At 41.1% G+C, this 69,761-nt stretch overlaps 6 protein-coding genes across 10 annotated transcripts; 1 reads left to right on the forward strand and 5 right to left on the reverse strand.

Moving 5' to 3' along the window:
- Window positions 1–321: 321 nt before the first annotated feature.
- Window positions 322–6,013, reverse strand: cd8b (cd8 beta). The gene is made up of 6 exons (XM_047026432.1): window positions 5,781–6,013; window positions 4,152–4,529; window positions 2,822–2,914; window positions 2,599–2,685; window positions 639–672; window positions 322–364 (listed from the first exon to the last, which is right to left on the reverse strand). The coding sequence occupies exons 1-6, from the start codon at window positions 5,827–5,829 to the stop codon at window positions 355–357; spliced, it is 651 nt and encodes a 216-aa protein (XP_046882388.1). The 5' UTR covers window positions 5,830–6,013; the 3' UTR covers window positions 322–354.
- Window positions 6,014–9,049: 3,036 nt separating this feature from the next.
- zmat1 (zinc finger matrin-type 1) lies at window positions 9,050–14,600 on the reverse strand. Of its 2 annotated transcripts, none has more exons than XM_047026357.1 (7): window positions 14,430–14,600; window positions 13,102–13,208; window positions 12,717–12,800; window positions 12,475–12,622; window positions 11,565–11,846; window positions 11,066–11,156; window positions 9,050–10,922 (listed from the first exon to the last, which is right to left on the reverse strand). In XM_047026357.1, the coding sequence occupies exons 1-7, from the start codon at window positions 14,569–14,571 to the stop codon at window positions 9,905–9,907; spliced, it is 1,872 nt and encodes a 623-aa protein (XP_046882313.1). In that variant the 5' UTR covers window positions 14,572–14,600; the 3' UTR covers window positions 9,050–9,904. The 2 variants fall into 2 exon arrangements, with proteins under 2 accessions (XP_046882313.1, XP_046882312.1); XM_047026356.1 differs by having other exon boundaries at window positions 9,050–10,958.
- Window positions 14,601–14,850: 250 nt separating this feature from the next.
- Window positions 14,851–16,567, reverse strand: gnrh2 (gonadotropin-releasing hormone 2). Of its 2 annotated transcripts, none has more exons than XM_047025463.1 (4): window positions 16,422–16,562; window positions 15,772–15,917; window positions 15,392–15,475; window positions 14,851–15,123 (listed from the first exon to the last, which is right to left on the reverse strand). In XM_047025463.1, the coding sequence occupies exons 2-4, from the start codon at window positions 15,907–15,909 to the stop codon at window positions 15,085–15,087; spliced, it is 261 nt and encodes an 86-aa protein (XP_046881419.1). In that variant the 5' UTR covers window positions 15,910–15,917; window positions 16,422–16,562; the 3' UTR covers window positions 14,851–15,084. The 2 variants fall into 2 exon arrangements, with proteins under 2 accessions (XP_046881419.1, XP_046881418.1); XM_047025462.1 differs by having other exon boundaries at window positions 14,884–15,123; window positions 16,396–16,567.
- A 2,096-nt stretch (window positions 16,568–18,663) lies between these two features.
- ptpra (protein tyrosine phosphatase receptor type A) lies at window positions 18,664–45,978 on the reverse strand. 2 transcript variants are annotated; one of them, XM_047024874.1, is made up of 23 exons: window positions 45,624–45,978; window positions 36,159–36,205; window positions 35,799–35,880; window positions 34,933–35,373; window positions 34,614–34,628; window positions 32,908–33,010; window positions 31,826–31,899; window positions 31,123–31,259; window positions 30,658–30,748; window positions 30,016–30,092; window positions 29,881–29,917; window positions 29,666–29,763; window positions 29,262–29,381; window positions 28,765–28,931; window positions 28,392–28,527; window positions 27,957–28,106; window positions 27,680–27,773; window positions 27,379–27,455; window positions 26,932–27,066; window positions 26,175–26,300; window positions 25,426–25,577; window positions 24,538–24,673; window positions 18,664–22,671 (listed from the first exon to the last, which is right to left on the reverse strand). In XM_047024874.1, the coding sequence occupies exons 2-23, from the start codon at window positions 36,177–36,179 to the stop codon at window positions 22,597–22,599; spliced, it is 2,544 nt and encodes an 847-aa protein (XP_046880830.1). In that variant the 5' UTR covers window positions 36,180–36,205; window positions 45,624–45,978; the 3' UTR covers window positions 18,664–22,596. The 2 variants fall into 2 exon arrangements, with proteins under 2 accessions (XP_046880830.1, XP_046880832.1); XM_047024876.1 differs by lacking the exon at window positions 34,614–34,628.
- Window positions 45,979–46,221: 243 nt separating this feature from the next.
- idh3b (isocitrate dehydrogenase (NAD(+)) 3 non-catalytic subunit beta) lies at window positions 46,222–53,576 on the reverse strand. Of its 2 annotated transcripts, none has more exons than XM_047025665.1 (11): window positions 53,471–53,576; window positions 52,890–53,066; window positions 52,498–52,618; window positions 51,798–51,858; window positions 51,575–51,707; window positions 50,723–50,856; window positions 50,424–50,526; window positions 50,123–50,269; window positions 49,777–49,871; window positions 49,583–49,643; window positions 46,222–46,765 (listed from the first exon to the last, which is right to left on the reverse strand). In XM_047025665.1, the coding sequence occupies exons 1-11, from the start codon at window positions 53,516–53,518 to the stop codon at window positions 46,688–46,690; spliced, it is 1,158 nt and encodes a 385-aa protein (XP_046881621.1). In that variant the 5' UTR covers window positions 53,519–53,576; the 3' UTR covers window positions 46,222–46,687. The 2 variants fall into 2 exon arrangements, with proteins under 2 accessions (XP_046881621.1, XP_046881620.1); XM_047025664.1 differs by lacking the exon at window positions 46,222–46,765 and adding an exon at window positions 47,730–48,446.
- A 2,358-nt stretch (window positions 53,577–55,934) lies between these two features.
- wdr1 (WD repeat domain 1) lies at window positions 55,935–65,431 on the forward strand. Its single transcript, XM_047025339.1, has 15 exons — window positions 55,935–56,079; window positions 56,909–57,030; window positions 57,176–57,266; window positions 57,381–57,528; window positions 58,169–58,349; window positions 60,349–60,426; window positions 60,761–60,841; window positions 61,338–61,571; window positions 62,071–62,158; window positions 62,532–62,688; window positions 62,772–62,859; window positions 63,353–63,463; window positions 63,650–63,823; window positions 63,936–64,080; window positions 64,456–65,431. Exons 1-15 carry the CDS (start codon window positions 56,064–56,066, stop codon window positions 64,560–64,562), a joined length of 1,821 nt encoding a protein of 606 aa, XP_046881295.1. The 5' UTR covers window positions 55,935–56,063; the 3' UTR covers window positions 64,563–65,431.
- The last annotated feature ends 4,330 nt before the right edge of the window (window positions 65,432–69,761 follow it).

Here is a 69,761-nt window from a genome sequence, read left to right on the forward strand (position 1 = left end):
TTGCGTTTTTCAATGTTTCAGTCAAAGTGGGTTTCCTGGGATTGACCTTTCTTGTGTTGAAGTTAAACATTACAAGTGTCCATACAGACACACACCTGTGCCTGTATGGACTGTATGTGCCTGTATCGGTAGAGTAGCCCCTTCTCTTCAATTCAACTACATTTACATTTAGTCATTTAGCAGACGCTCTTATCCAGAGCGACTTACAGTAAGTACAGGGACATTCCCCCCGAGGCAAGTAGGGTGAAGTGCCTTGCCCAAGGACACAACGTCATTTGGCACGGCGGGGAATCGATCCAGCAACCTTCTGATTACTAGCCCGACTCCCTCACCGCTCAGCCATCCGACTCCCGACTACCTCTTCCTATAAAGAAAAAAGAAAAACATTTTAGAGTAAATAAGTATTCCTGACAAAATGACAATATAATTTTTGGGATGATCAAAAATGGCCTGAAATACCAACACTAAACAAGTTCAGTTGTGGACTGTGTCCAAAAGAACTAGTTATATCGCCTAAATGTATGTACAATAAGTTAGAAACTCTACATGATAGTAAATACAAATATTCAAATGAGCAATTAGTTGATGAAAACATATATAATTCGGCAACTAGCGTGTTGTGACTTGACATTACTTACTTGGCAAACTGATGCCTGCACTTTCTTGGTAATCCTATGTGTGTAAATGAAAAATACACAAACATGTTAAACATCAATAAACACATGAATGCAGTTTCCAAATGAAGCATGTTTATGGTCATATACGGTGAGCAGTAGGTGAATGCAGGGCCGGTCCTTCCTATTGGCGACACAGGCAGCCGCATGAAGAGGGGGGCGGCATTTTCCCAAGTGTATCCCATTAACTCTCCTGCGCTACCAGCAAAGGGGCACCAACTGCGCCACGTCATATGTCCGTGTTGTGGTTGGAGGGGGGGGGGGGAGGATACCCCGATATGCGCTGACGGTGGGGGGTGGGGGGGGGGGGGGTGCTGGTGATAAATCTTGCCTAGGGCGCCAAATGTGCTAGGACCGGTACTGGGTGAATGCAGATGGTCAGCTCTAATTTGCAGGCATTTTCCATATTGTTGAAATCAAAGTGTATACTAATTTTCACCACCCTCTTACTTACTAGTAATTACTGAATTCACACCACAGCTGTCCTTCATGAGGCAGGTGAATAGATGTGTGTGGTTAGTGCAAGCATAAGAGAACTGTCAATATCGAGTCTAACCTATGATTTGCTTATGGTCACTGTTTGTGATGCAAACTAAACTGGCTGTCATAAAGTAACATGCCTGAGCGGTGAGGGAGTCAGGCTAGTAATCAGAAGGTTGCCGGATCGATTCCCCGCCAAGCCAAATGACATTGTGTCCTTGGGCAAGGCACTTCACCCTACTTGCCTCGGGGGGAATGTCCCTATACTTACTGTTAGTCGCTCTGGATAAGAGCATCTGCTAAATGACTAAATGTAAAGGTAAACATCAAAAATTCCCATATATGGGACAAAAATCTTGGGCAGTCCTGAATAAACCATGTTATTCACCACAAAATGAAAAGCAGAGATGAGCTCCACTGTGTAAAACTACCGGTCAGACCAAGATAGATGACCAAAGTACCCTCTCTGTTGTGAGTGAGTAAAAAAGTACAAAAACTGACAACAGCCCAACATTCACAAGCCTCCAGGATGCAGGCTTAGGCGTTAACACCTGCAGAACCTCAGTAAGCATCAAATCATTTAGGCCAGGTTACATTATGCTAAATAGTACCTGAAGAGCTGAAACAGTTGTATTCTAGACACACTTAAAACAAAGTGTTAAGGACAAATGAAACAATAAAATGATAATGGTTTAGGAAACTGGATCCTGGCTCCTGCATACTCGGGATACTGGCTCACTGATGATTTAACTGGCAGCAACAGTATGAATTCTGAAGTTTAAATTTAAATTGAATCTGCTCAGAATCAACAAAATTCCTCCAGCTTATTGGATGGTGCGACATCATGTAACAACAACCAATCTACCAAAACAACCAAGGAAACTCCAATGGTCAAATGATTCTAATTGTTGGCTACTTAAATGGTTGACCCTATCCGAATCAAATCGAGCAAGTATTTTACACAAAGGACAGGAAACTGATGACAACCCCCCCCCCCCCCCTACACCCAAAGAGCAGGAACTGAAGACTGCCGCGGCACAGGCCTAGAAGAGCAACATTGTCCGCTGATGATGCGGCCGAGAGGCTGATGATGTCTGTCGGTTGCAGACTTCAGGCAGTGATTGTATGGAAATAATATCAGCTTTTAAATAAGAGTATTTTATTGTAGATTGTGTTAAACTGTCCAATAATATTTGGTGGCACTTTAATCTAATTGTTACAATATCCTGACCTACTCAAAGTAAAACACTTGCTAATTGTCAAATGAATATATTGCAAGGCTTCATCTCCATAACACAAGTTTATGCCGAGCCAATTTATGTTGTGGATGTGGTGGAAGTAATTCAAACAACCCAATCTCATTATGAGGAACAATAAACTAGCATGGAATGTAGTCTGCCACAGTCTTTGAACAGAATTTCCAGAAAACAAGACAGACACTCACGACTGAAGTAGTAGAGAGTGGAGATCAGGGCGACCGCCAGGCCCAGAAGTATTCCAACCAGGGGCCAGAGGACCATGGTCCCACAGCCTAAAACACAACGCCAGCATTTACTCGTGCAGAATCAGTTACCTGACCCGTTTTATTAAACACAACACCATAATCAACCAAAAGAAGACACGTTAACTGACACATGGCGAATAGGGAATTATCAAACACAGCTTACCTTTAGGGTGATTACTTCTCCTTGTAGTACAGCGGCAAATTGGAATGATTTTCCTCGGTGGCTTCGTCACAGGGGGAAGAGTTGGAGGAGATACTGAATGACAAAAATCACAAAAACACACAGATATTGTACATGGACATACAATTAGCGAATGATTCAAAATACCAATCAATCAATCTAATAGAACCAACAACATATTCCACTGTAAGAGGGTCTCATGTAAAATTTGTAGTTAAAACTGTTCAAAACTAGATAAGGTTTGCCACAATACTGTGCTGTTGAAGTGAGATATTCGTCCCTCTAATGTTCATTTTGGAATAAATTCATGAATACTATGATGTACAATTTATTGGTGTACAGCCTTGTATCAAAATTGCAGAAAATTGTGTAAAACTGCTCTCATCAAACATACTTTGAGCCTTTAACAATCACGTGTTTTTGTTTGTATTTTTGTGTTTACTTTTTTCCTTTTGTCCTGACCTATTTTGCTTCAGCAAATTCAGGACCTGAATGTGAGAGACTAGGTTATCATACCAAACAGAATAAAGTGCAGCGGCTCTGCACAGACTTCTCTTTGCAACTCTGATCACTTCCTCGATCAAACACCTGACACCTGGCATTTCTAGAATGTGGGATCATGTAGCAACTCATCATGTTTATAGTGCCAGGCATTGGCAAGGCATGACCTATGTCCTCTAAAGTCCACTTGGTTGGGTCAAAATGTGAAAGTACGAATTTGCCATATGTACGCTAGACATTAGACACTTTTAATTTGTGTAATTTGTGTAACTTCTCATTTTGTTTTGAACTGACCATGGGTGACTTCTTGGTTCTTGTTTTGTTGACAGTTATCTAACTTCAAGGTTGTCCTTGAAATTATGAAAAGGGGATATACAGTGGACCCGCAGGCATTTCTCCACAGCCAGCATCTAGCAACTCAGTATGGCAACCCACACAGTCATGGTGCTAAGAAAGCAGTTTTTTGTGGACTGGGAGATTACTTAATGTTACAAAGCAAAAACAACCCTTAAACATGAGTAGACATGGTGGAGTTGTAGCATTGTGCAACATCTCTAATCTACAATTCAATACTGTCTAAGTTCCAAGGCATTGTGTTTGTGTGTTGAAGTGGGAAGGTAGAGACGTGTATCATAAGTTCCAACTCTAAATACACGTCCTGTGTAAAGTCTAAAAGCACACTGATGCTGTGTAAGCAAATTCCTGGTGTTGGTAAATTCAATACTTTTCTTATGAGGATATTTCTAATACCCACTTCATCAGAATTTGATTTAAAGCTGAGTGTGGAACTAAACATTTGGGTTACTCTCACCTCCAGGCCTCAGCAGAAACCCAGACGTCGATAGCTCTTGATGCGTGTTCTGTTTTCGGAATAAACAGGAGTATAATTCTGCATCCATCTCCGTCACACAATGTATGCGTAGGGAGAAAGCCACCGTGGCCCCAGAATCTCGCACACTGATCTTGTAACGGTCTTGATCCTTTGGGGCCATGTCAGACCTGTACTTGACTCGCTCTACCTTGTTGGCGTAGACAAGAGACTGGAAGATGACAGAGCCGTTTTTGCTGCGTACACTGCGGAACCAGAACACATCAATGCAACCGTCGGAGCAACTGCAGGTTAGGGTTTCGTTGTCAAAGATCTTGGGGTAGAGAACTTGGAGGGTCATTTCAGGAGGCTGGCTGGACACTGGTTGACAGGAAGAGAAACAGAAAGATTGAGGGTGTGAAAATGTGATATGGTCATTATACCTATAGCAGAATGGAGCTCATTCACATTTACATTCATCTGTGTATGTTGTAAGCCAATAGGTGAGAGGTCAAAGAGCAAAATTGGTTACCGAGACTGGACCTAACTTCGTCTGCTTGGATATTATGTTTATGTTAAATATCAGAAGTATAACACACAAGGCAACATAAAACCTTGTCCTTTTTACACAAAGTTACCGTCAAGAATACATTGACATTGGTGTGGAAAGAAAGCAGACTTGTTTCATGAGTCTAAGATGGCACCATGTAGGATGAAGTAAGCAAGCTTTGACACATTGTGTATTTATATATATACGTCTCAACTCATGCAACTGGTTGTTTTGCAACAGTGGAAATGTGATAATGATGTTGCTTTCAAACAATTCAGTGGCAGCCAGGAAAGAAAGGAGTTATCTGGAAAGGTTAACGTGAGGCAGGTATTGAGATAGTTTTGTTTCTCAATACCTGTTTCCTAACCTTATTCATCAAAAAGACAATTATGAAATATGCCATGCTAAGCTAGATCTCATTACAGAATAGCTCATGGACCTTATTTCAGAAAATCTCAGTTTGCTGTCCGAAATTCTGTTTGTTTATAGGGGCCGACATTTAGTGCAGGTCTTGGTGCCCTTTGGCCCATCAGCGATAAAGGTCGAACTTGGCAACAAAAAAAAGCAAAGTTAAACTTTCTAACTTGATTTGGTTGTGTGTCAATATTATCTTTATTGTTAGCGCTGGTTAAATAGCTACAGCGATCAAAAACAGCCCTGAAATTGTTGTTTCATTCCGTATTTATGAATTGATCCATTTGTAAAAATTTATAGAAATAATGCAAAATCCTTTAGCTACAAAACTGAACCGAATCATATAGTATTAATACATTAAAATAATTATATGTTGCATTAAAATATTTGCGTTGAGTAGGCCTGCTGTCGTCCATTGTGCAATACCTCTTAGCTATTTATTTGATGTCCCATTCATAAAATTCCCATACATCTCTACAAAATAACAAAACCATTGCTCTATTTCTGATATTTGAGATAAATGTGTTGAAAAAAATGACATGCAGCCTAGCCAACATTGATTGACAACTCCAAACACCCAACGTAAATCTAAGGACAGGTTCCCCCTATGACAAAGCGTGTCATATAATTATAAAAAAAGACTGAGTGAATTAGACATGGTGACCTACCTGTGGTCCACAAACACATTGCTGCCCATGCTAGCACTAGTGGGGTCATCCTACAGGTCAGGAGTGTACGCCTCGAACGTCAGTTGAAGGTCGGCAAAAACAAGCTTTCTTTTCCCTCTCTGTAACTGTCAAAGATGAAGGGAGGAACTGAGCTGTCAGGGCCAAGTGTCGCCAAGGTAACACCCCTACGTGACTTCACAGATCCACATACAGGGGGCCTATCACAGACTGAGTTGTACAGATAGCACACACACTACTTATACTGTACAGGACAACACACACACAGCTAACACACAGATTGCAGAGATACACAAACACACATTCATACACATTCACAAGGCCCCACCCAGTGATATGCCTTGAAACAGACTTGGACATGCTTACACACATCGATCCTCGCCTAAATATCCAACATAAAGGTCTTAATCTCAGGACAGATTTAAAAATATATTTTTTTACAAATACAAAATCTACTTAAATAGTTATTATTTATTTACATGTATTGTTAGACTTTATTGAGTTATTTGAAAAATCTACAATTACAGCATCAGATGATCTTGAGTGTGCCTTGGTCTGAGGTCATGCTCGGATAAAGGTTCTCTGCCAGGATCCCTCCATTCGTCATTTATTTAAATGTGATCAGTACCCTGGTCCCTGCTACTCATATGTATAAGTAGTAGGGTGTTGGGTACCTGGTATTCGCAAAACGTGTAGCATCGCATCAAGGCTATCGCGTTAAATTTTAAGTGCCATTTGGAACTTAAAATTCCAACTCATTCTTATATGTCATTTACTGAGTAAATTCTTAGATCTAGCCACTCTACAGTAAAGGCCTGACTGATGAAGTGCAGCACATTGGTCACCTCCCTGATCAAGACCCTTCCTGGCAAGGCTAGTTTGGCTGGACGACCAGCTCTACAAAAGTCTTGATGGTTCCAAATGACTTGGTTTTTTTCCTGTAATTATGGAGCTCAAAGCGCTCACCATCTCTATTCTGTTTAACAGTACTCTATCTCAGAATTATACGTTGAGTTTATTCAATTTCATGGTTTGGTTTTTTACTTAGTATGGGACCTCATGTACGCAGGTGTGGGACTTTCTAAATGATGTCCAGTTCAAAATGTTGCCATATGCAGAATCTATGAAAATGAGTTCCTTTCATTTTTGAATTTTTAAAAGATGGTAACACAATAAAATGGAAAAAGTGGTGTGAATACTTTTCCAAAAGTCAATGTGTACAAAACTCCTGGACCAAGAAGTGCAATTGTAGCAGCTGAACAAAGTATATGCAGTATACACTGCTTAGCAAAAAACAACATATCTTCTATTGACAATATTTCTAAAGACTGACGGACCAAGAGACATGGAATGTCTTTGTCATTGAGCAGTCACCCGTTTTGAAACGTATAAAAGCTGTTGAGACTTCTGTAGCAACAACCAAAATGAAGAACTGTTTTATTATGTGGTTTGCGAGTTATAGTGCTGAATCCCTTTGCTGAGCCCTAACCTCTGGCCCAGGTGTGTGACCCAGAGGAGCCCAGCTGTGACAGCGCAGCATGTCGTGCTAAATACCGGTGGAGAGAGCCTTAAAACCAGCAAAATAAGACACACAGCCCGCCAGAGTACTTTTTTCTTTTTCTGAAAGAAAAAACGGGAAACTGACCACTATCTGTGTGTCGTAAATGTTACTACTTCTAATAAAATGTGAATAAATGTACTTTTGTCCATTTGTAAGTCATGTGGTGTCACATAATACCATGCACATATTAAATTGACTAATGAAAAACCAGCGCATTGACAAGTTTTTGATACTGCAACCTTGGATTGGAAGCATTGTCCCCACATATTTGTTGTCAACACAAAGTTAACACTATAAGGAAAAGAGATCACTGTCAAATACATGTATATATGTAAATGAACCAAAGTGGCACATCTGATAGAACACTATTAAACTGTTGGAGCAATGAGTTACAAAGGTCTCAAAAAGGGTCAAAAGCGTACCTTACAGAAAACATTGCTTGGAAGATCACATTGAAGAATTAAAGAAAAAGTATATGATGTTGGGAACAATACACTTTCTTGTTTCTTAGAATCCATACAGGTAAGTAACAGTAATCATGAACGGATAACCCTTTGATTCACAATTCATTTTTTCATGGCCCACAGAAGACTGATATTTTTATGAAATAAAATACTGCTATATAGTTTGGCAGTGTGTCGTGTGGGTGAGGCTGAGGAATTTAGGAGGCATGGGGGGTGGGTGCGGGGGCACATTAAGGTCTCGGTGGGGGTCGTAAAGGGGAGGATGTGGGCACCGCTTGGCTCTACGAGGGTCTGGGATTCGAAAGAGACAAAGGAACGTGACCACAGGATTCTTTGAAAACAGGAGATCTCGAGGGGGCTTCATAGTATCTCTCTCTCACTCTATATGCCTCTGTGAAAGTCAAAGCCTTTGTTGGTGTCTACAACTCAAGTTCCAAAGCCATGTTTTTTGTTGCGTGTAGTGCAGACATAAAGACACAAAGGTCTTTAGAAGTTCTGTTAAACAAAAATGTCACATGCTACAGTACTAAACAACGCAAGGTTGTTACATGCACATTTGGAAACTTTATCCAACAAATACACATATATTTATTGACATTTTGGGTGGTTTCTTGGACTATGAAGAATCTCTAATGAGACAATTGGGATACCGGCTCACAAATGTCAGGATCAGAATTTGTATGGATGGCACGTTCCTAACCAACTGCTGAGGTGTGAATGTTCTAAATTGTACAATGGGGATGTCAAAAAATACTGTCATTATTATTATGTAGACATGTGGTAGTATTCCCCAAAAAACATGCACAGTTCATTTTTATTTAGCCATTCGCTTAAGATTATTTAAAAAAAATGTGGGCAATCTTAAGCTTATTAGAAAAACCTTTTTATGTCTACAGTTTGTAAAAGTAAAATTTCAAGACAATTCATATTATTTGGCCATTCTAAATTTAGTGTCTTGTCTGCTTTTGTATCTTGTCTGTTAGTTTTAGATATTGCGTGTGTGGGAGTTTGGATGACAAATGGGCCACAGTATTACATACTGAAGAGCACAGAAGAATTTCAGAAACAGAAAAGTTTACTATGGCTCAACAGCATAATCTAGTGGTCGCCATGGATATTGTCATCAGGGCAATGGGATATGATATTATCAGTTCACTATTTTAGGTAAACCACCATTTTCACTCCCCGGTCCTTTGAATTGTTGAATAACAAGTGTGCAAGGGTTGGATAGCAAGATAGCAAACCATACATTGACATTTTGAACAAACACAGAAGAGATATAAATGTACACACCTATTATTTCTCAGGTAAATATAACTTCATGGTGACAGATTGTCAAAAAGTATTATCAATGTCTCTACCCCGTCCCTATCACTCATACAATAGAGTACTTAGGGGGCTTGTATTTTATGCAGTGTACATTTGCAGAATTTGACTGGTTTCATTGGGTAGACTGAACATAAAATAAGTATTTGAAAGTAAGACCCAGGGCTTGTTAGCTGAAAACGAAATAAATAAGGGACCTTTGTTTCCGAGGCTGCTGTTGTGGTGTACCTGAAACAGGTCAAATAAAATGTATGGAAAAGAAGGTACTACATTGTGGAAATCGGGCCAACAGAACATTGAATCTATGCATGATTGAATACCGCTTACTGAATCTCTCTCTGAAAAGAAGATTTGTATTGTGATGGTGTATTTGTATGTTGTGAGGTCTGTCAAAACGGTTTCATCTTGAAAATAGTCATACTGTAAAAATACAATACAGAGGCTGTTTTTGGGAAACAAAAGCTAACATTGGCTTAATATTAACTGAAAACTAAACAAACATGACCTTACTAAAGTCAAAGGTTCTTTGCCATCATAGACAAAGGTGAACCATTCGTGTTTCATAACATCAATTTCTTTTAAATTTTGACAAAGCACGTGGCTGGCCTTCTAGCATACACTAAACAGGCTTTGTGTTGATAGTGTACAGTATCTATATATACTGCAGCTAGTCGGGTCGCTCACTAACAACATCCTCATGTCATAACAATGTTACACAAGTGTTAATGTGAAGGGAACAGTAAAGCTGCTTTGCTTTACAAGCCTAGGATAGACTCGTCCCATAGCTTTTCCTCTTCTGTCCTGGTGTCCACTTTCTCCTTCATTTTCCTTTTGTCTTTCCTATGCTTGGGTTTATTATGCTCCCTCTCTTCCGAACTCTCCTTTGTCTCTGACTGCACGTGGACCAAGGTCTGTTCTGCAGATCCGACATTCTCTTCCACAATATCTTGCTTTTTGACATTCCCTCCCCCATTTCCCTCTCTGCTGTCCTCACGTCTTCTTTTTACTGACTGTCCATCTCCATGTCTACAACTTTTGCTCTGTCTTTTTCTATTCTCCCTTCCCCTTCCCCCCTCTGCTTCATTCCCTCTCCCTTTCCTTCCTTCGGAGTCGTCTCTTATCTGCATCTCCCGCTTTTTCCTCCTCCTCTCCTCCTCCTCGTCTCTCAGCCTCCGTCTTCTCTCCTTCCTGCTCTTCCCCCTCCGCCTCCTTCTCTCCCCGTGCTCGCTACTGTTGCTGTCGCTGGTGCTGCTGTCGCTACTGCTACTGGTATACGAAGAGGGGGACGAGCTTGTGTAAGAAGAGGAGGAGCTTGAATGCTCCCTGGCCCTCTTCCGGGCTGATGGATGGCCATGCAATCTCGACGAAGTCAAGCCTGGGACCAGGGGCTGAGGGGGGAGGTGAGGGAAGGTGGGGCCCCAACCGTGGGTGTTCCGGTCAGTAGGCACAACCTGATAATGTGGACGCCAGCCTGTAGGGGGATAAAAAGCAGCGAGGTGTGGGGGACATAAAGGATGTAAAGAGAGAGGACGGTATGGGGTTTTGGCACTGGGTTCTGGGCCTTCGCTCTGGGTGCTGTTCCCTCTTCCTCCCCCGTCTTCCTCCTTCTCCTGCTCCTCTCCTTGGGTTTGTCCCTTTCCTCTGGTGGAGCCCACATTGGTCTTGGGGGCGAGCCCACGAGCCTTTTGGACCTGGACATAGTCAGCTAACTCATCGGTAAACGAGCTGTACGCTTTTCTTTGAGACTTGCACAGGTCGAGAACCTTCTTCTCTCTGTTCGGGCAGGAACAGAAACAGCCTGGAGTGTATCTTATGATGAAAAAATGTAGCATGGGGCAGATTTCAATACGTAATCCTTCTAAATATTTTTTGGGAACTCGAATCAACTTTATTTCTCAGTGGTCTGATGGCCCTACCTGATCTGATGCTTATTTCCTTGCATGTGTGCCTGGTACATTTCCACAGAGTTCAGCTCGATGCTGCATATCAGACATGTCAAGCTGTTTTCTGGAAGATACAGTACAGATAGAGAAAGAGATTTAGCGAGAGAAAAAAGTAAAAGGAGACATACACACAAATACAAATGCACAGGCCAAAAAAAATAAAATAACTTCTAACCCATCTACGACAATCACTTTGACCTACTGACCTGGCTAAGCCCTAGAAAAATATATGATAACAATGATATTGTGTTAATTTAGCAGACACTATATCCAAAACAATTAAACGAATGAAACGCAGTAAAATGCTCTAACCACTTAGCTATACTCATCCCTATAGCAGACACTATTCCCCCCATGGCAGTGTATAGTGACAAAGGCAGGGGTCGTTACCACAATCGAATAAATCTCATAGCCTGACTACATCCTGAAACGTTGAAACAGCACTCAGGCCCCAGGTGTAGTGTGGGGTTACCCTGCACGCGGTCATTTCCCAGGTCTTGGAGCAACTGCTGGCGAGAGTGGTTCCTCTGGTGCTTGCGCCCATTGTAGTGCTGCAATGCCATGTGGGGGTTGTTGAAGGAGGCGGCGCACAGGCGACAGTGTTTGTTGGGGTCACTGAGGTCCACATCTGCAGGGGCGTAGGGGTCCGTGTCTGAGTCCTCATTCCCCTCCTCAGACATTTGGGGGCCCGCCGTGCTAGGAGCTTGAGTGGGAAGGGGTAGGCTGGTCTGGGCTACATTTTGATTTGAGGCACCTATCAACATGCATGGAAAACAAACTAATAAATGGTTGGAATCTGGTCATGTATTTTATAGTGAGCATCTTTTATCAGAATTGTTCTCTTTTTTGTTAGATTTAAGAAAGAAAACTTGCCAACACCCCTTAAATTGATTAAGAAACTGACAGCAGTGGTGGCTGCTTCTGTAGAAATGGATTAATATAAAACAAAGTTCAGGCTACATTCCGTCTCTGCCAGGGGATACCGGTAGCAGTATATGACGCCACTACAAGCCGTATGACAGAACAATTGGTTGCTGCTAAGGTGACTGTCATGGTACTCTTCACTGCACTCTGCACCAAAAGTAGCTTGACCCTACAATATATTGCACACCTTTCTTTGTTATGAAGCATTGTAAATATACATACCTACTCTACAGTTTCCTCAAGTCTAAACAATTACACATGACAGATTTCTGCTTTTATGCTCTGACTGTAAATTATCTAATGATTAAAATCATTTTAATGGCTCTGTGATCTTATAATAGATAAATGTGTTTTTCCTGACTTTGTTAATTGTTTTATTATTGCAATCGTGATTTGTTAATGAAACCTAGATTTAGGAGAACCAATTAAAAATATTAAATGCATTGAAAAATCCTTGCCTGTTGGATTGGCGGAGGGGTTGAAGCCCTGTTTGCGCAGGTTCTTGGCATGGACCTTCCCTTTGTAGTGTGAGCTTGCTACCACAGGCGAGCTGAATACCATGTTGCACAGCTCACAGAAGCGCTTCTTGTCCATCGTAATGCACCTCTGCTTGATATAAAATATTTACCTCATTACCTCAACAAAGAATTGAATACAAATAAGGTGTTTGTAGTGGGGATGTCAAACGAGAGAGGCTTACCTGAGAACCGCTGGAGTCTTTATTCCGCTTCTCATCTTTCTTTGCTTGCAGGTAAAGTCTCAGCTTCTGAGCATGCTTCTTTCCCTGTCGTGAGAAAGGAGGTCAACAAAATATCATGCTTTCCCTTGACTTGCGTGTGAATATTTGAGACATCTATAAATGTATATGAACGTAGACAATTATGATGAAGGTTCTCATATTTTAAGTTACAAACTTTGACCAATTTAAATTATACAAACCCATGTTGATTTGCAAAAGATGCATCACCACATCATACATGGATAGATTGCACATTTTCCTTATACAGTGCACCTTCAATACTGATATAGACACAGCTTCACTTTTAGCATAAAATTCAATTTCAAACATGGAGGCATCAGCACACCTCGTAGTGCGAAACCCTCTGAGACTCAAACAGCAGTACGGCATCACACACATGGCAGTGATCGTCAGTCAGCAGTCCCTTCAGTGTCTGGTCTTCCCTAAGGTCTCCTGAAGTGACAGTGAAACAAAAACAAAATCCTCTTACATGTAGGTACAGTAGGGGATTTCTTTATGGGCACAATTAATCATTGCAAATAAAACACCCCCAGTGTAGATTATTTTTACTCTGCAGACTTGATTTGGATTTGGATCTTTTTCTGGGTTTTTGAAAGTTCAGTTTGATGAGAACATTCTGATGTGATTAAATATTAATGTGTGATAACAAAAAAAAGTTTCCTGTTTCAGCTTTTCTTCATGTTTAGTCATTTAAAGTCAGCCTGTCAATTTAATTTAAATAATTTAAGATTCTTTTAAGATTAACTATGTTTAGATGTCCATCAAATCTCTGTATTTGCCCTGGAATATGTGATTTGGAAATGGAGGTGCTATGTTTAATATAACACGTCAATGTATTTACAATAAGCCAATGTATGGTTCAGTCTATATATTTAACATATTAATATGACAGGCATGTAATCATTGCTGTGGACAAGGATTTAATATGTACCCTGGGCATTTTCCATCCAGGCATTATCCCACAATACTTTACCAATATATTCGTTAGTTGCACACGATAGGCTACCCAAAATGGACAAAATGCACATCTACAATGAAGGTTGAATTGTTATCGAGGATAATTTGAAGATGTGCATTAACCTTTGGGTCAGACAGAATAACTATATGTATGATTGTCATTCATTTCCATTTCCAAAAATAGATACATCCAATTACGTTTTAGAAGGGTATTAAAGCCTAGCCCACATTACTACTACTAATGTCTTACTATGGGATGGATAGAAAACGGTTATATATCAAGCAATTTAAAAATGATTTGGCCAAAACTGGTTTGAAGGGGGCCGTGAGTATGCTACTTTTGCTAGTTACAGTAACGTTTACTGGTTGCTGGTCGGATGGCTAGTGCTAGCACTGTAGATAGCAAACCATGTAGCTATAGCCACTACTGTGCTCGAATACAACTAACTACTCTTACAACACCCGGGCAGATTTGTAGCTGATTATTAAAGCTTCAAACATGCGTTAAACACACGCATTATCTGTTAGTTAATGATAGCTAGATTTTTGTTTGCTAACCAGCTTGCCTGTTTGACGTAGTAGTACTCGCAGATAGCACACACGAGCTAAGCTTTGTACTACTATAGGGAGTCGGACGTTAGCTAACGTTGATAGCTCAACCAGGCACGTTCATTTGTACACTCTAACCAAACTCACCTTTGAGCTGGGAACTATTGGTATTATAAGTGTTTATTACTGTGTCAGCATCTGAAACAGAAGATATTTTAGGAATACTATTAATGTAATTTTCAGTATCTGCCTTTGCCATCGGCAGAGGACAGATACTTCGCTCCTCCATCTTTGTTAAAGTAGCCTACGAACATGCGTATTTCCTGTGCGCAAGATACATGGACATTGCTGCTTCATCAAAGTTATGTTTAACTGTTTTGTTGGACCGCACCTTTGCAGCCAGAATGAAAACCTCTTCAAACCTAGGCAGCGGGGTTCAGAACACAATACACAAATTTGTGAAACCAGCGTGTGAAAAACTTCCATTAAACTGCAATTTAATCTTGATTTGCTGCACAAATTAGAGGCACCAAAATCAATCTAAAAATAACACAGCGGGGGAACATTTATAACAAAATAGATGCTTTATTACAGGAAATGACATCTGTGATTCAGAGTCAATATAAGAAGCAGGAATTGTTAACACAATTGTTTAATTTTAATTTAACGAAATATGCTACCATAACAAATCAAGAAAAAACAGAACAGTGGGCTTACAGAAAGGACAAAACCACTGGTAAAGTCATCAACCATTCGTTTCACGGTAAGCTAAACTAGAGCCAGGTATAGGGTTACCATGATGTTACTTTCTCTTCTGGAATTCTCTGGCCAGGGCATCCACCTATGAAGAGGGTTTTAAAAACTGTTTTAGCATGACCGCTAAGAAAACAAAAGCAATTTTACAGTGTTGAACACATTTAATTTAGTTTGAATTGAACACACTTGAGATTTGTTTAACATCATAAATGCAGTTGGCTTACAAAATGTTTAAGTATTCAATATTCCTTTAAAAAAGTTTTAAGTAAAATTAAAATACTTTTGTAGTAAATTCAGTGACATGGCCATCCAAGTTGAATTATGATTACGGCTTTTCCACCCCATTCACTCACAAGAATGTTCTTCAGGATGTTTCTTTGCTGAGGTCTCAGGTAAGTGCACTCTCCTGCCTCACATAGTTTTATCTCCTCAGAAATCTGACAGGAAAAGACGATGTGGAGAAAACACAAGGTTTAAGAAGTGATTCAAGGTTCATGGCATTGATTTTGTACCAGTTTAGCAACATAAATTAATTACAGCAGAATCTGTGGCAGCGTACTTTTATTTGCTCAATAGGCTAATTAGGTTGTGTTTTTTATAGGTTAATTCATACGAGAAAAATACAAATGCAATAAAACAATTTAAAGACAGGTGTCTTTAAGTGTTAATTACTAAATGTATCCTGTACGCACATACAGCCATTGCATACTTCATGCCCTTTACGGTTACCCACCTCTGAAGTGCTGAATGAGTTCAGCTCCCTCTTGCCCCCAGGATACCAGCCATGAGACCAGTGCTGGGAAGAGGACAGCTGGGCTCTCAGACACAGCAACAAGCCCAACAGTAACACCAGTCTAGCCACACACACCATCACTAAAGCTGGAAGGAAAAAGAGTGAAAAATGAACAAATGCACCATCAAAGCACAGACAATGGGGGACGGAGGGAAAAATTGGCAATGGGAATGAGAAACATTAAAAAAAAAACATGAATTATATTAATATTTTAGAATCCCAAGCCTTGTCTATTGATGCCCTTTTTTTATAAAATTGCGTATGGTTGGATCAAGATATCTTACGAGTTTCAGTGCGTAATTTAAATGGTAAAAGCCTGATTCTCAAAAACCAACTTTTCCTAACAAAGAAAATTGTTTTAGTATTTCAAATTAGTCTTGCTGTTGTAATATTTTCACCTAAATCCTAATCTAACCACTAATCTGGAGCATGGTAGAATAATAGCCTAATCAAATAATAAAACAAACACAATTTACAGGTTATGAACTCATGTTGTTGTTTTTTTGCAATAAATTATAATACAAAAAGTAACAATGGTCTAAAAGCCACTTTTGGCATCCTTACGTTTTAGGTCCTACGTTAGTTTATACCTTCGTGCTACACAGTCTGTTGCTATAGTTGTCAGTAGATCTTCGTATGAGCCGATTTTGCTTCTGTTTCTTCACCTGTTGGAACCTTGTGACAGACCCGAGATCCCAGTGAAAATGTGGAGTGCAGAGAGAATGGAGCTCTCTTCAGCCTCCTCAATTTATGCCCCGAATTTAAATGTTCCCTCCAACCCACACACTCGCCCTGCCCATCATTGACCCCTGTGGTCTTTTCACTTCCAGTGGTCAGATGAGTAGTCTTGGGGGACGATGGGTTTGCGTAAAGCCCGCTCAATTCCAATTATCATGTTCAAACAGTCTTGAACCCTCGGGATGGACTTGTCACCCCACCCCCTGCCCTTTTCTACCAATCACCCTTGCGGTAAATCAACAAATAAAACCGTGCATGTCCTGATGTACTTTCATCTTGTGATGTTTAATTACACAGCAACAGTCCGGAAGGGGGATGTGTACACATGCCAACTTCAATGGTAATTTTAAGGCCTATAACAAGATTCAGATTGAGTAACATTTTAGACTGTGCTTTAGAATAGGGCCAGATCTCTACAGATTCAACCATGAGGGCATCCCTATTTAGAGTATCAAGTATCCAGTTTTCAATGCGGGACAGAAGTTCTTTGGTTCAAGACTCAAGACCAAATTGTAATGGTCTGTGTAATGTGGAAACACTGTGGATGTGCAGCGAGAAACTGCAGGCAAGGCAAATGCGAAAATTGTGGAGAAGAGACAGTCCAAGAAGCGAGTAGCATCTTCAATAATGGACCCATCCAACAATTACAAAGGGTCACACTGTCAAATTTCCCTCAACTTAAGCAACCCTGCCAGGATGCATCTTCGCCTGACTAATTTATCACCATTTATTATAAAAAAAAATGTGAATGTGAATTTTGTAAAATGTTGCGGGTGGAGGATTTTATGCAGGCCAGCATATGTCGCACATGCCTGTGGGTCAGAAGCGGCACTTAAATAGCAATGTTGTTTTGTGGCTTTATCATTTCTGCACCTACCAATACCTCCTATAGGCTATACAGATGTAGGCTTATCACACATTCACTTCCTACTACACTACTGATTCACAAATCGTCACATTACGCCTTGTGATTTTGTATTTCTACTTCTTAGGTAGACTATTCCATGGCACCTCACGTGCGGACTCCCTTTTTACAACTAGGGTCTACCTCAGAGCCACGTGTGACATATAGACCACCACTATGCCAACATTACTCTCAATACGTGACAGAATTCACTCTTGCAAATGGGATATGACTTTGAGACAAGTTAAATTTCAGGTTTAAAATGCAGGTCGAGGCCCTATTCAGATAGTGTTTGACGTTGTGTCGGATTTTTGTTGACATAGTTGATCTCCCAGGACTGACCCTGTGACCCTCCAGCTGGCGTGAAGGGATTGGAGGAAGCGAACGTTTACCATGATGGAGAGGGCATGAGTCACCAGAGACGCCCAGATAGTTCTTCCTGGAGCGCCGGGAGATTGTGCGGTGAAATAAGGAACGTTGTAGAGAAGCTTCCCTCTTGGCCAAATCTTATTTGATAACCACCACTCATGAAATTAGCCCACATATGCAGGAAACCACACACAATCTTCTGATTAAAAGATTTAGCTTTTGTTACTATCACTGTTCAATACACCAAATCAGTGGTTATCAAATCAGGAATATAATTTGAGTTTTATTTTATATTTGGGTATCTTACAGTTTTAGATTTAAGATTGAACTGCATTGACAAACAAGATATTTCAGCAATATTAGATTTAAGTTAGATATGGTACATTTCAACCAAATCAACCACTGGAACGTGGTTTGAAGGTTTTTAAGTTACAAATAATATTACAATAAACAGGCCTACATTAATATTGTAGGTTGCAAAGGAGGACATGCATGTTGCTTTGAATCTCTTTCTATGCAAACATTTCTAGCTTTCTAATTCTATTGAGTTTAAAACCATCATGAATATTTGAATGAGGGTAGGGTTCAAACACTGATTGACACCAGCCCATACAAACAACCAATAAGAGTGCATGACCTGTCTGAGCTCAACTGTAATGAGACAAACTACCATTAGTCATGATTTAGAATAGCCTTATTAGTGTTGCGTGTGGTACATTGTGGTGACTTAAGATGGTGTGCAACCTGATGTGCAGATTGCAATTTTGGTATTCGTATTATGTAGGAAAATGCTACCACAACTATATACACACACACAATTATAAAATCTCAAGCTTTATTAAGTTTGAACTGTATCTTGCTTAGAAAGGCCATTTGGCATTATATAATTATATATAATTTTAACATATATATATAATTATATATATACATATATTCAAATTTTGAATAACCAAACGAGAAAATAAACAGATGTTAAGTCAAATAGGAATTTCTTAAGACAATACCAAATTTAAAATGACCAAGAGGGAAGCACATCTAGTACATTTCAAAATGGTCCCAGTACAGTTCAATATACATTTTCTTAAAATAAAATTAAGACAATGAGATAATAAAATAAAAAGCAAGGCAGCAGACAGGAATGAAATATAAATAACCTTACATTATGTACAAATGAGAGTTGGGCAATGAAAGATCTCCTGGGGAAAGTGAGAAGGAGAAAATGTGGGATAGAAAGGGAAGTTGAGAAAAACAGGTTAGAGGTGAACTGTTTTTTCAACTGGAAACATATGCTTAACGTCATATAAGCTTGAATTTTATGAAACCCCACCACAAAACAGCTTTCTCTCCCAACACATTCAAAATGCTCTTAGGGGCTGTAGCTTGGGTTAAATTGAATGGCAACCAGTGGGAGCATGGAACAAGGGCTCAGACACACCATGCTTCCCTTTGTAATGATAGGTCAATGAAGCAATGGTGAAATGATTTTAAGGGTTCATTTGTCATTATATAAAAGAGGGCTGTATGGTCAAACAGTGGATAAAATACAGGAGTCACATGACACTTGACTACATAAATCAAGGGCTTTCTAATGAAATGGAATGAGATGGAGTGGAGGAAAGATGAACACAACCATCTATGGAATGGACTTTGATTTGAAAGTGAACCCTGCATTGGCATGAATGGGAATGGAACCTCTAGGACTATTAGGCTAACAATGATTGACAATCTTCCTTCCTTCCCAAAATAATTAACTGTGAGGCACTTTTTTTTGTTTTCTGCCACCATGAAGCCTGGAATCAACAGGGGTTAGATGTTGGCACAGTGTCATTCCTTAGGGGTCAAAGGTACAGACAACTAAGGTAACAATCTGCCAAACAGACACAATCATTGACAAACCCACATTATTGAAGAAAGGATTGACACAAACATCCTAACAACTGTCTTGAGACTCCCATTGCTCCACAGACACAGCACTGATTACCAAATGTTCTTAGATGTTCTCCATTTAAAGAAAACAACAAATCCAAACAAAATGTCAACTGTAAGCTATGGGCACTTGTGATGCTTTGGAAGGATGTGCCAACATGAAATTATGACAAAATGAGAACAGCTCAACTGATGAACTGAAACGTGTGGCCGTTAAGGTGGATCATGTTTCATTAAAATGGTGACCAATAGACCTAGCTTGAGAGTTAATTAAATGAAATGCCGCTTCATTTCTTTAAGGCCAAGACACTCGTCTGGCGTTACATATTCATTGACTTACTCATTTTGAGGGCTTCTTTGCAAATTGGTGCAAGGCGCAAATCGATCTCATCAAATCTATTTTTTTTTCTTGATTAAAAAAAATACACAAGTGCTGGATATTTGGAACTTCTACTTTTAACAACACTGTGGAAAATCCAGAACAAACCATAGCCATCCACTACAACATAGATGGAGTATCTAGTCCTTATGGTGTTGACTAGCCTCAGGTAAAGCTTTACCTGGGTTTCATGGCTCTTATATAGCTGTAAATACTAAAACATAGAGATATATGGAGAACTGGGAACTTCACACAATACTATTCACCTAATTGGACCCCCTCAGATCACGACTTTTCTTACTTCATATCATCAAATATGTAGATGTCTCAGAGACACCATCCCCAACTATCGTCACAGTTACAATCATTTTACAATCAGACCGGTTGGAAACAGTAGACTGGTCCAACAGACCAGGATAGGGGTCAGTTCAATTTCATCTCAGTCAACGGATAAAATAGACAGATATAAAATTACTTAACAGGAAATTGTCAGGAGAATACACAATTTCCAGTCATATCCTGCCTTGACCGAGATAGAATGGAGGTTACCTAAACTGTGTAGCCGACATTTTACCTTTCATTACAATCACATCTTAAAATGTTACGAATACTCATAGGAATGCTTTCAGGTTAACCCAAGATTTCCTTATGCTGCAAGAAGACTTTTGTGAAAGAAACAATCACTGCAAAATATTTCATGGCACGCTTCATTAACAATAGGTAACAATGTATTCAATGTCTGAGCAATATCAAAAGTGACAGCATTGAAATACAACATTCTTCAGTAAAGGTGTCCTTATGTCGATAATGTAATTCAGACGATCAAAATACAAGGTGAAGCTAGAAGGTAAAGGGGTTCTGCAGATGGGTTATTTGATACTATTACTTTACTTACTTTGATACTATACTAAAACTAGTCCAAAAAAGGAATGAGTGAACATGTATTATAATTTTCATTTAAAATATGAAAAATACTTAAAATACATCATAATTGGTCCTTAACAACAATGGAGTAACTGATAAGAAAATGTTGATACCAATGTATCCAGAGTGCTTATGATTACTGTAAGAGAATCCATGAATGATTCTCTTTTGCAGTACATGACCATAACGTTTTAGCAAAACCAACATTTCAAGATAATTTTGTGAAAGATATTAGAATGCATTTGACCAATTCTTTAGTATTTATATTATTTTCCAAAATGCTTTACTGATATTTCTCTTTGATGTGAAATTTACTAACAGATAACCACTCTCTAAAATTGAAAGTATTTTGTTGCCCGGTTATGCAAATAACCAGTAATTATAGTGTCCTTAAACACAAAGCAAATCCATCCATAAATCTAAGACTCACTCACGATTTAGCTGAGAGAATCCTGTTGCAGTTTAATCAGAATTTGGTTTTATTCTGATTCGAATTAAACTGCAACAGGATCATAATGGATGGGCTTTGGCACAAAGGAAATAGCAATAGTAACAACGTAGCTTATGGCATTTAGCAGACATTATTACACTTAGCAACATACAGAAAGTTATCTGCAGATATCAGCATGTCTTAAAAGAATAGAACATTTCACATTTCCCTTGTTTTTTTTTTCTTTGTTTTTTCTTTTTACACACGTTTGTGCCCTGAGAGGAGTTGATGCTAGGGCGGTATGCTTGTGCACTCGTGTCATCAGGTCAGGAGTGCAGTGTGAAAGGAACAACTAGATCCAGACAACACTTTAAAATTATCCACCTTTGTTGAACCTTGACTTCTTGTGACTCTAAAGGGGATTTGAGGCAATTCACTGAGCTGTTGTGGCTGCCCCTGCATTTAGACTCCAAGATAAGCATGTGGTGCGTGTATGTGTCTGTGTGTGATAAGATGGAAGAGAACAAGAGTTGTGATAGGCTCTGTAAATGCGTTCATTTGAGGCTCACAAACTAGCTTTGACCTGCTACAGCTTGACTCTGGTGAACCCAACAGCCTTTCATGTGTCTGTCACAACTGCAAAATAATAATAATTAAAAAAATACAAATAGCAACACCACAAAGAAAGCCCCAACACCGTTTTCCCGACTCTTGATTTTCAACATAGGCCATTATAGCATCAGGGTTGATGTTCATATATATTTATATTTATATATATACCAATAAAATACACTATAAATGTCATCCTAAAAATGAACTTAGCTGCTTAAAAAAAGAAGAAAAGTATATATACATTTTGAGGTTGGGGGCAACAAATAGGGCTGTATTAACAAGATCAATATTACAAAATATTTAAGAAGGCATCTCTGATATTCATACTTGATGACTGCACTGCCGTTGTTGCAACTAACACTTCCGTTTCCCTTTTCCTCAGTGCAGTCCGTCCACTCATCTAGGCCGTGAAAAGTTTGTTTGCTTCTCTCTGTTGGGTGCGTGTTTGTGACGGCATATGGGTGTCCGTTCTCCTGTTGGTCCCTACTTGAAGTTGGCGTAGTCAGAAAAGGCATCGATATACTCCTGGACCACTTTGTAGCAAAATTCATACTGCTCCTAAAGGGGTTCAAAAGAGGAAGATGAAAATTAGAACCTGCTACTTAAACTGCAGTGCGTAAAAGTGACTTTTTAAACAACCGGTTACTGAAAGCAACTGCGCCAAAAATGTACACTTAAACTACTGACGCTAGTCATTAGAAACCAGAAACAGTTAATTAGTGAAACAGTGCCTAAAAGGTAGGTACTTCAAGTTGAGGTTTATTGGAAATTGGCAATAGCTTTTTTTCTCGTGGATTAGGTGAGTCCTTCTCTAACCAATGATGTAATTTGTGGATATTTTAATTAATCATTGTTCAATTTAAAATGTGTTAATCCTACCCTTAAGCATCCAATACAATTTCATTTTTTTTTTCTCCATTATATTGATAACATTTAGTTATGTTAATAATTACATACATGTAAATATACATAGCACACATTGTGGTCCACTAAGTGGGGAGTAAGAGATTTATAGTCAGTGACCGGAGATGGTTTATGTTTCCCCTACCATTGTTTTGGAGGGAAGGCCCACACCCCCCCAAAACAACCTCCTGGCCCCCTTAAAAGAATTACAAAAAAGATATAGGCTATAATTACATTAAATATTCCCGGAATATATAATTTAAAAAAAAGCACTTTCGGTGTCAAACCGAACAAGTGAAAAGACCAAATACATTGTACCGAACAATTAAGTTTTTAATGACACAATAAAATAGCAGATATTGTGCAGTGAGTCGTGCACGCTTTATAAATGCAACAAACTTGTCGATAGTGAGGAAGCATTGAAAAAGTGCCCAAAAAATACTAAAAAGTTACCGTGGTAAAGTTGGTTTGAAGTTCGATATTCATTCGATATTCGTCTTGCCGACTTTACTACACGTTCACCCGGGGTTTAGCACCGCACCCATAGGTCTTTATTTACAACTAGCCACCTGGCCAATGTAAATGTTTAGTGACCGTCAACAAACTACTGAAGAAGTAGGCCAAATAGGTTAATGTCTAGGATGATCCTTTGTAGTGGGTTCATCCGCCTTTTTGCACTCTTTAATAACTACATAGTACGGTACATTCTTTCAGAATTCAGTTATAGGCTAATATAAGCTATTAAAAGGTCAGGGCTCAAAGATGGCCAAATACATATAAAGTTATATTGTGCTTTGTTGGTATGCTGAAATGTCAAAAATGTAAATGAATATTTTCAGGGCTCTCAAGTTTTATCAAAGGTTTTACGGTGAATGGTTAGACTGAGAGCCCTGATATTTTGTAGTTGTAGTTTTGTAACTGATTTTTTTCTTTAAAAAAAGCAAGACACAAATAAAAAGCACATTATTTAATTTATGCAATGGCAAAACATATTGCACCCCTAAGCCTAAACACAAAAAAAGCCTTAAAAGCAACATAATCCGGAGAAACAACTCAAGCATAGCCAGCCTCTGTTGAGATTAAATGTTTATATTTATTTATCAAATTTATGTGCATTTGTTTGATTTAAGCTAACTGTAGAAATGCACCGATACAAACAACCGCCTACAGAACGTCTGTGACGACACCACGTATTTGTAACATGCCCACTCTGCGACCATCAGCTGTCTCTGTTTTACCCTGTCTCCCAGACTTCTGTTTCTATGGACATTTATAGATCCATAAAAGATTTATGTTTTGGGCGCTTTTGTCCCTTGTCTGAAATGCTAAATGTTATACTTACGAGTATTAAAATAAAATAAAAGAATAGTTGAAACTGCCATCCTGAAAATTTGTCAATTGAACAACCAGCCTTTTAAAGATTCAACATTCATAATCCTAATGAAAACACTTGAGATGGAGGATCGAAAAGGATCGCCTTGTTGTGTATGTAGTAGGTGAAGCTGGTGAGCAGTCTCTCACCAGTGTCTGCACCATGTGCGGCCTCTGCAGCCTCAGGCTCTTCACTGTCTGGAACACATCCAGGATGCCCTCTGCCTTCACCCGCTCTAGGACCGTGCTGAGGGCACAGAAGGTCCCCGTCCGCCCTGCCCCGGCACTGAAAAAAGACATACACAGACACACACACACACACAGAGGAGGAAACACACATACACAGATTAGTGCTCAGAAATCAAACATGTTATAAGTACAACTACACAAATGCAGACCAATACTTGCCTTGAGCATATTGGCCAAAATGTCACCCAGAATTAAATAAATGTTGCTTCATAATCACAGGCATCAATTTAGTACCTACAGAAAGCTACAAACTGACAGATTGTGATTGAAATGTCACCCACGATCTAGCTCCACAGATGGGTTTAATGGAGCCAGTAACAGGCAACAAACCTTTTGATTAATTCTTGTTCCAAAACTTCTAATGATATCAAAGTTAACCTTTTCTCACTGTCAACCAAAGACGTCAAGGTTGATTGTAATGCAGTGAGACATTTTATCATTCTGTGAAGTTCTTCTGGTTATATATTCCTTCCTCTTGGGCTTACTTCCTCAAATCACTGTCAATCAAACTTAAACTGAAGGAAAGGGTATTGGTATGGTAGGGCATGGTAGTTGGCAGCGCTGTTTCTCATTTAAATGTATTTATAATGTTACCTTGCAGCTTTAAAGGATAATGCCCACATGGAATCCCCATAATTGTTGCTTTTGAATTCATGCCTAACTATAACATCCCATAATCTGCTGAAACGTTCAATTTCATAAATTAGTTTACATAAATTAGCTTACTGTAACAGAGCTTGATTGATCTAAAGAGCGAGGACGAATCCATTATTATAGAATTTTGTTTACCTGCAGTGCACTGTGATGGGGTGATTGCCTGACTGTTGTTGCTGTTTCTGCACGGCAGCAATGATGTTGATCATGCCTTTGCCATCGGTGGGGATGCCCACCTCAGGCCAGCCATGGAAATGGAACAGCCGTACCGCTCTGGCCTTATTCTCCTGCAGTCGGACACAGAGATGGGGAGATAGGTGAAGGTAGAGATGGTAAGAGAGATGGACAGAGAAGGAGAGTGAGAGATTAATGGTGATTCAGGGGTGGGGAGGAATGATAAGAGAATGAGAACACACTTATAAATCACCGTGGTAACTTCAATTACAGCACAACTATGGTACTACAAGCAGAAAGGTTTAAAAATACAATCTTACAGCACCATTACTAGAATTTAGGGCTGGGACTTAATAGAAGAAATTGGTTTTAAGTCATTTTATTTTAATGGAACAGATTCAGTTGAAACAAATAACAGGTTTATGTTGTGACCAACATTTTAACATTTTGTCACATTTTAATCACATCCTAGCTGATTGGAGCCATATTTAGCAACTATGCATGACTAACTTATGTACAGTCACCACATATGCATGTAGATCTGTTAAATACATGTGGTTAATATAATAATAAGGAAATAATGAATCATTGAAGACAAGTATATTCATTTAATTCCTTAAGTCATTTTCTACAGTATAATTCATACAACTAACTATGTTCGTAAACTATGTCTGCTTGAAGCACAGTGGCTCCAAGATGGCCATCCTTACTCTGTTGTTGGTGACCAGCAGGTCTCTGACGGTGTAGCTCTCACTCTCCTCCTCTCTCTTCAGCTCGATGGAGATGTCGCCGTACACCACCACACCGTCGCTAGGCCAGTACTGGGCGCACTTCTCCTACGGAGAGATGGAGAGGGAGAGGCAGAAGGAGGGAGCGAGGAGAGAGAAAGAGACATGGTAAGATGCTTGGGTCTGAGATGACGTACTACCCTCCCTGTCTAGCTATAGCACTTTCTTATCCCTCTTTTACAACCATCAGTAATTGATCTCTCTCTCTGTGTTTTCCCTCCAGTCCATCCTATTGTCTCTTATCCCTCTCTCACCTCACCATACATGGTATAACAAATGCGTTGTGTGCTGCAGATGAATCCTGAATAGGATTGTCCTTTAATTTATAACGGTTGTCCCACACTAGTTTAAATATGGTGTTTGTATATGTATATCTTATATATAAGGTAATTTTATTTTTTTGGGAATCATATTGTTCCAATTTTGTGACAGCTGTACTGAAATGTTTGAAAGTGATTTACATTCAAATTGTATTTAATATGTGCTGGTCCAATGTTGCAACTTAGTCCCGGTCCTGGAAAGTCCACTTAATTAGGACCTTTGTTACTAACTGTTACTGCTAGTGTAATATACATCTAATATACATCTAATATACATCTCCTGCTCCCACCCCCACTACCTTCCCCCTTTCCTATCCTCCTCTCCATCTGTCATTGTCGGGCCTCTCCACCCTCCGTACCTGCCCTCTCTCCTCCAGCTCGGTCAGCATGACTATGGAGCAGCTCCTCCACTCCCAGATCATCCTCCAGAAGTCTTCAATGGTGTGCTGCAGCGGACCCTGGCAGGCCATGTACGAGTCCTTCTGACGGTAGCCCTGGGGTCCATAACAAATACACACACAAAACAGTCCAGTCAATGTTTTTTTTTTTTTTTTTTTTTATTGTGCACTCAGACACCTTTCTTTGACACTTTGTGTATGTAGAGGGAGAGGAGAAATAGGTATGTCACATTGGATAAAAGCATCTGTTAAATAAAGAAAATGTATGTATAATGTATGTATATAGAAAAAAAGATAACCAAAAAGAGGGGAAGATAGAAAGTAACACAGAACAGGGAAGAAAAGTAGACATGAAATAATATGGCAGTGCAAAAAAAGTCAATTAAATGAAAGGTATTTCACACTCACATCGATAAAGGAAGCGTTGACGTAATCTGTGTTCTCCTCACCCCTCTTGACCGGGATAATAACTCTGTTGAACTCATCTACAGTCAAGAGTGAAGATGCATTTAGAGAACACAATTAGCAAAACCTTTCCTGTGAGGAAAATAGTACTACAAAAAAAAATCAAGAGTACATGAACACAGTGCATGAATAATAATACATTTGTAAATAAAACATTTGCAATGGCATAGAAAATGTGAAATATACATTGCAAAACAGAACCATGACATTCACACGCACACACACGTGTAACTGTCCCACTCACATGGGATAATCTGTAGAACTCTGTTCTTCTTCATGTTAGCAGGCAGGTTTCCCGTCCTCATCTTGTCATTCTGGATCTTGATAGAGGTCAGTTTCTGCACGGGGTCAAACAATGGAAGAGGGATTCATCAGTAGATTACGAAACATGCAACAATACAGGCAACTTTTTCAAATATTTGTATAGATTCATAATTTATTCTTTGAAAAGAAAAAAAAGAAAAAAACAGAAAACATGCGAGCGCCCATACAAACCCACACACACTCACATACACACACACCTTAAACTCTGACTCCATCCCCCCACAGCCGGCCCCTGGTGAGGGGGCGTAGAGTTTAGCCAGATGGGACTCCAGGGAAGTGACCTCCAGCTCTGTATCCCCATACAGGTAGTGCTCCAGCATGGCCTGGAAGATGAACACGTACTGCATCTGTTGACAGGGAGGGAGGGATATGTAAGGGAGGGATGGAGATGGGAGGGAGGGATGGAGTGAGATTCCAAAGAGACATGAAGAGAGAGAGATAAGGAAGAGGGGAAGAAGGAGAGAGAGCGATGGGAGGGAGGGTGGAGGCAAGATGGGAAGGAGAGGGATGACCAGAGGACGTGAAGGAGCAACTTTGAGTATGGAAACCAACACGTAGGCTGCACATGTTTATAAACGCATGTACAGCCTATAGTTATTGAACTTGTTCAGGTCGTTATCAGTCACACTCACGTCGGTCTGCACCATCTGGCAGCGCTGAGCCCGGATGCGGGTGACAAAGCCGAACACGTCCACTTTCCTCTCGGTGTTCATCATGTCCAGCATGGCGTCGATCACTATAAACGTGCCCGTCCTCCCCACGCCCGCGCTGACATGGGGAATGAGAAGAGCGAGAAAAGACACAAACCGCTGTATCAAAACCCTGTGTTAGTCCCCACAGGTAACACGTAAACCGAACCCAATATAATTGCCTGTAGGTAGCACACCCTACACATTTAACCTGAAACCCTAACCCAATATAACTTCCTGCAGGTGTGTATATGTAAGTATCTATCTCTGTCTCTCTCCTTCTTCCTCACACACACACACACACGTTCACACTCACCTGCAATGCACCACTATGGGCCCAGCGTACTGCGGGTTGCAGGTCTTGACCTTCTTGAGGAATTTGAGCATGCCTATGGGTGTGAAAGGCACACCAAAGTCCGGCCAGCTGGTGAAGTGGAACTGGGTCACCAGACGCTGGGGCTTCTTACCTGACACGTCGCCCACCTAGAGGGAGGGAGACAGTAATGACTATGGATTATACATACAGAATCAACTCCAAAGTTAACCTTGTTAGGAAACTTGAAAGAGGCAAGGAGAGAGAGAAGGAGAACGAAAGGGAGAGCGTAAGAGGGAAACGAGGGAGTGGGTCAGAGAAGCAGAGAGAGAGGGACGGAGAGAAAGGGAGGAACAGTGGGTCACCTGCTGGATTCAGAAAGGCAGAAAGGGAAGGAAAGAGTGACAGAGAGGGAGGAAACGAGGGAGTGGGTCAAACAGAGAAAGAGTAAGAGAGAGGGAAGGAGGGAGTGAGAGAAGGAGGGAGGAACAGTGGGTCACCTGCTGGATGCAGAACTTGCGGATGGTGTAGTCCACCAGCACCATCATGTCCTCCACTGACACACGGATGTTACCGTAGGTCCAGCAGCCCTGGTCCGGCCAGTACTGGGCACACTTACACTGGGGGACGGAGGAGGGGGAGGGAGGAACGGGATAGAGGGGGAGAGTGGGGAGGGGAGAGGAGAGGAAGAGAGAGGGGAGAGTTATAGAATAGACTTTCGTTTTGAAAGGATAGTCTGATAAAGACCCCAAAGTAGCTACAATGAGATTCCATGTCGTTTTGCCTTAACCACTTTTTTTTTTTTTCTTTGCTTCAGAACCTTTGAGTGGCACCTTTCACCCACACACAGTCAAATCTAGCGCCATATCGACGCCTTCCATCTTTGCCCTTCTTTGTTCTCTACCTCTTTTCTCTCCTTCAGATTGGTCACCATGACGATGGTTGCCGTGTTCTGCTCCCAAATCATTCTCCAGAAGTCGTTTACCGTCTCCTCCTTTGGTCCTGAGGGAGAGAGAGAGAAAAAACTTGAAGTAAAGCTGTCAACCAGCAAGAATTCAAATGACTGGATAACTAGAAAAAAGACAAGTGAATGCTCTGATCTAACTGTACAGTACTTACCTTGCGCAGCAATGAATTTATTCTTCTCCTGGTAACCCTGGCGACCAAAAAAAGGAGGGAATGTGCATGAGTCTATTATCCACCACTTTGGATTGAAATGCTGTAATCTGGACCGTGTTCTCATAACACACTTACATTGATAAAAGAAGCATTGATGAAGTCGGAGTCTGGGACTCCTTCCAGAGACAGGAGATGCACTCTGGAGTGGTCATCTGGAAGAGAGACAGAGACAGAGTAAGAAATAGAGAAACAACGGAAACAAAAGGAAAGACTGACATATGCCAAGTCTCAAAACAAAACCATCATTAAGTATTCAAACTATCCTTACCCCTTGAAAGATAATACAAAGCTATCATTTACATCATAGAAACTACCCTAATGCAATTTTACTGGCATGGGAGTGGACCATTTGAAGAGTTCCACTACAAAATGCAATTTGAACTGAACCTAAAATACAGTGCCAGTCTCCACTTGAACAATTTCACAACCTTTATGCTTGTGATACAGTGTATATGATACATTGTATGATAATGTGATAACGGCATGATACTGCTCCCCCTTTTCCTTTACCTCTCCCTTCCCCTCTCTCTCCCCTCCTACTTTTCCCCCTGCCTCCATCTTTCCCTCCCTCTTTCTCTCCTCCTTCTCCCCACCCCTTTCTTCACCCCCCCCCCTTTCTCCCTGCCTCCATATTTCTTTCTTCCCCTCCCTCTTTCTCTCCTCCTTCTCCCCACCTCTCCCTCTCTCCTCCCCCCCTCTCTTCCCCTTGTCACTCACACGGCAGGATGTTGACGTAGCGGTTCTTCTCCTTGTTCTCCTCCTTGGAGGCCGCGTCGCACGAAGCCTGGATGGGACACACCGGCAGCGCCTGGACGGACAGATGGAGGGAGATGTGTTAGGGGGACACGAAGGGACAAGCCGGTTGCACCAGCTCAGCGCTGTGGACGGCGTTTGATATGACGTGCGTGTTCCGTCATGCATTTCTTAAGTACAGGTGATATACAAGGTGGGAAATGCAGTGATGTAATATCGATGCAAATGCATAGATCAATTGGTTGTGAGTATATGTGTTTACAAACGACTGTGTTAGCATCTGCGTGTGTAAGTGAGCGCATGTTTGATAAGACTGATGAAAGAGAGGGAGTGTGAAAATGAGAAAGAAAGAAAACTGATAAATGTGTGTGGAAGAGAGGGTGAGAGTGAAAAAAACAAAACAGGGGGACTAAGTGTACTTGGGCGTACATTGAACTCCTCCCTGAAGAGCTTGTTGTCGTCGGCCATGCGACGATTCATCTCCTCCTCCAGCTTGTCGACAGGAAGGGGCGGATACTTCCTGTTTGTACTGGGAGAGCGGGCCAATAGCGGCACACTCTGTAGCTCTGAGCCAGCAAGCAGGAAGCGAGGGAGGAGAGGATCGAAACAGGAGGGAAGATAGGTGGAGATACCGAGTAGAAAAAAGGAGAGAAAAAAAGTGAGACCTATACTGTTGTGAAGCAAAAAAATCTAAGCAGCAATATTAAATTCACCTACCAAAACCCAGTAAAATAGACAAAAATCAACAAAAAAACTAATGTATTAGGGATTGTAAAAAACACATTCCAAGACTCTCAACATTTACTGTCATACCACACTATGAACACCTGATGTCACTGTAGCATTACACTCCCACTGAGGCACAAAGCGCTAGACGCAGAAGGATCTTAGGTCATTCCAATAAACAATACACTAACACCCTTGGCCCAGGAGTTTGTGGATGACAAGGTTATTGGTCAAGATTGTGAGGTCCATCTAATTGTACCCTGGGCCACTTAAATGTAACCAGGTGTGTACACAAATGTACACATCCGATGTGGACTGAATACAACATTAGATGATAGACTTCCACGTATGCTTGCCACACACAAGTATAACGGCATACGCAATACAGCAATAGACATGATTTTACCTGTTTCATCTGATCTGCCATTGGTCAGCCTGAAGGAATTGGAATGGCTGCCCGCTTGCTTGTATTTCTTGAACCTGTCAATCACCCCATTGCATACACACACTAGGATGAATACATATTTCAGGAATCTCACTCCAGATCACAATCAGTCATTGCCATGGTAACTGCAGCACCCTGGGCCATCCCCACAGGTCTCCAGCTTGAAGGAACCAATCGATTGACTGCGTGTGTGTGTGTGTTGAGATATGTGACCACATGTTAACATACTTTATTGGGATTTGCTCTAGTGCAGCCTCTCGCAACCCTGGTCTTCAAGGACCCCCTGCCCAGCTTTTTTTGACGTTTCCCTCTTCCAACACACATGATTCAAATGAATGGGTTGTTGTCAGGCTTCTGTTGAGCTTCAAAAACAATCCATGAATTGGAATCAGGCGTGTGGGAGCAGGGACACATCTAAAACATGCAAGGCATCTTTAGGACCAGGCTGCACAAGTGCACAATGGCAGAAGATGCCGTGTTGTAAACTTCTCAACACAGGAAGCACACGTGTGAACTGCTGAGCAGCACTAGAGACTGAACAACCCCCTGCTAGGCGACACCTGACAGTTTAGCAACGAAGACCAAATCCCAGATTAAGAGTTGTATCACTCCAATTAGCAATTCATTTGCAAAGAACAATTAATTCGCAAAAAAGACACAACCAAAACCCCTGCTATTTCACCTGTATGATATTACACACTGGCTACATAGCGTTAGAATATTTTGTTATAGAGTAAAAAAAAAAATTATGTCGACAACAATCACATTTTATATCTTTCTGACTACTTATTTAACCAAAAGCAAGACTTAAATGAACACTTGAATCAGATAGTCTGCATCATATGAACAGAATTGCGTGTCCTGAGTCTGTTGCAAAAAATCCAACAATATGGATTCAGCTAGATCGAATCACAGATGTCGATGGGATGGGTCTCATTCTGTTGTTCTGACTAACAGACCCACATGACTCGAGTTTGCCGGTTAGCTCTTGTACGGTGTGGCAGAAGGGTTGTGTGTGTGTGTGTATGTGTGATAACTCTGACCTCAGCATGTAAAGGATGATGATGATGAAGACTATGACAAGCAGGGAGGAGAGGGCCACCATCACAGCGATGATGGGCATTTCATCAGAGGGGGGCTCTTGTTCTGAGAGAAAGAGTGTGTGTATGAGAGATAGAGGGATAGAAAGGGAGAGAGAGAGACAGAGAAGGAAAGGGAGTGAAAGAGACAAATACTTTTTTTAAGAACAGCAAAAGCACATGTGCCTGGTCTCAAAGTAAATCTGTGACAGTGGTTGAGAAGTTTTTTTTCCATCGTCATGAGAAGTCTAATGTCATGGTGTCTCTGTTAATATGTTATGTGTTCACAGAAATAAAGAACTGCATCACTAGGGTGAACACTCTGTCCTGTGTAATCACAAAAAAGATACATCACTATTTAACTTATGGGCCAATTCCCCCCAAAAATTGGACCACATAGAACATTTTACAAAATTACGTTGTTTTTTTTTATAGCATCTGATGCAAGACATGCTGAAGAGTCATGAGTTATTTTTCCTGACATGCATAATTACAATGGATATCAAGTCTACGAACATGCTTAAAAAGCATATTGTTTTCGACCTCACCCTACTCACAACACATTTGATATGCACTGTAAAGTGAGCCCTGTTTGAATATTCTAGAAATAAATCCATCCTTCTGTTCCTACAGGCAGTATCTGAACTGACGTGATTAAATGAGTCAAGTGTCTCTTCTACACAGTTGTTCCAAATCTATTGATATTAGATCAGGGATTTAAGAGGGAGGAAGAGAAAAGATGAATTCTAACAGCTTTCAAATAGGGTCCAAGAACAAAACAAACGTCAGTCAAGTTGTTTTTCTTCTGATATAAAGGGGTATAATTTGACGTTCAACACACGCCGGTAGTGACATGTTGTGTTGAATTAAAGATAGATTAAGATGCAGCTAGCTAAGCAGCAATAAACCCTGGAGTGAAATGCTAATAAAAGAAATACATAAATACAAAGTACATATAAATGAGAACTGATTTACTCAATATACTCCACTCAAAACTCAAAGCTGTCGACCAGTATAGTTTCATCACATCTACCACCCCCAATTGGCATGCAAGCAATTCATTTAGAAAATGTTCAGCTGCATCGCAACACCCCTTCATAGAGTAAATCACTCTATCCAATGTTCTATGTTGAACAGTGTATACATTCTATTGCATCCCCCACAATGGTGGACAGAGAGGCTGACATGGCAGAAGACTGGTCGCCGGCTAATGCATAGCAACAGAGGAGCCATAGAGGGGAGGAGGAAGACGACGCAGTTCTTGCTAACTAACACATTGGGGACAGTCTTATATAACTGACATATAGCAGCTGCTCTGATTGCTGACAACATCTGTTGCATCTCCCCGGCGGCGATATAAGGAAAGACATGCACGGTGGTGTGCTTCAGAAGGTGCATGATATGTTGGTTGAAAATTGAGAGACTTGCGGTTTCAGGGAAGCTTGTGTTTACGATGAGAGCGAGAGGGTCTATTGAGGATATATCGGGTAATTAATAGCCAGTTTTAAGCTTAAGTCTATGATGTTGTTGCTATCAAAGGAAGTCCCTCCAGGGTACAGAATGATAACATTTCCCTGAGTCTACCTTTAGGTGTTTTGTATCCAGTCCGTCCTATCTCGATCTGACAGTCATTTCTGTACTAGTTTACACACAACTGAGGGCTGTCTCACCTGTCTCGTTGCCACCTGTGAACGAAAAGACAAGAAAATCGTTCTCACCAAGTCTCGACAGAAATGGCAACATGTCAGAGACAACCCATGCATTGCGTTTCCCAGCTTGCTAATCCTATTACTCAGTGGTACACAGGCACAAAAAGCAGGCACCGCGCACCGTGTTTACATATTCAAATCTCTCTGCTTCCTGCGAGTAAAGCTCGGAAGAACGGCACCACGTGTTGTAGCAATGTGGACAATGGACATTCATATTTTTCTTTTTCATTAATTCAAACGACCCAGCAGAGTGACCAACCAACCACACACACACACACACCTGGAATGTTGTTACTGTTGGCCGATGTGTGCTCCACGGTGGTCTCAGTGGAGGTCTCCATCTCCAGGGGAAAATCTGTACCCATGTCTGTGTACGGCGACGTGCCTTCTGGACCAGAAGGTGTGGTTGCGTTGTATGCTCCGCCTCCCCCATCCTGGACGACGGTTGTTGAGGCTGGGGACTGCACTGTGGTCGGGGGGGCGAGAGGGTCTTTGGTTGGGGCAGGGGGAAGATGGGGAGCAGGCACGGGGGTGGCAGCAGGACCCCCTGTTAATACAGCCTCATTGTTTGTTGTGGTGGCGATTGTTGTGGTGGTTGTTGTGGTTGCAACTGTTGATGCTGTGACAATTGTCGTGGCTGGTGCAACAGGGGGCGTTACCACCGTAAAATTGAGGAGGGAGGCCGCAGTAATATTTGTTGGTTTGGCAGTATGGATTGGACCTTAAAAAAGAGGGTAAAGGAGAAACACAAAACATTTTTATTCCAAATCCCTTCTCTCATAGCATTCACGCAAGGTGTCCTTCTGGCTATCTTTAGATTCCTAAAATTAGGGTTGCATTTCCATGAAACCCCACCATCAAGAAGCAACCATAACTGACACATCACATCACACAACATGCCCTACATATTATGCTTTTAGAAAGTCAAATTACAGTTCCACAACATCACAAGCCTTTTAGTTGATGCTCTCCTCATAGAAAAAGTTAAACTCAAGTTCAGTACTAACTCATAGATGATCTTTTCTCAGATCTTTTACAGGTGTACTTTGCTCAACTTTAGCAAGAAATTGCTGTACATAAAATGTCAGCCTCCTACTTTTTAGACCATCATAGTCCATATTGTTGTGATACATGTCCCTGTCTTACCTGTAGGGAAGGGAGGTTCCTGGGCAGAGGTCCCCAGGGCTAGACTGAGCAGCAGGAGCAGGGGACACATACCCATACTGCCCTGCATGAACAAACAGAGTTTTAATAAGAATCAACCAAAATATTGCCCAGTCATAGATGAAGTTATCAAGATTATGTCTGGATTATAATCCAGTTCTTTAATCTCTATTCCTAATCCCACTTGCTCGATTCTGGACAGTAATCCCATTCAATTTAAGCAAGCCCAGTTTTATTTATTTATTTTCGCTAAATGTATTACTATGTTTAGACAAATATGGCAATGGGTATTTGAAGAAAATGTGATAATCTTAAAGTATATTGAGCAAGGTTTATTCTCACCTTAAGGTGCGAAATTGGCATCAATCACTCATTCGCACAGTGTGGTCCTAGAAGAAAAAGAAATGTCCAATTGTGATGATGTATGCTTTTTGTTGCTTCTAATATTGTCTTTTTATTCAAACTTGTCACGATCAATTCATTCCTCAAGTTTCCCCTAAAAGTCTCAACCTATTAATTATTTGAAATAAGGTTTTGTTGTAACAAAACACACGCCAAAGCAAAATTCTATAATAAATACAAAAGTCTGCAAAAAAGCCAACAGAGCAAAATCTCTCGGGCACTGCAAAATCCCAGCAACTCCCCTCACAGCAATGCATATCTCTTGTATCCAGGTGGTGCTCTGTAACAATATGAATAATAAATGATAGACATTATTCTGGGACACTGCAAGGAAACAGAAAAAGGCCTAGTGTATGTATTCCATCTTGGGCTGGGAGGAAAACTGGAGAGCCAGCTCTGCTGGGAAAAGAGGCATTTTCAGAAACATGAATCTAAATTACAATGTCAAGTAATTCTGCATTCCTCATTCAGTTTACACAAATTAACACTTCAATTTTCAGAAACATGCCTGTGCTGTTAAGGCTGTAATGGAATAGTGTCCTACTTTAATTTATGAATTGACTGGATTACAATTGGACCTTGTTTCTAACTAACAGCATTATTGAAATGGGGTTGAGTGAGTTGAGGGCCAAGAGGATAGAGAGCATGGCAGGATGGGTTGACTGACTGTCAGCATTTGGTCCCCTACACTGTCCCTTGATGCTGTCTCACTGACTGAGCTGTGATAATTCCGGGCTTAATCTGGTGGTCCTGGCCCTGAGATAATCCAAGCCTTCTGGCTCTCTTTATAAAATCTGCAGCCCAGACACGAGGGCACTGTAACATTAGACACAGAGTTGCTGGATTTCACAGATTACATGAGAGGGGATTTGCAAAATTAGGTCTTGAAAACAAATACTGTGCCGGTGTAGAGCTTGTGGTAATAAAATAAGATACAAACAATAAATATAAATGTTTTTGAAAAGGGTCACCAAACTATGTATCCCTGATTAAGTCACATCTAAGACCAATTATCTATTGTCCTGGTCCTGGACACTTGAAAGTGACAAGTCAACAAAGCAAAAAGTAGCCTATCCCTATTTTTGCCAGAATATCCTCCCATCATTTGCATGAATATTTATTATCTATAGTCACTGAAGTTTGGGGGCAAGCACTTGAGCAGTTTGTCACCTCTGAATGACGGGTTCTAAATTAAATGGTGGTCTTGCATCTGTTTTGCTTTGCACTTGAAGCAGATTAATAACTGAAAACTGAGTTTTCAGTTTAAGCACAAGGCCACACCAAAACGATTAACCAGAGCACAGCCAATCTTTGTGGTATCCAATCAAATTTGGTGCCTTATGTCATTCCTTACTTGCAAATTGTGTTCCACCTCCTTGAAACGAGACACCAGAATGAATGCAATCCAGAACTGCCATGGTAACAGAACCATAATGCTCCATCATGACAAAGTTATTTTCAGGGATGATTCCAGCCTCTATCTCTGCTGCTGATTCAGACTCCAGGAAACTCATAAAACAGAGAGCTCGCCCTTTCCTGCCCTTGTCGTCTAGCCCAGTACAGCTGGTAGCCACCCAAAAACTCCAAAAAAGGGGCAACCCCCTGATCTTTGACCCCTTTCAATGCAACGCCTAAAATCTCATCCAACCACAAGAGGACCAAACCCCATTAAAACAAATAACTCAAACCTAATAGCCGGTAGCCATTACATCAATAATGAATAGGGAGTTAGCGACCCCAAAGTTTGGTACAAAAGGTACCAGTCTACAAATTGTACAAAATGTTGCCCAATGTAGCTTTAACTTAGTTTCAATTGTGATTTTGTAAAATCAAAACTGATGTGAAATCAGTTTTGTGTCATTCAGAGCATTTCTGAACGACCTTTTTTATTGCATGACTCATTGTCACATTATAGATTAGCTGTCACTCTGCATGGGGTCTAGCAGTGTGACGTCCCAAAGTGCAAGCGCTGACAGGAATGCTTTTCAAACGGAAGTCAGCAGCTCGATCAGTAGGTCAGGGTGCGTCTGTCTTTTGAGACCAACTTGAATGTGTTTCTACCCTCTGAGCAGGCCCTAACCTTTTCTCTGTGTGTGTGATGATAAGTGTTCCCAGCTCAAGCCTACTACACTAAGCACAAGTGCTGTCCTGTTACCACATTCTCTGGAGTGATGCGCCCCCTTCTCCCACCCCCCCCCCCCCCCAATGGCACTTAAAATAGCATAAATGGGTGAAAGAAAGTGTATTTGTAAATGGGGTATGTAGGTTGGCCTTATGCACTCCCAAATCTATCATTTGACAATATGGAAAGGATCACGTGATAAATACTGAATACACATCAAGCAGGTAATTTACTAGTGATTTATTTGAATACTGCTGGATGGTGATGGGCGACTAGATCTAGGCACTGGGTTCTACAAATCACATCTTCTCATAAAAAAAGATTTTCCTGGTTGCCAGACATATGCTCTTTGCCATGAGCAGTGGACGCTGCGAGAGAAGTTCTCCCCCTCTTGCTTAAAAATGGTTTCCTGTTACAAAAGCTTTGTTGACAGCCGTGGCCAATCAAGATATTCTCCTTCTAGAAGGGACAAAGGAATTAGAACATGCTGCAAGTTCCTGTCTTACTGCTAGATCTTAATCTACAGATTTGGTTCTGTACTCACAATTACAACACAAACACAATCTCCATGTTATCCCCTTGGACCTTTAGGTTAGTTACAGTTATTCAGAATGTTTCCAGAAAACAATGCACATTTGAGGCTCCCCAGGGCTTAACATTGCTTACCTGGGTTCTGACAACTATCATAATCATGCATACTGTAGAATACATGCTGTATGCCTCACCTGGCATCGTCATAGACCAATTCGCTAATGCGTATTCATCTGAAACATCTCAGTTCCATTTTCGATTTCCATGAAGTGTTCTTAATGGGCACAGACCAAAATGCCTCTGGGATGCAATTGGATAGAAACAACCAATCAGAGCAACAAAAAGTCATCTTGGTTGCTTACAAAGATGCTTCATCGGCGCTTTTCTGTATTGTCATTGTATCAAACCCGTCCCATTCTAGATAAACAGTTGTGATGTCACTTTTCATGCCAGAGCAAAATCTGTTTGAATAGGAGGGTGGCCAGACCTATCTGCAAGAGCAAATAAACATGACCTCGCAATTGTCTGGTACCCAGGCTACTGTATCTGTAACCATCTTTGAACAAATGACCTGGTTCTGTATGATGCTTTATGTCATACACTTCCAGAAACCCCTACCAAAAACAATTCTAGAAAGATGTCGTCCAAATGTAAGGTTGTTTCATGACTGGGCTAGGCAGCAGGATACATTAGGACAAGGTGGCAATGTGAAATCTGCTTGAGTACAAAAAAAAAAGAATTACTAATCAAAAAGAGCCATCTTGGGAGACAAATACACCAAAGAGAGTAGTTGGACAACCCATCTGGCAAACACCTTTATTCTGAAAGATTCATCATAGACGACTATCCAACCATAGATCCAGTGAGAAAACTGTCGATCACCTGTATGCTTATTCAGACTGTTGGGTTGGTATGTACCAAACTTTCCAGACATCTGAAATGTACCTACCATAGACTGATGGTTATCAAGCCTCTCTGCTCCTTTCCTTCCAGGATGTGCCCAGTTCAAGTGCCAAAACTATCCCACCACACCCAATTAAATAACCTACACCAATTAAGCGATATTATAACTTATAACAAAGACACTCTGTAGCAGCACAGCAAGAAGGTCCCCTCCTCTGCAAAAAAACAACAACAAACAGAACTCTATGCCGCAAATCCTTACAAGAACGAATGAATCCAACCTATTTGGACCTTCAAAATGTGCCAAGGATATCCCTTTGGCAGAGACCAATCTAAAACCCTATTTTCACACAAAACAGGCAACCCGTTCAGTCTAGAAGCTGACCCGTTCAGTGTCAGTGCTCTAATCCAGTTCCATTGACTTTGCGTAGGCCCTCATACATATGTTGTGCGTGTTGAATCCGGCGTGACTAATGAATACATTGTTCCTCTGCCTGTGGCCAAGTGTTGGCCTAATTAGTGTGACATTTCAGAGTGGACACAGGACTCATGCTCCCATAGCATTTGAACTGTATCCACTTAAAGCTGGCCAGTATCAAGGAGGACATGTGGAGGTGCCATCTGCCAAGTCCATCTCCATGCCAAACTTAAACCATACAGCATGCAGAACTTCCTTACTGCCATTTTGTTAATCTCTTAGCAGTCCCAGTAGCATCATGGTACTGAATCACATTACTATGCTCACTTTACAAAGAACTGTAACTTACTGCCTTCATAGAATGGATTTGCTACACTGTGCTACAGAACTTTGAATGGATCTAGTCCCTTAGTATTACAAACATAAGGCTCGGCGGAACCATACCATATTACAGGAAGTCAAGGGGAGAGAGATAGCGTGTTCCATCACCAGCCTACTCATCTTGTCTGTGGTGGGTAGGTTTAGACTAACAACATTAGTGTGCCTGGAACCTCATTGATTAGAAAAAGCTCAATGGCCTCGATGCTTTGACAAAAGCAAGACAAGAAAGTACTGGGAGTCTGGTGGGGTGGATGATTCAGCAACTGTATCGGAGGGGTAGTCTTGGGGGGAGTCTGCCTTGCTGACTGCAGGGCACACTGCCCCATTGAGAGATAATGGCAGTCTGTCTGTCCTCCATTCATGGCATATTAATACTCTGACTGTGCCCTTGGGTGGGTCTTGTGTGACAGCCATACTTTGAATTACTCTCTTCATCACAGGCTGTAATAGGCCTTCACCAGGGCCACGAGGGCTCTTCCCCCGAAAACAGACCACAGATTATACCTCCTCAATGCCGCATACATCGACCACAATCCATTGGACTTTCCTTTTCAGGGGCTACTACTCTTCCTAGTGTGGTTTGTGTTAACTTCAGCCTCATTCATAACCATGTATGCTTATGAAAAGTGAGGGAGGGATCCAGGATTGGCACCGTGGCTAAACATGCATAACATGTCTCCCTGTCTGTCAGCTGCATGTGTGGACAGCTCCTGGTGGTCAAAACATGCCAGGCTTTTATGGCCCAAGACATTTTTCTGTCTCTGGGAGTGAACTTGAGTGAGTCAGGCAAGCTGTGTAGTCTGTGCCCTGCTTTGTTGTGGGGTTTTCTCACAGAGCGTGCAAGGGGCCTTTACGGTCAGCCCACATCATACGGAGTTAGAGGATGTGGCAACACTAACAGTGGCCTTGCCCAAAAGCCGCTCTGACCCGGAGTGTGGCGGTGGGGCCGCCATGGGCTTGCTTAAAAACCCACACTCACTTCTCTAGTAATTTAAACACAGTTTGGATTGCTGGGTCCCTTACTGGCAAACTAGAAAGCACACATATGCCGTCCTGCATATCACTGTAGTCCTACTCAACAATTGCACAAGAGGAATTTCCAAAGTGCCTGTATCTTCAGTCACTATCCTTCTTCTCTCATTCCATCATCTTCAGATCAGAATCTGATCTGAAGATGGTGGAATCATTTAATCATCTTCCTGTATACAACAAGAGACCCAAACCTAGCCCATCCTAAATCAAAACTTCTTTGTAGGGACTGTTGTGCTGGCGTAGGCTACATGGACTGTGTAATTAATCGTATTCATACTGAAATTGGGATTTGAGCCATCTTAAATCAGCAATAGGCAACAATTTGGGTTCATGTAATTGACACAGAATCAACGATCAAATGATTACACCTGTTAATGATCCTTTGTTTTTGTCGCTTGTTACTACATCTGACTTACGCAAATCAAGCTACCTTTTTTCCAAAACAAGGTACATCTTTGTAATTTCTTTTTAATACCAAGATACCACTCTAAAAAAAAAAATAATTTCCAATTGTATAGACAGACAAGAGAACGGAATGTGTGCTAGAAACATTGAAATGGGACAAACCAAATCATAACTGCAATTAAAATGGCAATATCCATTGAAATAATCATTGTATGGTATTTCGGCCATATTGCACAGCTCTCCTCTACACCATGTGACATCAGTGTATGTAGACTAATCTAAGGTGGGGTTGAGAGGCCACTAGAGGCTTGATACAAGGACGTTCCATGGAAAAAACTAACTCTGGCTTTGCTCTTATGGGCATTGTACAACAGAGCCTGGCCACATATCCTCAATATCTGAAGTAATGGATGGAAAAGACACAAGAAGAACCCATTGCTGAAGTCCAAGTGTGTCAGTCAGGTTTAGGCTGTCCTAGAACTGTCTTGGTATTCTTTCAAGTACATGATAGGAGGCACCAAATGACAATATGAAACACTTGGAGCCTATTTAAAGTTCTAATGAGACAATTTAGGTCTGAAGCAAATGAAAGGCCTTCAGCTAGTGGCAGGCTTGAAAATAAGATAGCAGTTAAGAGCGGAGACAATCTAGCCTAAATTCTGCATCAGACATTCGGTCAATGAGCATTCTAAAATCATTGATACTGATCATTTTGCAGTTTCTCCCTGAGAATTCCATGAGATCAAGTGACTGGCAAACACCCCCTGAACCCTACGGATTGGCTGAATTGTGTTGAAATTGCTCACAAGCTAGCCTGGACATGAGCCTGCATCTTTGGTGGGAAGTGAAAGGAAAAAAGAAGATTCTATCTAGGCTTGTATAATTAGATCAAGTACCTTGATCCGTTCAGTTGACTGACTGTAGCTTATTAGTCAGGCATGACAGAAAAAGACAGAAACAACACAACTGAAAAAAACTATACAATCATCTCACACCCATTAAGATCATTTTTATAATAAACATGTTCCCACTTTTTAAATATGAAGTAGGGGGATTACTCATTGCTAGATGCAAGGTAAGTGCAGCCAACCTGACTTGCTTGATTGTTTGTTACACATAGCCATCTGGGAAACTGTTTGGAAAGGGCAGGCACTTCCAGAAAATCCTTGCAGCCGATTTGATGAACTATCTCCATCCATCACGGGCTAAATTCAACCACTCCCGTAGCTGCCAGCAGTTCCTCATCTGATGCCGATTGGTTGATTCGGAAATGCAGCACAAACACATCAGGATCATACTTTCTTTTTTGGAAACACATCCTCCCAACCCGGCAATGTCCAATTCTCCACCACACAAACAGTTTATAAGCCGTGGCAATTTGGGGTACCCATAAGACATTTCAACTGAAGTTTAATGCACCCACAGACCCAAACATGGGCACATCCTATCATCTAGGGTTGGAAAATAGGCTAATACCAGAAGGGAGATGGGAAACCTACCACACATAAAATATCAAATCCATTTCCCTTCATGAAAAGCTGGTTGCTCACCAGAAACAATCCCAAACGCACTACATCCAGTCGCTGGTTTAAAAGGATTTACTTGGAATTTAAAGCTAATGGGTCTAGCTTCATCTTGGTTATCTATTAGGCTATGTGACATTAAGGTTATTTTCCCCAAATCACTTTGCCTACCATATTAATTGCTACTGCAATAATGTGAGTTAAACTACAGACCTTACTATCCAACCCATTCAAATATACACAAGCTGGCCATGGTGTGCAAACAGCATAATGTTTCTTATTGACACCAAACTCCAGCTGTTGCAATGGATGTCTTGAGGTGTCTTGACAGAGTTTATTGGGAGCAGTGACAAGTCCAGGCATGACAAGTCAAGGTCAGGGCAGGCCTGCCAAGAAGCTTGGCCAGTCTAGATCTGGTGAGTCATTGTCAGATAGAAGCAGTCTCAGCTGTGCACTCGGGTAGTTCAGACATGACAAGCCGAGCTCAGTGGGGGGGGAAACGGGATTCGGGAGCAGCACAGACATAGCTAAGTGAGTTGGAGACCATTGTAACAGTTCACTGAAGCGCTCCAGACATGACAAGTCAAGCTCCAGGCGGAAACAGACGCAGCACCGCTCGCTTTAGAAATGACATGCTAGCCTTCGCCATACATGCATGGTTTCTTTCCAAGCCCTTTAATTCATGACATTTGCAGAAATTTGTCTTTGTGACGATCATTCCTTTGACAATTTTTTTTTTTAAATTGATTTAGACAAGAGGATGTTACCCATGTTACAGTCAATACGCTATACTTTTGCATTCTTATGGCCTACACAGCAAATAGGTGTGTACGTATGTGTGTTTGTGTTCCTTCATTTTATTGAAGTTTGAATGTATCCCCAAGGGAAAGGGAAAGCGTTTCAGAGTGCACTTTACTCAAAAGCTTAGATGCAGAAACTGATGCTCTGAAAAACAACCTAGGCCTATTATTAGAAAGTGCCACTTTCGGAAACTCTACTGAAAACAGGGGACTATTGTTTTCTATTTAGGTGGTTTACCTTTGCATCATACCACCTCCCGGTAGAGTTTAACAATGATTCAATGTTCAGTAAGATGCTTAGCTTTTCTTGCAGTGTTTAAGTTTGTTTCTTGATACCCTTTCTCTCTCTCTCTCACACACACACACACACACACACACACAAAGTCTAGGCGAGTGTCTAGGCCTACTATTGAATAGAAAGCAGTAGTTAACTGTTAACAGTTTAGGATAATGAAATTAAATATCAAAGCCACTGACTTCACTGAAGTTTAAACATAGCAACCAACAACTAAATGAACAAATCTTTCTTTCTTCTCTTAAAGTCAACACAAACAGATCAATCCATAATTACATAAACCTGTTGAAATCCATAGGTCCTGATTAGGTAAGTTTCAGATCAAAAGTTCGATATTGGCTAGACTGACTATTTCTTTCCAGTCAGAAGTAATACCTGGAGAAAGCCAAAGAGCGTGAGAGAATACGTGAAAGGGTGTAAAGATTATGTACTGAACGTGCTTGAAGGAGAAGACATCTGTTGTGATTTGATGGGGCATGGGTTGTATCAGACGACCTAATTCCGGGGCTGGAGTCCCACGCAAACCCGCACTCCCCACCCTTTCGAAACGTGTAGCAACAAAGCTTTGATCAATATGTAGTTTTCAGTTGGGTTAGAACGCACTGGACCCCTTTAGTTTTTTCGCTTTACATTGTTGCGATGTTTGCGTTCACAGAACACAGTACCGGGGCTGACCTCTGATAAAGATATGCTGTGGCACAGTTCCTTCGCCCCTTTCTCGCCCGACCCCCCCCCCCCCCCCCCCCCTTCCTCCCACCCAAATATCCCTCCCTGCCTCCAAGCTACTTCTATTTTGTTCGGGTCGCTACAGACGTTATGGAAAGTTATTTTATGACAGTTATGTAATCTTCAACATAATAATTTCATCTTCTACAATAATCGCCACGGCTTTGCAAAGACATGCGGGACAAGAAAGTGCTTGGGCGACAATACCAAGAGAAAACACGCAACATTATAACAAGTGACAACTAAACACAGAACAAATATATACTCACCGGGACTCCAGTTTCGCTTACAAAAGTAATATAATGTTTTCCCTTTTCCACGTTTTAACCCCGGCCCCAGTCTCCACACCCCAGGAAGCAAGAGCGTGTTTGGGGTGGGGGGCCTGGGTGATAGGAATTATCTGGTACACACACAGCCAAACTGGGAAGGTAAGAGCTTGCAAGCCAGTATGTAAACAGGTGTCTAGAACGTTTCTTCAAAATTCCTTAAATTTCCCAAAAGTTGTCCCAAGAAAGTAGTGTCTCTCCGTCTTCCTTAAGGCAGATGGGGACGTAAATCCCACCGTTTATTCACTGTATCCGGGCGTGTCGTCTGCCTCTTCTAGTCCGCCATGTTGTGTGTCTGCAGCAGGAGGAATGGGAAGCAGCAAATTCCCAGACCTGGCATGTCCCGTCACTCCATTGCATCGCAGCGACATCTAGTGGATAAATGTCGATCTTTTTCTAATGAACATTGTTGGAGAGGTCTAGAATGCTGAATCATTAATCCGTTTATAAAACAGTAGATCAATTCTGTCATCCACATTCATGTTTCACATTCCCTGATTTCATATTTAAAACAATGTGTCCAACAAAAGCAACAGAGGTACCAGGTTTAGGAATATTTTTATTACTGCTCATAGATGCAAGCAAATTATGGAGAAGGTCCTGAGAATAAATACAATAAATATACCGACACAGTAAATACATCTTGTGATGGAGTCTAAACAAGGTTCATATATTTAATTGTTAAGTTGAAACCACAGTACACTAGTACATAATGGAATGTGACTCATTTGTATGACATAATCATTTATAATACACACACACCCAAACCATTGCTGGAAACAATACTTGTCTTACCCCCAGCAAGGGATTTGGCATGTGTTTTTTGCTGGACAAAAATTGTGCGTTTGATATTTATTAGCATTTCTTTTGTCAGTCTGTAAACTGTAATACACACGCAATTCCTACTTGGAGAATGTCTATTTAAATGGTTGAAAGATTACTTTGACGGAGATAAACAAAGGCTAGTGTGTGTGTATTGGTAAGTGTGAAACAGGGTAAGGGCCATTTTAGACAGCCAGGTTAGCAATGACAGCCCTGGTGAATTCATCGCTGGTGGCGTATCCTCCCAGGTCTCCTGTGCGAACCTACCACAAACAAAAGAACACCATTACCCACCCATTCACACATCAGCATCTGCCTTACTCACACAGTGGATCAAACATTCACACATGGGCCACTATGATTCAGAATGTTAGAGCCTTGAATTAAGCCATTGCACACAAAGTCCAATATTAAAGATTTTATGGTTGTTAATCTATTTTACCATTGCTTTCAAAGTATTGTCCACACATTTAGTACCACACAGACAGCCACCATCCTCTGAGGAACACTCCAACACACAACTCCTCCTCATCATCATCATCATTTATTAAGCATGTGACCACATTGGTATGCATTCAGCTGGCATGCATTCAATCAGCTCTTGCAACACTGAGCCCAAGAGAAGTGTCTCAACAAGTGCTGCTTAAGGATCAGATTGTTTCATAGACTAACCCCTTTCTAATGAATACACACATCAGCATTTGCGCTGATAAAACTGCCTAGGCAATGGAACCAAAAGTTGGCATATACATAAAACACAAAGGACATATGACACTCAGAATTATTAGGGATTTGGGAGTTACAGCAGCATATTCCTTAGAAGGGAACACCAAAAGCCATGGATCTCATGAAAATGGTTGTCACCATTGTACTACTAATGTATCCCTCCTGTTTTTTGTACATTTTACAGCCCACATAGAACCACAAATCCCACTGAGATTTCATTCATGCATTCCAAGGATGAGCTATTGCCAATCAAAGACAGCGATAAAGATACTGGCACACTTTAAACAGCTGATCAACTTGGCTCGATGTCGGGTTTATTGATCAGATATACAATATCTAACAGTTCACAAGCCAGTGAAACATTTCTGTTCATGACAATGTACAATGATGGTGTATCTGAAATGAGTGGACACGCCAACACGTTCAGTGGTCCTTGTTTTCGGTCCAAGTGGGTTCCACTTTACCCTTGTAGAAGGGAATAAACTTCCTCTTTGTCCATGATTGTGAAATGGTAAAACAAGATTTAATTGACATTTGTAGTTAAAGTAGTTTGTTTTGTTTTTTTGGTAATCAACTTTGAGAAAGTCATCTTGACTGATTAGAAAGACTTAAGATACTTGACTAGTTCAGTGAAAGGCATATATCAGTAGCAAAAAAAGAAAAACAAGCAAGCACTCGACTAAAGAATAGCGACTAAAGGTATCTTTTACTTTCTAGTAAAAAAAAAAATGTTTTTAAGTAGAAGGAAAGGAAAAAGGGCACAGAGACCAGAGAGGTCTCAAGTATAGACAAAAGCTGAGTCAAGACAGGTGAAATTAAGACTCAATTAAGACAGGCCAGAGCTGAACACTGACCCTAACCCGCATGGGAAAAAAGAATGATCCCATAGGGCCAAGAAGAGCAGCAAGAGAAAATGTGCTAAAGCAGTGAGAGTGCAAGAATGTTGTAGAAAAGCACAATTGTAAATAGAAATTTTGAGAGAGCCACAAGGAAGTTGTTAAAAAAGCACCTGCAAGTTCAGAGAAAGAAACAGATAAGCGGAATCGACACTGCTTTGGTTCTGGCCCTGTGTAAAGGGGCACATTTGAGATCTGCTTAGCTAACCAGCTGCACTGATTATGAGGCTTTTTAGGAACTGGGTCGGTGCCGCAGGTTGTCCACAACGGCACGCACAAAGTCCCCAGTCATGCAGTAACCACCAAGGTCTCGTGTCCGTACCTGGGACAGACGTGTACGCACACACACACACACATTCATACAAATACACACAAGCAAAAAGGGATAGGGTGCAAGGAGGAGAAGGGCAGAGGGATAGAGGGAACTTCAGACACAGTGGACTCTCATGGACAGCTGGACATAAGACTTACTCCAATACATTCCACATTCACACCACACACATCTGACTACCAGTATCAACCCCCCTGAAATGGTAAACTGTTCTATTTTGGTGGGTAAACATTATTCCCTCATACGTCAATACCAGCTTTCCCTCCACAAAAGACTTCCAAGCAATACAATGTTATGTTGATCATGCACTTCTTCAATACCACATTGTAATGCATGCATGTTGAACTGTTAGTAAGTTAGTTCCCTGGGGCTGCAACACAGATCAGTCTTTGTTAAAGAGTTGGTTTCTACAGCAACAGAGATGTACGTAACTATGCGGTTTGGATTTATATCAGGGACAACACACAGTAGGGCGCTAACCCACACACACACCTCAGGTGTTAACCAAATACCTCAACACACTGATGTGAAAGTCAATGCTTGAAAAAATTGTACATTTCACAAAAGGCAATTTAGGGTTATGTTATGCTAGTTAGACATTGTGGCATTAATCCACAAACAGCGTACATATTTTTCACAGTTAGTGTGTACTCATCATGGTTCATGCAAACACTACCCCACAAGAAAATAAATTAATGTTTTCTCAACAGTCTTATTTTGCAGACACAAAACCATACACATTCTCTCAGCTGCATAACAATTAGCGCATGCACAAACGCCAAAATAAGCCTATTCCCACAGGGACAATTTTATAGACATCTTCTCCTCCTATCATAGGATGATTAGAGGATATTGCTTTAGATATGGTAGAGGGCTGAAGTACAGTCTTATAAGTGAGCATGGAATTCCAAAATATACTACAATTCTTAAGGAAACCAGTCAGCTGGCCACTGGAAATTTGTCTGGGGCTTGGAGTTTAAGTTATTTTCTAGAAGCTAGAACGTCATGACTTACTCTGTGAATCAATGTATCAGTCTAAAGTTGGGATCTTCTAAGTCTTCCTCACGTAAAAATGTTTCAATGTCCCAATTGGATCAATCCACAAACACACATACACACAATCTTACCTTGCCCTGCTTAATGACCCTCTTGACAGCATCAGACACCATGTGAGAGTGGTATTCCAGGCTGTAACACAACACAGTCACTTGAGACAGGCCAAAAATGTCATGCCCATATGTCTGCATGGGTGCAGTATTCAGAATAGAGTACTGAGAGTCATGGACACACACATGGAAGCCAAAGACTTTGAACGACTCACTTGAGGTGCTTGAGCATGTTGGCGGCGCTGAGGAGCATGGCAGTGGGGTTGGCAATGTTCCTGCCAACTGCCTGAGCGAAGGGATGCCTTGCCCCCTGTGAGAGAGGCAGAGAGGAAAATAAAGAGACAAAAGTAACAAGAAGGAAAGAAGAAAAAGAAAGAAGAACAATTGGCAAGGAGGGGGGGGCGGGGGTGCAGTAAACAAAGATGTGTTTCCAAGTACTCAGCCTATGGCTGCACCAATCCTGCATCCACTAAATAAAACATACACAAAAAGAACTGTAAACCATCCCACACCAAGTTGTGGATGGTCACATTTCTTCAGACAGAGAAGAGACGGACTCACAGTCTCGAAGACGGCGTATTCAGCGCTGTAGCTCTCCCCTGGCACCACGCCAGCTCCACCCACCAGGCCCGCCGCTAGGTTATCAATGATGTTGCCGTAGAGATTGGGCATGACCAGCACATCAAACTGGTACGGGTTTTGGACCAGCTGAGAGCCCAAACAGTGGGTGAATAGGTATTAAATAAAATGTAGCATTAAATTAATTAAATCAAACATCAGGCCCACTTATAATGTAAATTCTGTATTGGCAGTGACTAAATACAGTGCAGTTGAGGGGGGAGGGGAGAGAGGACAAACGCACCTGCATGCAGCAGTTATCGATGATGATGTTCTCGTATTTGATTTTGGGGTACAACTCAGCCACCTCGGCACAGCACTGCAGGAAGAGGCCATCTGCTAATTTCCTGTTTCGGGATCAACATTTCTTTATAGGATTCGTACAGTGTTCATATCACTCAAGTTGCCCTATAATAAGATGAGATAAAATGAACAAATTGTAAAGTTGTAACTTCTTACCAAGACTTTATGGTACTTCAACTAACCAAATTCCCCTGCAACTGATGTTAAATCCATGAAAGTATTAGGCCAAGAAATGCTCACATGATGTTGGCCTTGTGTACAGCTGTGACTTTACTGCGTCCTTTCTTGGTGGCGTAGTCGAACGCAAACTTGGCAATGCGACGAGACTTCACTCTGGTGATGATCTTCAGACACTCAATGACACCAGTAACACTCTGGTAAACCGAAAAATGATAGCATGTTAAATCAAGAACATAGTATCATGATTACTGTCTGAAACTTGCCTTGGATAGCCACTACGGATGGGCATTCGACTAAATTGTCTTAATCGATCGTCGGGAGAATTAACGATCGATTTTCGATTAATCATTAACATTTTTATATTAAAATTCACAATGTATAGGCTATATTAAAATGCAGTGAAAATAGAAAAAACACAGCGTGTTTCCGCATTGTGATCTGTAGTGTAAAGGGCCCTATTATCGTCCACTCTAAATCTCCACCTAAGCTTTTTTTTTTGCCCCGAAAAACCCTGGTGTGGCTGCAGAATTAAATAAAAATCGTGGTAAAAAGGTAGCTTGGAATCCTTGATTGTTGCTGCAAGTATTTAACCAATCAGATATGTTAAGCACTGTAAGTCCCAAACCCTAAATTCCTGTATTTTAGAAAGAACTAGACCCGGAGCAGGGACTTCTTGGTTAGTGCTTTCTCCAATTTCTCCAAGTCAATTTAGAGTTGGGTTACTTAGTGAACGTAGCAAGTTCCACGGTAAAGTTCCTATTTCTGAGGGAAAGTTCCTGTGCTGTAAACACGGTTTTAGTCACTTCCTCCTGTCACACATCTTATAACGTTAGACTATAACGTCAGAATTTATATAACGTCAGAATTTATATAAAGGTAAAGTAAGTTGTGCTGTGCAGATTTGCAGTATACCTCATGCTCCAGAGAGCTGTACTCTCCTTCTGTCTGTTCACGGATGATGACCAGGTCCAGGTTGTTGTGGCGCGTGCTGTAACCCGGCAGGCTATTCACATGTACCACGTTTGCAAAAAGGTCCAGTTTACGCCTAAGAACAATACAGGGTGTGGTTTAGTAAAAGAAGAAAAAAGGACACACTTCCATCAAGAAAAGCCAGTGGTAGTGACTTTGGCATTACCTCAGTCTCATTTCATAGGAGGCCAGCTCTCCCTTGAACTCCATTGGAGTGTGAATCTTTCCTGGAAAAGCAGAAAATAGTCTTTAGCCTACTCTCTACTACTACTGACACATCCAACACATAAAACTTGACACTGCTAAGCAGTTTAAATGACCTTGTATCCTAAAAGCCAACTTCGGCTTCTATCAGCAACACTCATTCCACACAGCACGCATAAAGCAAGTGAGCATTGTGTGAATAATAATCATGCCAGCATTATTACTCAGTGTGTCCTGATGTAACAGGCGTGACCATCAGCAGTGCCCACACGTCCTAACCGTTCCGTCACTCGACTCAAACTTGGCACTACCTACTCCACAGGCGCTACCACTACCAGCTACACCAACAACCAGCTAGCTTCTAGCTGACATGGGTGGTCTGTACTTATACTGAGGAGTGAGTTTTTCCAATCCATATGGGCTACACTGACTCAAAACCCAAAGCATCCCCTGTCCACACAAGCCCCACATTCGTTTTTTCCCCCAGATGTCTCTATGACCAAACTCTTGTATGGAGAGAATGTGTGCAACAGGTTTCTATTTGTTCACTCATGACATGTGTGGAATATGTGTAAGAGCATGTGAAGGCATGCAGATGAGAAGGAAAGCAAATCTTGTCTGACCCCAAAGCTGATACCCTCAATTCCATAACTCGCCATTACCTTTCATGGCCACCCTGTTGGTTTTCATTGACGCCAGCACCTGATCAAGCTTCTCCTCGCTGGCCATGTTCTGGACCTCGCTCAGGTGGAACTCCTCAAACTCTACAGGGACGTCAGCTGCCTGGAAGAATAACAAGGTATAAATATTAGTTAAAAGCTGAGGGTGATTACATGAGTGCTGTTTGGATACAGGTCAAAAAGATGTGAATGTAATGGGGAAAGAGATATTTCAAGGTGGAAGACGGTTGTTTTTGATTTCTAAAGGTAGCAAATTATAGTAATGGGGCAAGTCTTTTTAATATAATTTTGCTGATTTCAGAACAGAATCTCAAGAAACCTTTTTTAAATGCAAGGTCACTTGGCTATGAAGAGGCTTGAAGGAGCTCCAGTACCTTAAAGACATCCTTGACAGCAGTCATAAGCTCAGGTCCCACACCATCTCCAGGGACCATGGTAACCTTGAAGGTGGAGTCGGCGCGTGCAGGTGGAGCCTCGGGTCCAAACAGTCCTGTGGTGACACTTAAGGTACGGGTGGGCAGCTGCTGCCACTTGGGACCCGCAGCGAGTCCCTTGACACAGGAAGGAGATATGTTTACATTCTACTACACAGCTAACTTTAAGGACACATGCCATACATTTTAAGAAGCATACCTTTGACTAACATGTGATGTATGTTATCAACATCATACCATCTTCCGAAACATTTATTTTGCATTCTGTTAATATCAAGAATAATAAAAATACAGTTTGCGAAAATTTAAAGATAGTCAATAGTTATTGTAAAAGTGTGTTGTGACAGAGCAGTTGCCAAGCTAGCTCATCCTAGCTTATACTATAGCCGTGTGACCTGTGTCCTTCCGTTAAGTAATAATTTGTATAGCAAAACAAGGACAATCACACCCGTGACAAAATGTTGTAAAACATACAACTTTGACATGTGTGTGGTTGCCCTGAGCATCTTCAAACGACTCACCTTGGCCAATGTTAGAAAGCTTCCTCTCAAGGCGGCCGCCATCGTCATGTAGCGTTAACCTATTTGTAAAACTGCGAAAGAAAGGAAGTAGACTACGACTTTCTTGGTAAAAGCATGGAACGCGATAGAATATACCGCCACCCAGTGCCATGGAATGTAGGACATTATACATACTACACGGTACTGCGAATGGCTACTCCGCTTAGGTTCAGAAATGTGAAAATGTTTACTTTGATGGATGCTGACTCAGTATGTCAAGGTTCTAGAGACCATTTCAACTGGAGGGGCCAAGCTGGGGCCAGTTGTACTTATAGAGGGGCCAGTTATATTGTGGTTGCACCGCCCTCCTGAACTGCCACTTTCCTCCAGCTGGAATTTGATTGACAGTGGTTTCACAAAATGAACCAAGGAAGAATGTCGCCTCACCGAATCCAATTGGCTGGAAAAGGACTGCTGGGATATTATTCGCTGGAAAGTAGCAGGTTGCTCCAAAAAAAATGAAATTGACATTCTCCCTGCAGTGAACTGAAGGCCTGAATAGCTTAGATGGCACATTCTTAAACACAACATGTATAGGGGACAACATTTTTTTGTGGCTGAAAACATCTTACCTTTAATTATTCCTATATATATACCTTTTTTTGACGCTTTATCCAAAGCGACTTCCAAAAGAGAGTTTTACAAAAATGCACAGGTCACTGATCATAAAATGCATGCAATGTGAAACAATATAAATCATACAGTAGCCTACCTGGGAAATCATACTGGAGTAATAGCAGTTGGAATCTAATAACACAATTATTGTAATCTATGTACCTATGAGTAATGAACACATAGCTTACTGTACAACAAAAGCTCCATAGTGAGTAAAATCTTAGATAAGTATCCATCATGAAGGCATCTTCCTCTTCTAACTCAATGACCTGACAGCAAGTAAACACATTGATAAGACCAGTGATGGAACCATTCCTTGATTTAGATAGTTCATTCCTTGATTAGGACATTACACACACAAAAATATCCAAAGATGTTATTTGAAGACAATGGTATCACTTCTATGAAATGTAATTCATATTAGCACAAACTAGCAAAAACGAAATATCTGTATGAGTTTGTTAGTGCCTGATGGGTATAATAACTGATGTTTGGCCGGGGTCTTATATTTGTTTGTGAAGGGAGATTTACAACATTTTGCACATCCCTTGGAAATTGTTTTGTTTTCTAATGGGCATGGAGATTGTCTTTGTCTGAATCAGTAGAATTTATTTTACTGAAGAATGTGCTCAAATAGCCTGATAATATTGCACAGTATATGAATTGGCAAGCAAATCACAAAATGATGCATTCCGGTGAATGTGTTTGGCTGATTTAAGGCAATTTAAAAATGCCAGACTTTATAAAGTTTTTAGACTTTTAGACATTATTCTGGCACCTTCTTGAAAAAGGTTAGCATTATTTTCAGGTTTTCTCTTTGCTTGGAATGAAGCTGAGGTGAGAGCTTGTTGTGGACATAGATTTAAGCAATAAGCCCCAAGAGGCCGTGGTTTACGCTGATTTTAGAACAGGTAATGGGGAGTTGTTAGGCACGACGCGAAACGGACTCGCGGGTCTTATTGCTTTTCTAAAACTGTTACTTCAAATATTTGATATGGTTTCATCAATAAAAACAATTAGAAACAAAATAGTTTAATAATAAACCGTCATTCTTCCGCTACTGCAAAGTATAGTTCCTACATAAATCGTTGCCACGCAACAGCCAGATGGACACCTTTGCCGTCTTTTTCAATTTGAAATATTCAATGCGCAGTAATATGGAATGTTAAAGAATGTTAAGAGGACAACCTGTGAGGTTATGCTGGATTTTACAACGGCATGAAACACAATATAGCCAATCACAATCAAGGATGGGAACAACCAGTTTTAGAAATGGTGATAAACTCTTTGCTGTTCTAATTAGGGGCCAGATGCCATACTAGGGTCACTACACTAACCCAAACAAGAGAATGTGCCAAGATCCTTCCAGACTAGGCAAGTCACTCTAAAAAGTCCATCAGTGCCATTCCAATGACTGTTTAATGTAGTGTTTTGGGGGAGTGAACACCAGCATCTGGCAGTCGTGAAGCTCTGGATTTTCATCTTTATTTATAACCAGTGTAAAAAGAATACACAAGTGTGAGAAAGCGAGTGCAATGTAAGTGACCCAATAGTACAAAGATCCTAAATTCATTTAGTAGCCTAATCTTGGGAACAACGCATGCGTAGTTTGAGTTTTTAGTAGTTTACATTCCACAGCCCTTACAGTACCAGATCAGAATTATCATAGGCTGTATACTATTAGCTTGAATGGTTTAGGTGAATTAAGATATTCAATCAAACGTCATTTCCTTGATAGGCATTCGAGCGCAAGTGGGTGGTGGCTGCTGCTCGCGTCGTGGCTGAGTTTACTATATATGGGCAAAGACAAGCATACCGAGTTTGCTGTTCGCTTCCGTGTTTGTGCGGATTAGCTGTCTCCAACCCGGTGTAGAGACGTACAGATCAGGGAGGTACGGTGTTTCATTCAATCGGAGGAATAAATAGAGAATCGGCAAACATGTCCTACGAATTGAGTAAGTTGTCTACTTTTAAATATCTTACAATCTAACGAGTGTGCATACAAAGATTAATGTACGCCTTTTCTTAGTACAATTACGAGAAACTCATGCCAGTCATTGACAGAAAGTACGCTTAGCTGGTTACCTAGCAAACTGCTAGCCAACCTCGCCCATCCTCAAATCACATTCCATGCCCTGATGGACGCACATTTAATAGGCCAGTGTAAATCCAATTCGTTTGCATTCTTTATCCACCAACAACGTATAATATGAAACACGACTGACATGTTCAGTGGCTGAGTTAGCTTTACTATTCCAGCTAGCTAGCAGGGAAATACGCCTGTGCACGGAAATATGCAATGCATTGTTATGACATGTCACAGAATGTGGGGGCGCGTGTGACTTGTATTTTTTTATTCTAAAAGCGGCCAGCAGTGGCTTATTTTGTGCTGTCCAAGTTCAGTGCCGTCTGCCATATTCCTAGTCTGTTTCTGAAATTGACGTATAAATGACAAGTTCTTTATTAACGCCTGATTCGTGAACACATCCCATAGTGCATATCAATAAAAATCATTAGTCGTGCATTTTCACCCTAGTGTTAGTTGTTGATTGGTCTCAAATGAAATGCCCCTTATAGTGCACAGCTTGTTTTCAAGCATTATTTGGGATTTTAGGTCAAATTGTATTTGTTCAGGATAGTTTCGATACTAGTAGTAGTGGTAGTAAAACTAACAGCAAAGGTGAACATTATTGAATTGTTGCTACGCCGAGGACAAACATTTCACACTTCACTGACAAAATACTGCACACTACAGCATTAACACACCCTTATTTTCTTCCACAGAGCATGTCTTTGCCAGCCTCCCGCAGATGGAAAGGGGAGTCGCAAAAGTCATAGGTGGCGATCCCAAAGGCAACAACTTTCTCTACACCAACGGGAAGAGCGTCATCATCAGAAATATTGATGTAAATCTCACACTTGAGTTCTAATAAAGATGATCTAACACATAAGCAGCCCAACATGGCAGCATGCATGTGCTACAGAGGACGAGAGTCATGTTTTACTGTACACTATTATAATGCCCGGTCCTTTTGTCTTTGGCTGCCTAAGAATCCTGCCATCGCTGACATCTACACTGAGCATCCTCATCAGGTTACTGTGGCCAAGTATGCGCCCAGTGGCTTCTACATCGCTTCTGGAGGTAGCTTATTTCAGATGGTTAATACATTGGAGTGTACATGTGCTTTACCACCAACCTTTCTACAATCGGTAGCCCAGCTTTTCTAATCGCTCCAATCTAATTCATCCTTTTCAGATGTGTCTGGGAAAATACGTATCTGGGACACCACCCAGAAGGAGCACTTGCTGAAGTATGAGTACCAGCCTTTTGGGGGAAAGATCAAGGACATAGCCTGGACGGAGGACAGCAAGAGGATTGCGGTCGTTGGAGAGGGACGTGAGAAGTGAGTCTACTCTTGTCCATTTAGTTATTTTCTCTTTGCTCTTGGTGCTTATCAAAAAGATCTAATAACTCCTAAAAGTGATTTTGTTTGCTATATCTTAGCAGCATGCTGCTATTGAATGTTTTCATGCATTACCTCAATGACACACTTGAAGCAGACTTCACTGATGCTTAAGTGCCATATTTGCTCTACAGTAAGGTAAACACTGAATGCTAAAGGAGGATTATGCCAGTAGGCCAGAGGTGGCCAACTCTCCTTCCAAGTCACTCAGGCTTTTCCAGTTCAGTGTTTTCATACACCAGGATTTTCCTCATCAGTGTTCTCATTTTTGAACCAAGAAGAGTTAAATTAACCATGGTAGAATGAATGTCTTTATAATCTGGGGCACTCAAGGAACAGTCTTAACCACCTGATTTAGGTAGGAGTACGTCTTTACAGAACATGCAGTAGTACCGCACCCTCAAGTCGAAAAGAAAAACAGACACTGTGTATCGGACACAAAATGGCTGAATGTCTGCCTTGGATTTTCATTAACAAATCAATGGTTCTGTTTGGCACTCTTCATCGATTGAATCCCAATTTTTAAATGCGGTTAACCAAGCTCTTTTGTCACTATGATTGTGTGTGCTTTTGTTGATAGATTTGGTGCTGTGTTCCTGTGGGACTCTGGTTCCTCTGTGGGAGAGATCTCTGGCCATGTCAAAGTCATCAACAGCGTGGACATCAAGCAGACCCGCCCCTATCGCCTTATCACTGGTAGCGATGACAACTGCAGCACCTTCTCTGAGGGACCCCCTTTCAAATTCAAGTTCACCATTAACGTGAGTTTAAGATTATTGTGCGCAGCGCTTGGATGGCTCACTTCCAAGTGGAGCATCATGTCGTAGATTAGGGTCAGAGGTGTACAGAGACGACTTCAGAAGCACGAACACTCTATCCCATTAATCCCTTTTTAATTATTTGATGTTCTGGGAGTAGGCTGGGGTTGTACTTTGTGGAGCGTTATGTTGATTAAGAATGAGAGAAATTATTTTTGGTTTTATTTATATTCTTCTTAAGGATTTAGTTGATACATGTAATACAAGGATACCTTAAATTACTGTGTGGTATATTGCTGAGTTGCTTTGTTGAATTGTATTTCTGTATGGAGAAAGGCTGAATAGTCTGTTTTTGACCATTTTTGTTCACACTTGACACCAATATATCCTTTTTACTGAATTAGGAGAAGTAGACTACCGTAAGTCTCAATTCAAATTCTGCATTTTTAAAGGTTTTCAGTTCTTCTTAATTTGTACCATTTGGGAAGAACACATAGCACTGTCTTGTGCGCCTGTGCACATATTATATAATGCTCGGTAAATTCAGAGAATGTTTGATCAAAACATTCCTCCCAAAGGATCTCTTACTCGGAAGAGGGAAACTATTTTTAAGGTGTATTCTGCTGTTCCGATTAGTTTTCTTCTTTACCCTTCCCAACCCCCCCAGCTGAAACATTGCTAGAATAGGCCTGTACTCTGTCACACTTCCTTAATAAGAACATGACCTCACTGCTGTAGTTTTCCTTATTCAGAGAGGCTAGGTACAGTTTTTCTTTTTTGCTAAGCAAATACAATCATTTGATCAAGTTCAGCACCACTTTTAAGGCTAATGTTGATAGAGATTAGGCAAAGTATGTCTAACCATATATGATCTGTGGGGATCTTGCTTGCTGTAGCCTTCCAGTTATATGTGGGTTGTGAGTCACGGAATCGGGTATCTAGTCAGCATGTCCAAGGTTTCTACCGTAGGATACAGCATGCTAATATTATTTAACTGTGATTGTCATGCAGCGTTACCCATCAAGTATTCTATAACCCAAACCCTAGAATTGTAGTCGTTTTATTTTAGGCTATAACTATACATATTTCAGGGCAAGTTTGTTTGGTTCGGTAGTTGGTTGGTTATTTCATGTTGATGGCCCCAGGCAGTTAATGATCAGGAGAGCTGCCAAATTGGCATCCCCACTTGTATGATATGATAAATTATCCATATATAAAAAGTATGGTATTTGAGAGAGATTGTGCTTTGGATGAAAGACAGCAACAGGGCTGGACTGGCTATCCGACGCAATTTTTGGCCGAATCGCCGATATAATTTATAGGCTTTTTGTTGTTGGTTGGGCCGGCCCATAGAGAACTGACAGCGGCCCATTGGTTAATTCTCTTTATTGGCACTGGCCTGACCCAATCAATCATTAGCTGCTTCAGCATCACCTGTAGAGCAAGGAGGAGAGGTGGCTGGCTCAGAGTGGCAGAAAAATACTGACAGGGTCAGGGAAGAAGCTGAGGAGGAGAGTGACCATGACGGGGCCATGGGAGCGAGTGAGGAAAAATGGAATAAAGAGTAGTTGACAACGTGGTGAGGAGCAGGCAACTCAGGAAGGAAGGGAGGCTGTGCAAGTGTTTCTTTATTGTATTTAGCAGACAACTTTGTCCAAAGAGACAAAATATGAATCTTGCAATAATTTTAAATTAAGAGTAAACTGACAAATCATAACACTAATAATTAATTGTGAAAGATCAACAGATAAGTCTTGAGACCCTTTTCTTGAAGGATCCAAAACGATCACATGAACGCAGAACACTAGAAAACTTGTATTATAGAATGCACACATATTTTTAAGGACTGTCTGCAGGGAATGTGTCTGACCAGTCACGGTGGGTGTGGCCGCCTGAGCCCATAATGCCAGGGCCGAATTTTTTGGCCCAGCCCTGGTCAGCAATAGATCTTGAAGAACACATTTGACCAGTAAAAATAAAACCTTTTCTCCTTATTTATTAGGACCACGCTCGGTTTGTCAACTGCGTCCGCTTTTCTCCAGATGGCAACCGTTTTGTCACTGCTGGTGCTGACGGTCAGGTGAGTGAGGCCTCTTTGAATAGTGTCTAAAGGAGCAGGGTTCAAGATGAGCTTGCAAAAAGTACCCCTAATAAACCATCCAGTGTTATCTTTTGGGTTGGGGGATATGTTTCCTCTTTTGGTACAAGTGTTTGGTAGTACATTATAGATGAATGAATAAATAAATCCCCCAAAGAGGTTTTTTTTACAGGGAAAACAATACCAATGAAATGGGGTACAATGTTTCTATAAATAAGTTGGATTTATAAAAGTTTCCTTGTAGCTAACTCGTATGATTAGTAGCACGATAGTCATGCGAGAGCACCAAAATGATCCCACTGTATTTTTCCCTCAGATCTTCTTATATGATGGGAAGACAGGAGAAAAGATTGGCTCAGTCGGTGGAGAAAAGGCCCATGAAGGTGGAATCTATGCTGTAAGTTTGTTGTATGCAGTTAACCTGCAAACTTATTCAGTGGAGTTATTGCTTTTACTTGTGTTTTACTCTAAAACTTTTGGTTATTTAACTGAGCTGTTTTCTGAATGTAAGCAGCAGTTTGAGAGGCTACATTGCTGAGATAGGAACATCTGATCGCAAAAGTTTGAGTTCCTGCGACAGGAGTGTTGAGTAAACAAGTTAAATGGATGCCTTCCTTTTCAAATTAGAAGGGCATACGATGAGAACACAATTTTCCCTTCAGTTACTTTCTATTCAGTGTTGCTGTTGAAATCAAATTTTCTTGCCAAATCAATTGGTAATAGTCATTCATTCCTCTATATGGTGGCACTCGGTTGTAACCCATTTGTTTCTCAAAGGGATTTCAATTGGGATTATTTGGTCTTCTCTCCTAAAATGTTCCTCATTTTGTATGCATGTCTGTGCAGAATACACTCACAACTTGCCCACTCATTTTCTTTGGGTGACCCTCCAGGTCAGTTGGAGCCCTGATAGCTCCAAGCTTATCTCGGCCTCAGGGGACAAGACGGTGAAGCTGTGGGACATGGGGACCAGCACGGCCCTGACCACCTTCAACATGGGTGCAGATGTCATGGACCAGCAGCTGGGTTGTCTGTGGCAGAAGGACCACCTGCTCAGTATTTCCCTGTCTGGCTATATCAACTACCTGGACAAGAACAACCCAGACCGCCCGCTCCGCACAATTAAGGTCAGGCTCAATAGTTTCAAGAGTTCGTGGGGGTGGGGCTGGATTAGCCACTTCAGAAACCGTCCAAAGAATTTTTGATTTTCAGTTGTCTGACTAGTGTTGAGATTAACATGATAATAAGCAAGTCTAAGATGTTGTAATATACATTTTACATTACATAGCTTGGGCTCCTTTGATTTTGAGTTGTCTATTGTGTGGCTGAGGCAACATTTAAGTGGTGGAACTTATCAAAACCAATTTCGGTTTTGCAAGACTCTCATTGGCTGTTATTATTCATGACAAGTAGCCGTTCAGTAACAGGAAATGCTTCAGAGTCCACAGGATATTTGACTGTTTTCAGAAACTAGGGTTGATCTATGAAACATAAAATATTGCCTTTCTATTGTCAAAAGCAAATGTTTCCCATGGATCTTTAGAAATTCGAAAGAATACCAAAGAAACACTTAATTCAGCACCTCAGTTACTACTGTCTGATTTACAGTTTCTATGCATCTTTTAGGGTCACAGCAGATCCATTCAGTCGTTAACTGTTCACAAAAACAAGGGAAGGACATACATCTACTCTGGCAGCCATGATGGACATGTCAATATCCTTTCACCACATAAGTGAGACTGCTTAAGTCATGCTTTAGTTATTGTGCATGTTATTTTCTTTCTTGTGCTGGTACCCGGTAAGTGAACCTTGCAGAAGCTTTAATGTGAATTGCTCTTCTTGGCATATAGGTAGCTCTAAAGCATGATTTTAATTTGAATATCAATCAGTGACTGCATTAGCCATGTACCCTAATCTGTGGTATATTTGTCAGTTACAGTTAACATACATTCTGAATAAGCAAACCAAGCTAGCAGAATCTGAAAAAGCAGAAGCTCAAAATAGCTATACATGAGTAATTTGCTCCTCACTACAGTTCCTAAAGTAACTATACATGGGGCCACAGTCTTTCCTTAACAAAGCTTCACATTACTGGGATTCTGAATCTGGGGAAAACGACGACTTCTCTGGGAAGGGCCACAGCAACCAGGTGAGTAAGATGGCGGTGGACAGCGCCGGCCAGCTCGTCTCATGCAGCATGGATGACACCGTCCGCTTTACCAACCTGGAGAAAAAAGAGTACAGGTAAGTCCGTGAGTATATACATTTGAGTGGTATTACATGTTTGTTTTGTGGGAGGAACCCTTTGACACCTGCTGCTTTCATAGTGCTTCCGACTTGGTGAAGATGGACGTCCAGCCCAAATGTGTGTCTGTTGCGCAAGGAGGACTGACGCTTGCTGTCTGTATTGGACAGGTAACTGTCTCAACTGAAATTTCAGACTAAATACTTTTCGTAATAACATTTTACCATGTACTCCATTTAGGTTAGATTAGGTTATAGGGTTGTAACAGTTTTTTTTTTTGTGTGTGTGTATTAGGGTTAGTATAGCGTACTATTTATTGTTATCTGTAATTTAGGAAGTTTTAGTGTTAGGGTTAGTATAGTCATTTATTTATTGCTATCTGTATATTTAGGAAGTTCACTTATCTAAGCTCAGCATAGATGTAAATTTGTTCTGTGTACTTATATGTTATGTTATGCCAGGTGTTTGCGTTGTCTTGTCTTAAGAATTTCAGTGCCCAGTCTAACCTTGTGTTGCTCTGTGCACCTGACAAATAAAAGACTTGAACTTGATGTCCATCTTTACACTTGGGTTTATTATGTTTTTTTTAGCCTTCTGGCATTAAAAACATGGTTCTTGAATAAAAAATGTCCTGTGATTTGTCTTGATTTCTGCTGTGGACAGGTGGTTTTGCTGAAGGACAAGAAGAAGGTGTTTGCAATGAACAATCTGAGCTATGAGCCCGAGGCAGGAGCCCTCCACCCAGGAGGTGCCATTGCTGCTGTGGGTGGAGCTGTGAGTACCTGCCTTTTATTGCAACTTGGTGGAATGTACTGGTAATACATGTATAAAAATAAACATGTCAATGTTACAACTTAGTAAAACTAGTGTATTACTATATCAACTCAAGAATGTTGAATGTTTTTGTAAAACAACATTGTTATTGTTTTTTTATTGTACGTTTTCCCCTTCTCTCTGCAGGATGGCAAAATCCGTCTTTATACCGTCCAAGGGAACACACTAAAGGAGGAAGGGCAAACCATGGAAGCCAAGGGGGCGGTCACAGACATGGCCTACTCCAATGACGGAGCCTACTTGGCCGTCACTGATGAGAAGAAGGTTGTCACTGTCTTTACTGTGGCAGATGGGTATTCGGTATGTACTCTTCTCTCATGTCTCCCTTTGCTTTCAACTTGGCCTGTATGGTTCCCCAAAGTTGGCCTTAAATAGTAACATGGAGACTGTGTTGCAATATCGCCACCCTTAGGTCAAAAATGACTTTTACGGTCACCATGCGAAGATTGTCACTATGGCCTGGTCACCTGATAATGAGCACTTCGCCAGTGGCGGAATGGACATGATGGTCTACATTTGGACAGTCAATGATGCTGACAAGAGGCTGAAAATCCCAGGTGGGGGACACGCACACACTGCATGAACAAATTGACCTATCTTCGGTTTTCTAGTTGGGCTATTTTCAATCGTTGCATCTGACCATTTCAAACTTACTCCACTTCGTTTTCCTGTCTTTATCTTTAGACCTTGTCTTATAGCAGTTTGTTTCCATGGCAGCTTAATATTGCCCTGTTTTGAAATTGTTTGTTAATTTACTTTTAAATACACTGTTCAATACCGATGAAGGAAAAATTACACAACCTTTCATTTTGACAACACATTTATTCACACAAACATTGCGTAACGTCAGTAGTATTTGTATTTCGTACATGGATGTTTACTAGTCACCTTTTTTAGCAAAGTCAGTGAATGAAATTATTCTCTCTGCACAGACTCTCACCGGTTGCACCACGTCAGCGGCTTGGCCTGGATAGATGAGCACACTCTAGTGACCACCTCCCATGACGCCAGTGTCAAGCAGTGGACTGTTAAATTTTGATCTGTCCAAGGTATACAATGATTGATCATTAGGAACAAGGACTAATGTAGACCTACATCTCTCTCTCTTCTCTTACTTCTACAATGTTTTCCGTATCTAAATTACAGTCAAACGCATTATTGTCAGACAACCCCTGAAATTGTCAGTTTGTTTCATGGCACGGAAAAGCTCATATCAAAGATCCCTCAAGCGGTGTTTTTGATAACATTTTAAATCAGTTGACTAGTGCACGATAATCAAAAAGTTAACATGAAACAAAAAAAGCACTTGATATCTTGAGCTTTTCAGGGGGTAAGAATACCTCTGGGCTCAACATTCCATAGGCAACAGCCTTTAATCTCAGTCAAAACTGAAATGCCTGTCTGCACTGTTGGGGTCAATTCTTCTTAAATGGTAGTAAACGTATGGAATTAACTACAATACAAATTATGAATTGAATTGTGTCACTTGTTTCCGAATATTTGTTGAGTTTAGAGTATTTTGTACTGAAGTAATCGACCTCAACTTTGCCCGCCTGTAAATTTGTTTGCAACAGATGTGAACGTAACTGTTTTTGGAGATGGGTCTCTTGCTTTTTTTTACACCTCGTCTTTGCCTCCATAACATGTCTTTGTCACTAAGAAAATAACAAAGGTCTGAGAAAGATGTGGTTGGGGGAGCAATAATAGGAACTTAGAGAAATGATAGGGAAGGAATATCACAAAATGCTGTGTACGCAATGAAGCTCCTGTCCTGTTGCAGTGTTTTCATTGTTATTCTGGCTCACTATATGCTCCCATGTCTATTTGTATTATTATTTTGATGCCTCCACTGAAGGGTGGAAATGATTCTTAATATTAATGATGAATAATAAAAACACTTTTTATGCATTTGTTGCAATCATGTCTGTTTTCTCCTGTTCCATTTTGCCGTAAATATGAGTTGACCTGTTTTGGTTCTGTTGACAGATGGACTTGGATATTGGTGCTTGTATGGACACATGAAGTGGATAGTTTTGGTCATTTATTTTTGCACAAAGGCCTTTATGTTCATTCTTGAATCAGATTATTCCAGATAAAAGTTTGCCATCAGAACTATACATATTAATAGTATTATTCGGTAGTAAATCGAACTTGTTTCCGGTGAGGGTTGGACTCCGCCAGGGCTGCCCTATGTCACCGATTCTGTTCATTACCTATATGGACAGAATTTCTAGGCGCAGCCAGGGTGTTGAGGGGGTCCGGTTTGGTGACCTCAAGATCGGGTCGCTGCTTTTTGCGGATGATTTGGTCCTGTTGGCTTCATCGGGCCGTGACCTTCAGCTCTCACTGGAGCGGTTCGCAACCGAATGTGAAGCGGCTGGGATGCGAATCAGCACCTCCAAATCTGAGGCCATGGTAATCGACCGGAAAAGGGTGGAGTGCCATCTCCGGGTCGGGGAGGAGATCCTGAACCAAGCGGAGGAGTTCAAGTATCTCGGGAAGAATGGAGCGCGAGGTCGACAGGCGGATCGGTGCGGCGTCCGCAGTGATGCGGGCTCTGCATCGGTCCGTCGTGGTGAAGAAGAAGCTGAGTCGAAAGGCGAGGCCTGGGAACGCCTCGGGGTCCCCCAGGAAGAGCTGGTGGAAGTGGCAGGGGGGAGGGAAGTCTTGGGCCTCCCTGCTTAGGTCGCTGCCCCTGCGACCCGATCCCCGGACAAGCGGCAGATGACGGACGGACGGACTATACATATTTTAGCTTCCATTTTATTTTACAGGGATCAAACACTGTCAAGAACCTTCATGAATAACTGACTTTTGAGTTTGGATTGACCCTGAACTCTCCTTTTAAGCACCATATTGATATTATATATATTTATTTTAAAGAACAAATGGTTGTCTTGAGTTCCTTTATCACTCAAATAATTGTTAACACTCAAATAATTAAGTTGGAAAAATAATTTCTCAGGTGTGACTTGTTAGGTGGTCCCTTAATGTAATTCATTCTCTGTAGATTCTGTTTCTGAGGTGTCCATACAGGTGGTTCCATATATATCCATATATGTCTGTAAATAACTGGTTGCATCCAAAATCTAGAAGGCCATTTCATTTGGTTCAGCAGACCTTACAAATGTGTATGTAGTTCCTATTTGAAACCATTTTGGGTTCCATGTTGATTGTCATATCCACCCAGACATACAGTGCCCTCCAAAAGTATTGGAACAGTGAGGCCAATTCCTTTATTTTTGCTGTAGACTGAAAACATTTGGGCTTGACATCAAACGATGAATGTGAAACCAGAGATCAACGTTTCAGCTTTTATTTCCAGGTATTTACATCAGGATCTGATGCACAAATTAGAAAATATCACCTTTTTGTTCAAACCCACCCATTTGTCACGTGAGCAAAAGTATTGGAACATATGACTGACAGGTGTGTTTTGTTGCCCAGGTGTGTCCTATTACATACATTATTCAATCAATAAATACCACTGAATGTCTACACTCAGGTTCAGATTGGGTAAGATAGGTTTTGTCTATGCAGACTGTATTCAGAGGTGAAAACAACATGAAAACCGGAGCGCTGTCTTTGGGTGAAAAACAAGCAATTGTGAGTCTTAGAGAAGATGGAAAATCAATCAGAGCCATTGCAGAAACATTGGCCATAGCCAGTACAACCATTTGGAATGTCCTGAAGAAGAAGAAAACTACTGGTGTACTAAGTAACAGACGTCGAACAGGTAGACCAAGGAAAACATCAGCAGTTGATGACAGAAACATTGTGAGAGCTGTAAAGAAAGAACCTAAAACAACTGTTAGTGAGATCAGCAACAACCTCCAGATGGCAGGAGTGAAGGTATCACTATCTACTGTTCGCAGAAGACTTCATGAACAAAAGTACAAGGGCTACACCAGAAGATGCAAACCACTCATTAGCAAGAAGAATAGGAAGGCCAGGCTGGAATTTGCCAAAAAGTACAGAGATGAACCTCAAAAATTCTGGGACAAAGTTTTATGGACTGATGAGACAAAGATTAACTTTTACCAAAGTGATGGAAAGGCTAAAGTTTGGAGAAAGAAAGGAACTGCTCATGATCCCAAACACACAAGCTCATCTGTGAAACACGGTGGAGGTAATGTCATGGCTTGGGCTTGCATGGCTTCTTCTAGGACGGGCTCATTAATCTTCATTGAGGATGTAACACATGATGGCAGCAGCAAAATGAACTCGGAAGTCTACAGAAACATTTTGTCTGCCAATTTAAGGAAAGATGCAACCAAACTGATTGGCAGAGCCTTCATCATGCAGCAAGATAACGACCCAAAACACACTGCCAAAACAACAAAGGAGTTCATCAGGGGCAAGAAATGGAAGGTATTAGACTGGCCAAGTCAATCTCCAGACTTAAACCCTATAGAGCATGCATTTTACCTGCTTAAGAGGAGACTGAAGGGAGGAACCCCACAAAACAAACAACAACTGAAAGAGGCTACAGTGAAAGCCTGGGAAAGCATCAAAAAGGAAGAATGCAAAAGTTTGGTGACGTCAATGGGTCACAGACTTGCTGCAGTTATTGAAAGCAAAGGATTTGCAACTAAATATTAAGTCTTATTCACTTAAATATGTTTTAAGTATATCTAAAAGTATCCAATACTTTTGCTCACATGACAAATGGGTGGATTCAAACAAAATATCACATTTTGTTTGAATCCACCCATTTGTCATGTGATCAAAAGTATTGGAACAGATATACTTAAAACATATTTAAGTGAATAAGACTTAATATTTAGTTGCAAATCCTTTGCTTTCAATAACTGCAGCAAGTCTGTGACCCATTGACGTCACCAAACTTTTGCATTCTTCCTTTTTGATGCTTTCCCAGGCTTTCACTGCAGCCTCTTTCAGTTGTTGTTTGTTTTGTGGGGTTCCTCCCTTCAGTCTCCTCTTAAGCAGGTAAAATGCATGCTCTATAGGGTTTAAGTCAGATTAGGTTTAAGTAAGATTGACTTGGCCAGTCTAATACCTTTCATTTCTTGCCCCTGATGAACTCCTTTGTTGTTTTGGCAGTGTGTTTTGGGTCGTTATCTTGCTGCATGATGAAGGCTCTGCCAATCAGTTTGGTTGCATCTTTCCTTAAATTGGCAGACAAAATGTTTCTGTAGACTTCCGAGTTCATTTTGCTGCTGCCATCATGTGTTACATCCTCAATGAAGATTAATGAGCCCGTCCCAGAAGAAGCCATGCAAGCCCAAGCCATGACATTACCTCCACCGTGTTTCACAGATGAGCTTGTGTGTTTGGGATCATGAGCAGTTACTTTCTTTCTCCAAACTTTAGCCTTTCCATCACTTTGGTAAAAGTTAATCTTTGTCTCATCAGTCCATAAAACTTTGTCCCAGAATTTTTGAGGTTCATCTCTGTACTTTTTGGCAAATTCCAGCCTGGCCTTCCTATTCTTCTTGCTAATGAGTGGTTTGCATCTTCTGGTGTAGCCCTTGTACTTTTGTTCATGAAGTCTTCTGCGAACAGTAGATAGTGATACCTTCACTCCTGCCATCTGGAGGTTGTTGCTGATCTCACTAACAGTTGTTTTAGGGTCTTTCTTTACAGCTCTCACAATGTTTCTGTCATCAACTGCTGATGTTTTCCTTGGTCTACCTGTTCGACGTCTGTTACTTAGTACACCAGTAGTTTTCTTCTTCTTCAGGACATTCCAAATGGTTGTACTGGCTATGGCCAATGTTTCTGCAATGGCTCTGATTGATTTTCCATCTTCTCTAAGACTCACAATTGCTTGTTTTTCACCCAAAGACAGCGCTCTGGTTTTCATGTTGTTTTCACCTCTGAATACAGTCTGCATAGACAAAACCTATCTTACCCAATCTGAACCTGAGTGTAGACATTCAGTGGTATTTATTGATTGAATAATGTATGTAATAGGACACACCTGGGCAACAAAACACACCTGTCAGTCACATGTTCCAATACTTTTGCTCACGTGACAAATGGGTGGGTTCGAACAAAAAGGTGATATTTTCTAATTTGTGCATCAGATCCTGATGTAAATACCTGGAAATAAAAGCTGAAACGTTGATCTCTGGTTTCACATTCATCGTTTGATGTCAAGCCCAAATGTTTTCAGTCTACAGCAAAAATAAAGGAATTGGCCTCACTGTTCCAATACTTTTGGAGGGCACTGTATGCAACACCCCTTGTTCATCTTTTCTAGAATTTTCAGTTG

Source organism: Hypomesus transpacificus, chromosome 9, assembly GCF_021917145.1.
Source record: "Hypomesus transpacificus isolate Combined female chromosome 9, fHypTra1, whole genome shotgun sequence".
NCBI classification, from domain to species: domain Eukaryota; kingdom Metazoa; phylum Chordata; class Actinopteri; order Osmeriformes; family Osmeridae; genus Hypomesus; species Hypomesus transpacificus.

Excerpts from the sequence above, each read along its gene's own strand:
- wdr1 (XM_047025339.1), top strand. Across the intron at positions 57,031-57,175 it reads TCATCATCAGAAATATTGAT|AATCCTGCCATCGCTGACAT; the intron begins GTAAATCTCACA and ends TGGCTGCCTAAG. Across the intron at positions 61,572-62,070 it reads GCCCGCTCCGCACAATTAAG|GGTCACAGCAGATCCATTCA; the intron begins GTCAGGCTCAAT and ends TGCATCTTTTAG.
- gnrh2 (XM_047025463.1), bottom strand. The coding sequence starts at position 15,909 with ATGGTGTGTGTGGCTAGACTGGTGTTACTGTTGGGCTTGTTGCTGTGT. Across the intron at positions 15,476-15,771 it reads ACTCATTCAGCACTTCAGAG|ATTTCTGAGGAGATAAAACT; the intron begins GTGGGTAACCGT and ends TTTTCCTGTCAG. Across the intron at positions 15,124-15,391 it reads ACATCCTGAAGAACATTCTT|GTGGATGCCCTGGCCAGAGA; the intron begins GTGAGTGAATGG and ends CCCTCTTCATAG.
- zmat1 (XM_047026356.1), bottom strand. The coding sequence starts at position 14,571 with ATGGAGGAGCGAAGTATCTGTCCTCTGCCGATGGCAAAGGCAGATACT. Across the intron at positions 13,209-14,429 it reads CAATAGTTCCCAGCTCAAAG|GAGACCTTAGGGAAGACCAG; the intron begins GTGAGTTTGGTT and ends CTGTCACTTCAG. Across the intron at positions 11,847-12,474 it reads CCCCTCCGCCAATCCAACAG|GTGCCTCAAATCAAAATGTA; the intron begins GCAAGGATTTTT and ends GCATGTTGATAG.
- ptpra (XM_047024874.1), bottom strand. The coding sequence starts at position 36,179 with ATGCCAATTTCGCACCTTAAG. Across the intron at positions 31,900-32,907 it reads ATCATCCTTTACATGCTGAG|GTTCAAGAAATACAAGCAAG; the intron begins GTCAGAGTTATC and ends GGTGATTGACAG. Across the intron at positions 22,672-24,537 it reads CGCACATGGTGCAGACACTG|GAGCAGTATGAATTTTGCTA; the intron begins GTGAGAGACTGC and ends GAACCCCTTTAG.
- cd8b (XM_047026432.1), bottom strand. The coding sequence starts at position 5,829 with ATGACCCCACTAGTGCTAGCATGGGCAGCAATGTGTTTGTGGACCACA. Across the intron at positions 4,530-5,780 it reads AATGTGTTTGTGGACCACAG|TGTCCAGCCAGCCTCCTGAA; the intron begins GTAGGTCACCAT and ends CCTGTCAACCAG. Across the intron at positions 673-2,598 it reads CACTCTCTACTACTTCAGTC|GATTACCAAGAAAGTGCAGG; the intron begins GTGAGTGTCTGT and ends TTACACACATAG.
- idh3b (XM_047025664.1), bottom strand. The coding sequence starts at position 53,518 with ATGACGATGGCGGCCGCCTTGAGAGGAAGCTTTCTAACATTGGCCAAG. Across the intron at positions 53,067-53,470 it reads GCTTTCTAACATTGGCCAAG|GGACTCGCTGCGGGTCCCAA; the intron begins GTGAGTCGTTTG and ends TCCTGTGTCAAG. Across the intron at positions 50,270-50,423 it reads TCGATAACTGCTGCATGCAG|CTGGTCCAAAACCCGTACCA; the intron begins GTGCGTTTGTCC and ends TTGGGCTCTCAG.